The sequence below is a fragment of the Pelodiscus sinensis genome, chromosome 17, assembly GCF_049634645.1.
Source record: "Pelodiscus sinensis isolate JC-2024 chromosome 17, ASM4963464v1, whole genome shotgun sequence".
NCBI lineage: Eukaryota > Metazoa > Chordata > Testudines > Trionychidae > Pelodiscus > Pelodiscus sinensis.
This window is the reverse complement of record NC_134727.1, coordinates 29659111-29731199: the sequence shown is the minus strand read 5'-3', so window position 1 is coordinate 29731199 and position 72089 is coordinate 29659111. Positions and strand designations below refer to the sequence as shown.

Here is a 72089-nt window from a genome sequence, read left to right as displayed (position 1 = left end):
TGGCAAATGAAATTTAATGTGGATAAGTGTAAAGTAATGCACATCGGGAAAAATAACCCCAACTATACGTACAGTATGATGGGGGCTAATTTGGCTATGACAAATCAGGAAAGAGATCTTGGAGTTATCGTGGACAGTTCTCTGAAAACTTCCACGCAGTGTGCAGTGGCGGTCAAAAAGGCAAATAGGATGCTAGGAATTATTAAGAAAGGGATAGAAATAAGACCCAGAATATCTTACTGCCCCTGTATAAAACTATGGTATGCCCACATCTTGAGTACTGTGTACAGATGTGGTCTTCTCACCTCAAAAAAGATATTTTGGCCTTGGAAAGGGTTCAGAAAAGGGCAACTAAAATGATTAGGGGTTTGGAATGGGTCCCATATGAGGAGAGGTTAAAGCGACTGGGACTTTTCAGTTTAGAAAAGAGGAGACTGAGGGGGGATATGATAGAGGTATATAAAATCATGAGTGGTGTGGAGAGGGCCGATAAAGAAAAGTTATTTATTAGTTCCCTAAATAGAAGAACTAGAGGTCACCAAATGAAATTAACGGGGACCAGGTTTAAAACTAATAAAAGAAAGTTCTTCTTCACACAGCGTGTAGTCAACCTGTGGAACTCCTTGCCAGAGGAGGCTGTGAAGGCTAGGACTATAACAGAGTTTAAAGAGAAGCTAGATAATTTCATGGAGGTTAGGTCCATAAAAGGCTATTAGCCAGGGGATAAAATGGTGTCCTTGGCCTCTGTTTGTCAGAGGCTGGAGAGAGATGGCAGGAGACAAATTGCTTGATCATTGTCTTCAGTCTACCCTCTCTGGGGCACCTGGTGCTGGCCACTGTCGGTAGACAGGCTACTGGGCTAGAAGGACCTTTGGTCTGACTCAGTACGGCCATTCTTATGTTATGTTCTTATGTACATATAAGGAGCTTCCCAGCAGAGAAAGACAGATAGGCCCTGATTGGGGAAGGTGTAGGACCTAGTTCCTGGAGAAGCACCACAGAGCAGTGCAGGGCAGGCTCAGGAGGGCTGGAGAGAGAGGTTCCAGCCTGACACCTGCCAGGCTGCTGGCCTTGCTACAATGGCCAAGAGGATGCAAAGGGTCCTAGAAGAAGTGGGCCAGGTAACAAGAGGCAGTGAAAGGGAGCAGAGAAGGGCAGGACAAGGCTGCAACCAGAAGGTCCCTGGGTCAGGACCCAGAGTAGTAGACAGGCCTGCGTCCCCTGCTTGCCTTTTGCCCACACCTTGCTACCAAAGGATAGCCAGTACAGACTGTGGCTTGCCCCTGAAGTAAGGGGCTAGACTCTGTGGCTGCAGTTGACCAGAGAAGAGCAACAAGAATGAATAAAGGTCTAGAGAACAAGACCTATGAAGGAAGGCTGAAAGAATTGGGTTTGTTTAGTTTAGAAAAGAGAAGACTGAGGGGGGACATGATAGCCGTTTTCAGGTATCTAAAAGGGTGTCATAAGGAGGAGGGAGAAAACTTGTTCATCTTGGCCTCTGAGGATAGAACAAGAAGCAATGGGCTTAAACTACAGCAAGGGAGGTTTAGGTTGGACATTAGGAAAAAGTTCCTAACTGTCAGGGTGGTTAAACACTGGAATAATTTGCCCAGGGAGGTTGTGGAATCCCCATCTGTGGAGATATTTAAGAGTAGGTTAGATAAATGTCTATCAGGGACGGTCTAACCAGTATTTGGTCCTGCCATGGGGGCAGGGGACTGGACTCGATGACCTCTCGAGGTCCCTTCCAGTCCGAGGATTCTAAGATTCTATGATTGTATGATAAAGGCAGGTGAAACTGAGACCTGCTGATATCCTCCTGGGAGGAGGGTGTGGCCCACACACGCAGTGGCTAGCCCCTGAGACAGAGGGGCTGTTTGGAGGCCACAGTAGGCCACAGTGGCAGTAGAATCATAGAATCATAGGGCTGGAAGAGACCTCAGGAGGTCATCATGTCCAGCCCCCTACCCAAAGCAGGACCAATCCCAACTAAATCATCCCAGCCAGGGCTTTGTCAAACTGACACTTAAAAACCTCTAGGGATGGAGATTCCGCCACCTCATTAGCTAACCCATTCCAGTGCTTCACCACTCTCCTAGTGAAATAGCTTTCCCAGTATCCAACCTAGATCTCCCTCACTGTAACTTGAGCCCATTTCTCCTTGTTCTGCCATCTGTCATTACTGAGAACAGCCTTTCTCCACCCTCTCTGGAACCTCCCTTCAGGAAGTTGAAGGCTGCTATCAAATCCCCCCTCACTCTTCTCTTCTGCAGACTAAACAAATCCAAATCCCTCACCCTCTCCTCATAGGTCATGTGCCCCAGCCCCCTAATCATTTTGGTCACCCTCTGCTGGACCCTCTCCAATGCGTCCACATCCTTTTTGTAGTGGGGGGCCCAGAACTGGACACAATACTCCAGAGATGGCCTCACCAGAGCCGAATAAAAGGGAATAATCACTTCTCTGGATCTGCTGGAAATGCTCCTCCTAATGCAACCTAATATGCCATTAGCCTTCTTGGCTACAAGGGCACACTGTTGATTCATATCCAGCTTCTCATCCACTGTAATCCCTAGGTCCTTTTCTGCAGAACTGCTACTTAGCCATTCAGTCCCCAGCCTGTAACAATGCTTGGGATTCTTCTGTCCCAAGTGCAGGACTCTACACTTGTCCTTGTTGAACCTCATCAGATTTCTTTTGGCCCAATCCTCTAATCTGTTCAGGTCACTCTGGACCCTATCCCTGCCCTCCAGTGTATCTACCTCTCCCCCTAGCTTAGTGTCATCTGCAAACTTGCTGAGGGTGCAATCCATCCCCTCATTCAGGTCATTAATAAAGATGTTGAACAAAACCTGCCCTAGAACAGATCCTTGGGGCACTCCGCTAGAATCCGACATCAAGCCATTAATCACTACCCTTTGGGCCCAACAGTCCAGCCAGCTTTCTATCCACCTTACAGTCCATTTATCCAATCCATATTTCCTTAGCTTGCTGGCAAGAATATTGTGGGAGATCGTATCAAAAGCTTTGCTAAAGTCAAGGTATATCACATCCACTGACTTTCCCATATCCACAGAGCCAGTTACCTCATCATAGAAGCTAATCAGATTGGTCAGGCGTGACTTGCCCTTGGTGAATCCATGTTCACTATTCCTGGTCACTTTCCACTCTTCGAAGTGCTTCAAAAGACTCAGGACTGCCGATAAAACTCCCGGAAGGGGGCAAGAGACCATTGGACTGAGCACGGGCAGAGGCCAGTGTCCTGAAGAGCACACCATGGTTGGGGAGCAACACAGGTCCAGACTAGGAGTGTGGGGCTCAGACAGCAGAGACACCAATCCAAAGGAGGTGCCTTGCTGATGAAAGGACTAATTCCCCACAGCTACCAGCAGGAGGTGCCCCAGCAGTGAGTCCTGCCCCTTGACACTTTCAAATAACAGAACTAATAGAAACACAAGTAAAATATTTTACTTATCTATGTATTATGGCACTCATTGTCATAATATATGAGCACCTCCCAACCTTTTATTAATTAATCCTCTTGCCATCCACGTGTGGGGGGTGTTGTTATCCACATGTAAACCATGGAGAATGGAAATTAAGTGAGATTGAATGATTTGCCCAAGATCACACAGGAAGTCAGTGGCAGAACCAGGAACTGAACCAAAATCTCCTGGATCCAAAAGCAGAGCTTTACTCACATCTGAGTGAAAGTTTCCCTTGTGCTCTGTCATCGTCATTGTAAATCTGTGGTAGTCACCAGCCAGCATACAAATTAGACATGATGGCTTGTTTGTCCCAACAGTTCATCCCAGAGTTCTGATCCCAGCTCTAGACAAGGAACTTGGAGTGTGCTATGAAGAATACTCATATAAGGGTTACCCATTCATGGCAACAGATGTTGAACATCTGTGTTCTATTGATAATCTACTTTAGATGAAGTGGACTACACTTGTCACAGTTGAGATGTTGACAACTGAATATAGTTATTCATAGATTCTAAAGCCAGAAGGAGCTACTGTGATCACCTAACTTTAACCTTCTGTATAATACAGGCTTTGGAATGCCCCCAAAATAGTAATTCCTGTTTGAACTAGAACAGATCTTTTTAGGAGAAACATCCAATCTTGATTGAAAACTTGCCAGTGATGGAGAATCTACCCTAACCCTTTGTAAATAGCTCCTTTGTAAGGGGTTAATAACCCTTATAGTTCAAAATTGATACCTCACCTCCAGTCTATCGATCATTGGTTCTTACCATTTATATTTTAAAGGTCTTAGAGGGGTAGCTGTGTTCGTCTGTAACTTAAAAAAAATAAAAAACAACAATGGTCCTCTAGCACCTTAGGGTATGTCTACACTACCCCCCTAGTTCGAACTAGGGGGGGTAACGTAGTCATACAGAGTTGCAAATGAAGCCCGGGATTTGAATTTCCCGGGCTTCATTTGCATAAAGCCGGCCGGCACCATTTTTAAATGCCGGCTAGGTCGGACCCCGTGCCGCGCGGCTACACGCGGCACGGACTAGCTAGTTCGGATTAGGTTTCCTAATCTGAACTAGCTGTACAGCTCGTTCCACGAGGCGTACAGCTAGTTCGGATAGGAAGCCTAATCCGAACTAGCTAGTCCGTGCCGCGTGTAACCGCGAGGCACGGGGTCTGACCTAGCCGGCATTTAAAAATGGTGCCGGCCGGCTTTATGCAAATGAAGCCCGGGAAATTCAAATCCCGGGCTTCATTTGCAACTCCGTATGACTACGTTACCCCCCCTAGTTCGAACTAGGGGGGTAGTGTAGACATACCCTTAGAGACTAACAAAAATACAAAAATACTATCATGCGCTTTTATGGGCACAACCCACTTCTTGAGATGATAAATATGGAGTAAGGGGCTCAGATTTTGAAATATAAAGCAGAAAAATTGGGGAGGGGAGAGAAGAAAGAAAGAAAGAAAGAAAGAAAGAAAGAAAGAAAGAAAGAAAGAAAGAAAGAAAGAAAGAAAGAAAGAAAGAAAGAAAGAAAGAAAGAAAGAAAGAAAGATTGTGAATTAAAGTGTCTGTGCTAAATGAGACTAATAGAGTAGGCTGTAAATGCCTGATACTTAGCCTTTGATATCATTTGGGTGTTGAATATAGTTCATGTCTTTGTTCAAACCCTATGAGATAGTATCACATCTGGATATGAAGGCTAGGTCCACAGATTCTCTCTCTAGTTGATTCTTGAAATTGTTTTGTAACAGAAAAGCCACCTTTAAATCCATCAAGGAGTGAACTGGCAAGTTAAAATGTTCTCCATTTCTGTGTGTTACAATTTAAAATATCTGATTTGTGTCCATTAATTCTTTGTCGTAGAGACTGTCCAGTTTGACCAATATACATGGCAGAGGGGCATTGCTGGCACTTGATGGCATAGATCACATTAGTGGATGTGCAGCTGTACAAGCATCTGATGTGGTGTGTTATGTGGTTTGGTCCTGTGATGGTGTTACTTGTGTAGATGGGTGAACAGAGTTGGCACCAGACTGGATGATTTAGTTAGCGTTTGGCCTGCTTTGGGCAGATGGTTGGATTTGATGACCTCCTGAAGTCTCTTTCAGCCCTAGGATTCTATGAGGTTTGGCTTGTCCCCCAAGGCCTGTAAGAGTGAGGGATGGTTTTCCAAGATAGGTTGTAGATTGTTAATGATGCACTGGAGGAGTTTAAGTTGGGGGCTGTAGGTAATGACTAGTGGTGTTCTGTTATTTTGTTTGGTGGGCCTATTTCAAAGAAGCTGATGCCTGGGTTCTCGTCTGGCTGTGTCTGTCTGTTTTTTCACTTCCCCAGTTTTAACATTTCCTGATAAGAGATCCCATAGGTGTTTGTCTCTGCCTGTGGGATTGGCACGATAAACTTGTATCTTAGGGGCTGGCTGTAAACAATTGATTGTGTGACGTGTCCTGGGTGAAAGCTAGATGCATATAGGTAAGTATAATGGTCAGTAGGTTTCCAGTACAAGAAGGTGGAAATGTGGCCATCATTTAATTGTAGTGTCAAGGAAGTGGATCTCTTGTGTTTGATCCAGACTAGGATTGATGATGGGGTGGAAGTTGTTGAAATCCCTGTGGAATTACTACCTTTGCTATTTTGCATTGCTATTTTCAGACCCAAACCTGGACTATTAAATAATGGAGATTGCCTATTTCCTAGAACTGGAAGGGACCTTGAAAGTCATTGAGTTCAGTCCCCTGCCTTCACAGCAGGACCAAGTATCATCCCTGACAAACTTTTGCCCCAAATCCCTAAATGGCCACCACAAGGATTGAACTCACAACCTTGGGTTTAGCAGGCCAATGCTCAAACCACTGAGCTATCCCTCCCCCCACTAAAATACTGTATTTTGAATGACCCACTAACTGTCAGAGAAACCTGGATCCAGCTTTAGATCCAAGCTTGCATCTCCACAATTGATTGGACTTTGGGGTTTAATCAAACAGTCATGAAACTTTAGAGAAGCTTGCACCTGGAGCTGATCTTTGCAGCCCTTCTCGCGTTATGAGAGGTGGTTTCTAAAGTGAGTCGGTGATTGGTTTGGTTTAACAGGCAGCTTTGCTGGCCCTTCACCTAACCAATAGAAGAAAAGAGGTACCCTGCACCCCCCAAAAAACAATAAAAACTTTCGAAATGCTGCATGTGGTATATCGATCACCTATTAACTCCAATGTGGCACCAATTTATTGCTCGCCCCAGCTTTAGCATACCTGCTATTTCCCAGCCTATGGAAAAATACTCTATTAGCTCTCAGAAAACTTACATTGAACTATATCATTTACAGATTAGCAGCCAAATTCTGTGGTCAGTCACTGTGATGTGAATCCAAAGTAATGCTATTGACTTTTTAGGGCGTTGCACTAGTTGAATTCCTGTGTTTCTGTGAGAAGTTTCCCAGTTGCCTAGTCTATGAAATGCCTTTGAAAAAGAAAACTATATATAAACACAAACATGTATGGTCTCTAAGTGGGTAACAACCTTTTTAAAACTAATTAATTAATTAATTACATTCCTAGTTGAGCTGGTAAAGTTTAAATCATTAGCATGAGTTAAATTAGACATTGTTCTTATTAAGAAGGCAAACATCCTGAAGGTCACAGTGGAACTATTTAAAATTTTCCTAACAAACCTCTTTGGAATATATCATTCCTATTTCTTTCTTTCTTTCTTTCTTTCTTTCTTTCTTTCTTTCTTTCTTTCTTTCTTTCTTTCTTTCTTTCTTTCTTTCTTTCTTTCTTTCTTTCTTTCTTTCTTTCTTTCTTTCTTTCTTTCTTTCTTTCTTTCTTTTCTTTTTTTTTGCCAAAGGCACTAAACTAACACAGACTTACAATAAAGTGTTGGAGAAGTTCGGAAGGTGTGTAAAATGTCATTAAACTAATATTGCAAGCCCTGAGCTTTCGAAAATCATTAATCAGATTCTCCAAAATCATTAATTTGGCTTAAAAATTTTGAAAGGTTGTATTAATTAAATATAATAACTGGAGGCTGTATTTGATTTCTGGTATTTGAACCTGTAGTGGGTCATGTTTTCAAGCTTTTCTCCACAACGATGAAGGCTAGAAATGTACTTGCAAGAAAAAAAGAAAGATAAGCTTCTGATCTGATCAGCTGACTCCAGCAGCTGGGGCTTGAAGAGAACCTTCAAGTATCATGAGCCTGATGATAAAATTGCAAGAGCTGGAGAACTGTAAGACTGGAGAACTAATCTAGAAACATGGTAACGGAAGTCGCTATAAAGTGATGTAAGCCAATCGAACTCTTGCACCACTTTACACTGCATCACAGTTCTGGTTCAGTGGGTCTAATTCAGTCTGTGGTCTCTACTGATTTGTCACAAGAGCTCCACCCCTGAAAAGTCCAGACAAAGGAGTAGTGTCAGAACAAGATGCTCACCATCAGTGTTTTCTCTAGGCAGGGAGCCCTGAGCCTCTGATTGGGGGTGGGCGGGCTGGTTAATCACCTGTGTAGCTGTGCTGCTTAGAGGGACACTACCCACCAGAATAGCAGGGCTCATAGCCAATCAAAGTCACCAGAAAAACGGGTGGTGCCCATGGGTGAATGTAGGCAGTGGTGAAAGTAATTTAAAATGACTTACAGGTACTGTCCTACTGCAACCCAGGTCCCTGCCAACTCTCTAAATAGCTGCCTGCTAGCTTTTGCCACAGCTCTGCCAGCTCCTGCTGCGCACCAGCTTGCTTTCACCTCAGAATTAGGGCTGGGAGAGGGAAGCCCCCAGCTCTACCCTTTCTGCCTGAGGTCCCGACCCCCAAATGAGCCGAGCCCTCCTCCCCTCTACTTCAGTGGAAAACCTCCAACCCCACGATGAGAGCCTCTCCGGCCCCAGATCACAGCGAGGGAAGGCAGCGCACAGCTGTGTTTTCGGGGCGGAGTGTGGGCAAAGCCACATCTGGCAGTTTGGAAAGGTATTGCCTTCCCCTGCTTCTTATACCCACCAACCATAGTGGTGCCAACAAGAGGCAAAAGAGTGGAGGTGGCTACAGATACCCTTGAGCAGCTTCTGCTATTTGAACCTCTGGGGAAAGATGGGGGTGTAATTACTGCTGCCCTCCCTAGGGGCTGGGTTCACCAGCTCCCCCAATGCACTTGCACACACCTGTGCCACAGGGGTGAATAGAGCCATTGCACTGATTTGATCCTCAGTTTAGTTCTGCACCTTAAAACAAAAAATCAAATCTCTAGTAGCTGGCAAGTCTTTTCCCACCATGCATAAAGGCAAAACGTGGAATTATTGCGGAACCCCTACACTGTGTTATGTAATAGAGCAAAAAGCAAACCACGAATAACACAAATTAAGAAATACCAAGACAAGAAACAGCATAAACACATATATTTTGAAATGATTTATTTTAGCAGTTATGCAAATGTTGAATATGTGGTAACAATAGCTGGACTAACAATTTGGACTAAAGCTCTTTGGAAAACAAGAATTCGGGTTTACACATTTTTTTTCTGAGGTTTGGGAATTGTTTTTTATTCTATATCAAAATTAAGCCAAGGCCTTTTGAAATTTTTTGCAGGAAAAAAACACCAGAAAAAGTTCTATTCCAGAACAGTCCAATTGTTACAGCACTCACAGAATATTTTAGGACCTAGATTTAAGTCACTGAACCAAATCATCCAGAGCAGGGACTTAAAACTGTTTCTCCTACATCACAGGTTAGTGTCCTAATCCCTGGACTATTGGCTGCTTCAGCAAAACTCTCTCTATATCTGATTTTGACCATGAATTCCATCCTGAACCTGAGATACCAGGACAATATTGAGCAAAATTTCAGAATACATGAGCAAGAAATAAGGAAATAGGATCAAAATCCAAAGCCTTTCCACCCTATCATGGAAATCAAAGACAAGTCTGCCTCCATGAAGTCTGAGCTAGGGCAATGCTGCCAGACACAATTTTTTACGGTGAATTGGAAAATCAACTGAAAAACATCACTGAAGAAATATTACTTCTCCCTTTTCTTTGACACAAAATTCTCCACATAGCTCTAAGATTCTTGATTTCCCTATTTTTACAGCTCCCCTGCCCACCTGCAGAATTGCTATTGAATCAGTTTCAGAGGGTAGCCAAGTTAGTCTGTAACTGGAAAAACTTAAAAAACAACAAATAGTCAAGCAGCACCTTAAAGACTAACAAATCATGTAGATGGGTATCATGAGCTTTCATGGGTACAACCCACTTCTTCAGATGAATGGAGTATTAAAAGTCCAATTCCAAAATAAATAGAGGATTGGGGGGGCTAGAGAAAGAAGGGAAAAAATAGTGAATTAGTGTTCATGTTATATGAAGCTGATAGAGAAGTACCCATTAAGTACACACTGTTTGTTCTTAAGTACCCACTCTTTGGTTTTTTAAGTCACTAGGATGTGGAAGATAGTGTGCCAACCAGGTAATGTCTTTAGTCATACTTCTGTGATGGGTCCCAAACCTGTAAACGAAGTTAAGTTCCAATGCTTCCCTGTGTATTTGGCTTGTGGAATTGGCCTGGAACAATACGGTGACTTTGCGCTCCATTAACGAGTGCCCAGGCAGGTTAAAGTGTACTCCAACACGTTTCTGTGTGTTGCCTTTTAGGATATCTGATTTGTATTCATCAATTCTTTCCTGTCAGTGTTGACTTCTCTTTATACTAACATTTCTCTCGAGGTCTTGTCTTTGTGAAAGCGACTGTACATTTCACTATATCGCTCCTGTTGACTTTAGTGTAAGTTGCATCAGCCCTTTGAAGTTTTAGATCAGCATCCTTTTAACATTGGGTTGCCTCTTGAGAATTGGGTCGGAAAATTGATGCTGGACTCAAAGCTATTTGTGATAGGCCCCTGCTAAGAATGAAGCTTCGGTACTAAATGAGAACTTGGGCTGCGGCAGTGGAGCCAAACATGAGAAACCCCTACTTAATAAATATGAAGGCTAAAAATCATGCTAGCTGTGAAGGTAACAAGAATGAACCCACAACTGAGACGTCAGCCTTTTGCTCGAGCATTTCATGTGTTTTCTCAGGCACCATAACTAATTATGTTAATAAAAAAATATAAAATCTTGCCAGCAGATTTTAGTCTAGCAATAAACTACCAGGGGAAAATTCAGATGACCTACTAGGAAGAGGAGTAACCAGCTGTGTTTTAACATCTGTAAGACAGACCTTCATGCTGTGTGAAGGAGCAAATGACTAGGACTCGTCTCACCAAGCACAAATTACATTCAAAGGTGAGACAGGAAGGTCTTAGTTGAGTCATTGGATTAGGACTCTGGAGTTCAATAGCATCAGCACCATTCTCCCATTATCTTTTGGCAGATCATTTTGTTTCTCTGTACCTTTGTTCTCTATATGTAAAATGGGGCTCTTAATACTTCCCTACCTCACTGGAATACTGTGAGGATAAATTCTGGGGAGGTGTCAGACACTATGGCGATGAAGCAATAAATGGACGAGGAAAAGAAACAATGCTGAGTGCAAAATTGCAAGTAGCAATGCACAAATGTACTATAGCTGCATGCACAAATCCATCAACAGGGCATCAGCCACCACTCCCTTCAAAGCCTGTTAATACCACTGCTGAGCCAAACTAAGGTTGTTCAAGTAACACAAGATGTTCCTTTTCACTCACGGACTGAGAGCATTGCACAGCCTTTAGAACTTAAAACCTATTCATGGATCACACGCATGGAACGCAACGAGTTGGCTTCTTGACTACCATGCCAGCCTCCCGGGACATGGGAATTTTGGAGGTTTCTGTCTCTTCCAAAAAATAAAATTAAGTCTAATTTTTTTTTAAAAGAAAGCTGCCATTTACTACATCTGCAAGAGAAGTTATACTTCAGCAGCTGTGCAATAGCTTTGTACTTAGTGGAGTAAACAGAAAAAGGTCCCTCTGAAAGCTGGTCAAACCTCTAAAGGATTTGTATTTTTGAACTTGCAATCAAAGCTTGATATTTGGACTCTGAGCTGCTTTTGATACTAGAGCTGGCTGGGCCTGCAGCTGTACTCAGAACTATCCCAGCCTGTTAGGAGAAAAAACTTAAACAGAACAACGAAGGTTCTAAAGCAACCTGACTTCTCAGATGGATGTTTAGAACATTTTTATTCTTAAGTACAGAAACAAAATTTGTTCATGTTTACATCTGTTTGCCTTCCATATTTGCCCTGTGTTTATTTCTTCCTCTTCTTTCTTTTAGGCTGGCTCATCTTTCTCAATGTTATTTCCATTAAACTTTATTTTGGCATTTTTGTTGAATACTTCTTACTTTTAGGAGACTTGAATTAAAGGTTTGATCCTGACACCATGGAAATCAATGAGAGTTCTGCCACTGGCTTTAGGGTACTTTGGCAAAAGAAAAAAAAAAGTCACTGCCAACTTCAATAACAAGGAGAAACTAAAGAAATACAAAATACAGATATGAGGGAGAAAAGGGGAAGCTAATCGTTTTTTTCTGCATGTGTCCAAACCCAGTAGCTTTCTGAAGGATGAATACTCCAAAAATCTCCTTCTAAATATCTATTATTTATTAAACTTTCTCGTGTCAAATTACTACAGAGTGTGATAAAAAAAAATACTTTACTCCACAATGAAACATCCTTTTAACCTACAATGTCCTTTTCAGTATGATTATTTTGAATTGTCCTTGAAAAACACCCTAAGCCAGCAAATGTGAGTCTCTCAGACTCTGCAGAGAATGTTGATGTACCTAAATCCAACAGAATCTGTCCTTTGTGTGTATTTTTTTTAGGGGATTTATTAGTATTATATCAACGAATGTCATTTGGTTGAGCGTATTTTGGTACGACAGGTTGTCATTCAGCGAAATTAAGAGGAATTCATTGCAATGTTTTAAGTGAGAAATGGACCACACCCTCATCTGGAGACTCAAGTAAATTGGATTAGTTCCATTGACTTCAGTCTGGCAATATCATGTAACTACTGATGAAAAGAGAGGGGTGAGAGCCAGGTATTATTATCATCATCCTCATCTTAACATCTCATCTTGATGCTTTATTATGTGGAACACTAGAAGCAACATCATGTAATGTGTAATAGGCATGCACGGAGCAAGCACGGAAGCTTGGAAGGTGTTAACAAGGGACAGCTTTTGTGACCTATTTGACCGCTTCATGCTCTAGCTGTTTTTTGAATTTGCTTATTAAATGCAGCATCCCCACTCAGCTAGCTGAGTGATATTCATTCAATGTCACCAAGTGCCTCTCTCTTTATAGGAAGGCCACCTGGCCAAAGCAAGGACAGCAGCAATGGCACTGTGGGAATTTATTGTCTGAAGGAGAGTAACTTGCAATGTTGGTGTCTTCTTATTATGATGCAGATAAACTGGTCTGGGGTCTGCATGGAGATCTTAATTCATTTTTTAAAATGTCAAAAGGGTGGAGAGCATAATTAATCCCCGTATACCTTATATTTTAAATAATCAAATGTTTAGCTCCATTTGTCATTTGAGGCAGGCTTAGATTACAGTTTTCTGTATGGAATTAGATTACATCTCACACATAATATACTTTTAATTACAAAAAAATTAAAAGTCCATCCTAGCTGACAGTTGATACAGGAAATCAACCTGAAGCAATCTGAAATGATCTGTAAATCTTTCCCAATCTGATACTCGACTAGAAGACCCTGTTCAACCTTTACTAAAGTTTTTCTGCTAGACCCACTGTTATTATGAATGCAATAGAATCTTTTTAAAATGCATCTGCGAAGAAAGACCTTGCAACTTCAAAAACTGTATTTTCATTTAATCAGTTAGAAAAGATTATAAGGAACTAGTAACATTTAGAGTAGAGAGTCAACATTTTGGGTCATATCCTCAACCAGTAAAAATTGGACTAGAACCACTGAAGCCAATAGTCCTGCACTGACTTGCTTTTGGTCCAATTTTGCTTAATATAGGATAAGAACGGATAGGTGAAACCTCAATCTGTATGCAACTCTGTAATGCTGTTGAGTCACATATGCAATACTCAGCCTCAAGTGTCACATTGGACAACACCGTTTTTGTACCCAGCAACATCAAATTTTCAAATCATGCTTTCAACCGACAGTCCTGTACATTTCACTTCAGACTCATCTCTCCACACTGACTCATTATAGTTTATGGCATAATGCAGTTGGCCAATTCCCCAGAGTCCTTGTGAAATTGATCAAGAAAATCACCCTGAATATTTCTGTAGTGGAATGATGAATTTTGGTAACGAGTATTTTAAGCTTCTCTGACATTTGCAGTACTTGCTCCTAAAGTGGAGAGGAATTTAAAAGACAGGTCAAGGACACTGAAGATTTCTGATATAATTTGAGCTGTCATACTTAACAAAACCATTTGATTTAATCAATGTAAAAGTAGTGCAAATTGTTATTCTTTGTGGCTTGGTTCTATTAACTTTGGAGTTAATTCAAGTTACTAATTCAAATAATTTCTTTCTTCCTTTTCTGCTTGCAATGCTTCTCATATTTTATTTCCCCGTCTGCTAATTAATTATCACCCTAGGTGCTTGTTAGCTTCCCATTAGATTGAAGTCTTCTGCCACTATATTTGATTAACGGAGTTAGATTGTTCTTTCCAAAAGCAGCAAATGAGGCAACCAGTTCAATTAACAAAGATTTGGTGCTGTTGGTTTAAATGGCTCCTTTGGCTCCATTTGGATTTTTTCTACTATTCTTTTTGCTATTCCGAGAGAAATGAAAGCTGAATTTAAAATATATAGGAAAAATGGGGTTTGCTATACTTGATTATCTTGCCTTCAGCAGCAGCCAATAAGCTTACAGTGCACAAGAAGACAGGGGAGACCTACCTAACTGTATAATGCTGTTACATAAATGTGGAATATTCCTCCTTGGTCCCAGTCTTGTTGGCATTTCTTCAGCAGCTCTCAGAGGGAGCTGTGTCAGTCTGTATTTGCAAAAACAATGAGGAGTCCTGTGGCACCTTCAAGACTAACAAGTGTATTAGGACATAAGCTTTTGAGAGTAAAACCCACTTCATCAGATTAATTCATCTCATGAAACAATAAGTATTTCTGTAGAACCTTAGAGGCTAACAAAAAATCTATAGTATCATAAGCTTTCATGGGTAAAATACACCTCATCAGAAGAGTTGGAATGAAAATAACAGAAACCAAGATATATATAACAGTAAAAGAAATACCTGCCAATTGTAAGACCTGTGTTAATGAGGCTAATTAAGCAGGCTGAAAGTGTCCCATCCATAGCTTTTGATGTGGAAATGTGGATGTTAAAGGCAGGGGAAATTGACTTTGTAATGTGCCAACCAATTAATGTCTTTATTCAAGCCCATGGTAACAGTGTCATACTTGTAAATAAATTCCAGTTCTGCAGTCTCCTTCTGTAATTGGGTAGTAAAATTCCTTTGTAGAAAAATGGATGCTTTTAAATTGATGACTGAGTGATCAGGTGGGATAAAATGTTCCCATACATGTTCATGTGTTACAATTTATGATGTCTGATTTGTGTCCATATATCATTTTACCATGATATTTCACTTGTAAACATAAGTTAAGGTTAAGATTTTCCAACTTGGAGTTTTGAGGTTGAGTGCCTAACTCCATATTTAGGTATCTAACTTTTTGAGGCACCTAGCCCTGCTGCTCCCATTGTTTTTAGCTTTTGATATCCAAATTGGAAAAATTTGGCCTCAGGTTTCACTGCTATGCTGCATTTCATAGTTTTCCTGACTCTTCTTGCTTGAGACTGAATGCAGTGGAGAAAGAAAGCATCTATATATCTTTATAATAAAACAATCATCAGCACATGTAGCTTTCCCTTAATATATTCACAAAGATAATTTATATCCAGAAAGCTGTGCATTTTCAAATCAATGTGTTTGCCTTAGCTACTAAATATAATAATGTTAATCATATATCTAAATACCATGATCTACCCACATAACCTGGAGCTATTATCCTGTTTGTCATAACATATCACTTGAAAATACTGACAAACCCTGGGAGTAGGAAAGGTGTTTATGTTTTCTGAGCACTGAGCGAGACCTAAAAAGAAATACAGATAGATTTTTTAAATGCATGCCATGGGAAAAGATATTCATTTCACAATAGCCGTCATCTCAATGCAAAAAGCCTGGCCAATTCAAATCCTATTGGTTGGAGCTCATCTACTGTTTCTGCTCTGTAATCTAACACCATTAAATATTTATATTGTTGGGACCATATAAAGAAAATTAATACCTCTTACAGTCAATGGGATGGCACTGAGGGGATTTTTTAAAATAAAACAGAGCAAAATATTGTGCATGGTTTTCATACCATTTTTTATTTTCATTCTTTCATACTTCCTTTTGCAGAACACTGTGTTTTGCTCCTGATTCCATTTACATTTGCTGTGTCCCTTTTCCCACCCTCCATCAGTCTCCTGCTGCTTTGATCCTGAAGGCTTATCTCCTCCCTTGCTAATCAGCAAGTTTTCACTGGGCTATACAGACTTAGAAAGTTTCTAAAGGGTCTTCCTTTATTACCATATTATTTACAGGGTAACTGCTAGAGCTGGATGAAAAAATTACATCAAAATTGGTTTTGATGGACAATTGGGTGTTCGATACTGAACAAGTGTCTGCTTGCCACCAAAAAAATTTGAACTACGCACCCAAAAATCAAAATATTTTGGCAGAACTTGAAATATTTCCAAACAGGCTGCCACGGTACCTCGTTGAATTGTATTTCAGTTACCTAATGAGCTAAGATCCACAGCCAAACTTCATCTCCTTTGATGTCCTGCAGCCATGGAATTCCCATGATACATTGCCTCCCCTCCCCAAGAGAGGAGATGTAGATGAGAATGGACGCATAAGGCATCTGAACTACAACTCCTAGGAGGCACTGCAGCAGCATCTCTGAAGTTACGTATGTTGGATATTAATTTTCCGTCAATTTTCTACAGACTCTTGCTCCTCCTCACTGCATATTTACACACGTTCCAACCAGCTCTAGTAAGTGATCTGATGATCTTTCTCCTACTTATAGAACAAATGTGTAGTGTCACAGTCAAGACACTGCATGCTGCCAGAGACAGTGCCCTTTCAGGCACGTCTACACTATAAGGAAGATCAACCCTCTGGAGGTTGATCTTCTAGCAGTCGATTTAACGGGTCTAGTGTAGATCCCTAAATTGAATGCTGAGGGCAGTCCCCACCAGTGTCCTGTACTCCTCATTCTGTGATGAGTAAGGGAAGCCTATGAGAGCATGTGCTTCTGTCAGCCTCCTGCGGTACAGATAATGCAGCAACTCAGCTTAAGTTAGCCAAATCCAGCTACACATTTTGTACAGCTGGATGGTGTACCTTAAGCTGACCTTCCTGGTCTAGAGTAGATCAGGCCTTTACGCTTATTTTCTAGTATTTTGCTTAGTCTGGTTTTAAGCATCCCAAAAGCTGGGGCAGCAACTTTTCCCTCCCTTTAGGAGACTGTTATACAGCTGAAAAAATACAAAACAATTTACCATTGACGGCTGGTCCCTCTCATTCTAGCCATCTCCTGTCCACCACAACTTCTCAGCTGCCCAATCTCACTACATATTTTTCTCTTTTCTTTCCTTCTCTGTCTCCTATCTCCTTTATAGTCCCTTTCTCCTCAGATTCCCTTTACCCACCATCCTTCTTCCTTTCTGTTCTCATTCAAGCTTGAAATTCCATTTGCAAAAAGCAACCCTAAACTACCTTTTATAATATAAATAAACCCAACATGTGTGTGTGTGTGTATTAATTAAGAGGTTTTTTTGAAAATTTAAGAAGCTAAGAAGTCATGTGCTGCCCCAACCACTTTGCTTGGATGCTGTGTCCCTTTCCCCACCACTCAGTTTCTTACCTTAAACTAGATTGAAAGATCTTCTGGGAAGAGAATCTGTCTTGCGTTTATGCAGCACCCAGAACAAACCATATATCATGCATTACTCTTACTCTCAGTTGCTGTTAATTTCTGCTGTCACGAAACTCTCATTTCTGTAGCAGTTGCTTGCAAGACACTATAGGAATTTGGTCCTTGTGCTGATGTATTAAAGAAGCCCAGGGCAATCAGAACAAGTCCAAACACATTATGGAAAGCTGTGGAAATTTATTTCTATGCTCAGCATAATTTATTACCTGTTGCATTCTGCTTGTGACAGGACAGTGTCTGTGTGCTCTCAAGCTAAAAGAAGGAACAAGGACGTGCCAAACTGTGCAAAATAGCTCAAGTCTCACTATGCAGAGGAGAGTATTCTGAAGATAAAAACAACATGATTAGCACACAAGATAAAATTCTTGTAATTTTGGTCTAATATTGGACTTATTGGGTGGGAAGAAAAATCATAGGCCCAACTGTGTTCCTCTGGAACATAGTGCAGATTTTGCTTTTGACATTAATGGGTACAGCCTCCTGTTTTGCCTTATATTATAAGCAGCCATTTTTATGTCATCTTCTGATTGTGATATGAAATCATAATATTTGATCTACACTGTTAATATTTCTGTCACTCTAAAAGCATTTTTTTTTCAGAGATAAAATCTTAAAAAGCTAAAGACAGAGAGTTTCCTGAGAAGCTCCTGGATTCAAATCCCCAGTTTTAAAAAGCTAGTCACTGATTTTATTAATTGTGATTATTGTGCTTTCACATGCCAAAAGGAGAGCTAACAATGAAATTATCTACAGATGCATTTTTCTGCTTAGAACAAAATTGAATGTCATGTGTGCTGCCAGCACTTCTGCTCATTTCTGTCTCTTGGTCCAAGAGGGTTTCTAACTGGCATTAATAACATTTACCATAACAAGAAAACCTATGTAGTGAATGACTTGCAGTTTGAACCTTGTGCATCTGAATCCAATTGTCAATAAAGGGCCCGAATGTGGTTTGCTCTCCCCAATCCCTCCCAGGGGTTCTTGCCCAGAATGGGTATGTTTTCCTGTTTTCAAAGTTTGAAAATCTGCTACAGATTAAAATAATTGCAACAATTTAGTACTTTAAAACTCCAAAGAGCAACTTTATATCTTTGCTAATGAATATATTTCATAATCGTGGAATATCACATTAAAAGTGTCTTTCCCGAGAAAGATGGCATTTTCTGATACTTCTGCTCTTACAGCCTCTTTCGCACTGAAGATAAATTAGAAAGTACTATGATGGCTGCTTGGCTTTGCCATTACATAAAAACATTGATAAAATCCAGCTTCACTGAAACAAATGGCAAAACTCCCAAGGACTCTGATGAGGCCAAGATTTCAGCATAGAGGCCCACCCTGACATACTGTGAGTGCCGTTGACTGTGTCTGACTCCCATGCCTCTGAACTGATTCTCTTAATGACTGCTGGGACACAAACATCTGATAGTACATTTTCTCCCATTCTATGGGGTCATGCCCAGACTGCATTGGATCAAATCCATAGGAACAAGCTATTGTCCAGATGATGAGAGGTTTGTATGCATAGGTGGATTTTTTAGGGGGCGGAGAAGGGATGAAACACTCAGCCTCAAAATCCTTTCTGACTCACTTCATATAAATATAATCATTTATATGAAACTCTTTGGTCTAGATAACAGGCAGGAAACCACATGATATAAGATTGTCTTCTAAGTCTTTTACAAGGATAATTATTAGTTCTTTGTAGGACAGTGTTACAAACCAAACCAATGGACATGTTCTTTGATCAAAACAGTTTATAATTTAAATGGCCAAATCCTGCAAAGGTGTATATGAGTAACTACTCAAATGAGTAATCCCATAGGTTAAGGGAGAGATTTCCAAAGGAACAAATCAATATTAATCTATAAGGTGCTACAGGACTCCTTGTCGCTTTTGCAGATCCAGACTAACACGACTACCCCTCTGATACTTGAAATCAATGTTAAGCATCTAAATAATACACGCATTCACTGAGAATTGCCTAAGTGTGCCTTTCAAAACTTCTCCTTCAGACTTTGTAGAGTGAGACCCCTACTACCTGTGTATTTTCACTCTTGATTGTTTTTTGATCAATAAAATCCAATACATTTCTGCACCCTCCTTTTTGGTAACTTCTAAAAATGAAACTTTTAAAATCAATGGGAATAAATGTGCATATATATTTCTTTGTCTCCATCAGAAGGACTAACCACAAGATTATCTGAAATTATTCCCAGCATTATTTTTGTATGAACTATATCCACTCCCAGGAATCTTTGTCGAAATTACCTCTCATTATCATCCATTTTGGAACTAGCTACACATGAAACTTTTCAAAGCTTTCTTTTTTCTAGCAGCATTTCAGACAGCTGACCTTAGTCCAAAATCTTTCAGCAATAGAAAGCCATCATTTTATGAAAAACACATGCAGATCTCTGGTATAGAAATGTGGAGAATAACAAACTTTGACATTTAACCAGTAGCCACAAACCCTGCTATAAATATTTATGTATGAAAATAGACACAAAATCCTTGTTTATTGTAAACTATAACTCTTAGGATTAAAGATTTCTTTAATCTGATTCATGTTTATGAAATGTTCATTAGCTCAAGATCTATATTTGGAACATGAAGCTGCATTAGGTGATTAGTTACATAGCTATCAATCAGCTCAACTCACATGCAGTCACGGAAACCTAGAGGTGGAACTACAAATGGAAATTTTAATGAGCATCAACTTATGGTGAACAGGCTGTGTCCACTATCTGCTGGTCTACATTACAATGGGGCTGCGTCTACACTGGCATGATTTTGCGCAAATACTTTTAACGGAAAAGTTTTTCCGTTAAAAGTATTTGCGCAAGAGATCGCCTATACTGGCATGTGCTTTTGTGCAAAAGCATTCATGCCAATGTAGACGTTCTCTTGTGCAAGCAAGCTCTGGTGACCATTTTAGCCATTGGGCTTTCTTATGCAAGAAATTAACTTGGCTGTCTACACTGGCCCTCTTGCGCAAGAATACTTGTGCGAGAGGGCTTATTCCTGAGCGGGAGCGTCAGAGTATTTGTGCAAGAACCTCTGATTTTGTACATTACAAAGTCAGTGTTCTTGCGCAAATACTCATGGCCAGTGTAGACAGGCAGCAAGATTTTGCACAAAAGCAGGTGCTTTTGTGCAAAATCTTGCCAATGTAGACACGGCCTGGGAATTCAATCCAAGTTATACAACTTCAGCTACGTAAATAATGTAGCTGAAGTCAATGTGCTTAGATGACTCCCCTTGCACTTCTCATTGAGGCAGAGAACCAGAGTCAATAAGAAAGTGATAGGTGGTTGATTTAAATTGCCCCTCACTGAATCTATCGCTGCCCCATTGATCCAGCTTGTAGTGAAGACATGCCTCTCAGATCCCACCTTCACAGTGCAAGGTTCAAAAGCTTGTTAATAAATGTACTTAAGCTTGGCATTCACACAGGCTTAGATTCAATGGTTCTGTGTGCTGATAGGGTGGGGTCATGACCTACCCATGCTCACATCCCTGCTCTAGTCTGCCACACATTTCTTTGAGATACACAGAAATATTTGCAAAGAAAATGTAAGTGTCATAGAATTGTAGAAGATTAGGATTGGAAGAGATCTCTGTAGGTCATCTAGTCTAACCCCCTGCTCAAAGCAGGACCAACCCCAACTAAATCATTCCAGCAATATTCTACCATCTTCCTAGGCAACTCATTCTGATACTTCACCACCCTCTTAGTGAAATTGCCTTTCCGAATATCCAACCTAGACCTTCCCCACTGTTATGTGAGACCATTTCTCCTGGTTCTGTCATCAGCTACCACTGAGAACAGCCTGGCTCCATCCTTTCTTCATCCCTCCTTCAGGTAATTGAAGTCTCCTATTAATTCCCCCCTCATCCTCCTTTTCTGCAGACTAAATAAGCCCAGTTCCCTTAGTTTCTCCTCATAAGTCATGTGACCCAGCCCCCTATTCATTTTCATTGCCCTCCGCTGGACTCTTTCCAATTTGTCCACATCCTTTCTGTAGTGGGGGCTCCAAAATGGGACACAATATTCCAGATGTGGCCTCACCAGTGCAAAAGAGAGGAGAATAGTCACTTCCCTTGATCTGCTGTCAATGCTCCTGATGCAGCTCAAATTGTCATTAGCCTTCCTGTTGACTCCTATCTATCTTCTGAGCCATTGTAATCCCCAAGTCCTTTCTGTAGAACTGCTGCTTAGCCTGTCAGTCTCCAGCCTAGAGCAGTATATGGGATTCTTCCATCCTAAATCTAGGTCACTCTGGACTCTATCCCTACCCTCCAATGTACCTCTTCCCCCGGCTTAGTGTCATCACCAGCTTGCTGAGGAGTGCAATCCATCCCATCATCTAGATCGTTAATGAAGAGGTCAAACAAAACCGGCCCCAGGACAAATCTGAGGGGCACTCTGTCTGATACCGACTGCCAATACCGACTGCCAACTAGACATCGAACTGTCTCGACATCGAGCTGTTGATCACTTCCCACTGACCAGATGACCTAGTCAGCTTTCTATTCACCTTATAGTCCATGCATTCAAGCCATCCTTCTTTAACTTGCTGGCAAGAATACTGTGGAAGACTAAAGTCAAGTCAAGGTACATCACATCCACCGTTTTCCCCATATCCACAGAGCCAATTATCTTATCATAGAAGGCAGTTAGGTTGGTCAGGCTTGACTTGCCCTGGGTGGATCCGTGTTGACTGTTCCTGATCACCTTCCTCTTCTCCAAGTGCTTCAAAAAGGATTCCTTGAGGACCTGCCCCATGACTTTACCAGGGATTGAGGTGAGGCCACTGGCCTGTAGTTCTCTCGATTCTCCTTTCCCTTTTTTAAAGATAGGAGTATGTCATCAAACTGATGAACGTGCCATTACTGGGTCATGACACGATCTTCTTACTGTAACCTTTACCCATCTCCATCTTTTGCATTTACTGTTTGTCACATTCTTATTGCACTATGTCTAAAATGAGACTAGGATCTTCATGACGTGAACATTCTCCTTTTAACACACCTTTGTGGGGCACCTAGCATAACTTGGAGGGCTGTAAAAATATTCCATACAATAAATAATACTTGTTACTAGAAGACTTACCCTGCATTGGTCTGATTCTTTAAGGCAGGGAGCTGCAGGAGTCAGCGTTGGGAGTAAGGAAGGGCTCAAGACAGAGATGGGGGGGTGCAGGAGTCAGAATGAAAGGGTGCAGGAATCAGGGCAGAGTTGGAAGGAGAGGGTACAAGGGAAGGAGTTGGAGGGCTCAGGGGAGAAGGTAAGAGTGGGCTCCAGCTTTTTCCCCAGGGCCAGCCCAGGACTGCAGGGGCTACACACTACGCCTGCCTTCTTTGCCCTTGGGCAACGAGGGTGTCCCCCACCAGACTCTCACTGGGGCTAGCCTGGCGCCAGCCTGGGATGGGGTATACACCCTGGGATTGGGGGGGGAATCATGTACTCCACCCACTGGCTTCTCCCCTGAGTACTCCACCAGTTTCTCCCTGGGGCCAACCTGGAGGTGGCAGGGGCCACGGAGGCTGCCCGCCGGTGTTCCTGAGAGCCAGCCCAGGACTGGAGGTCAGCTGCAGGCCAGTAGCTGCTCCCCAGGGCAGGCCAGAGTGGTGGGAGCTGTGCTGCTGGCCAGTGGCAGTTCATTGGGGTGCATGCTGCCCCCTGTGGTCATGCGTGAGTATAACAGTCTTTGCTATCACACCCCTCCCTTTCCATTTGCTAGGAAACAATCCCATTCTGGGCACCTCACATTATCCTGGCACACCCAAACCCTGACCTTCCTTTACGTTATGATAAGAGGAAGCTGCACACCCAATTTGGTGGCCTAACTCTTATCATTTAAGAGGAGTTCTTGAATTAATGGACTCACAGATGGGAAGGACAGACAGACAGATGCCCATTTCTAAAATATATAGTAAGATTAAATACTGATAGAAAATATCTGCTGAGGATATCAAAGATATCAAAGGTACCCTGGCTGCTTTCCTTTGCTGGCCTGCACTGTCCTCTTTTGTGGTTCCACTGGCTGCCTGTGCACCACCCAACAGAAGTCAGATTGACCTAGGGCTAAAGGGAGGTTGGTTTCAATTGGATTTGGATCAGACCCTAAGGATGTCTCAGCCCTGTTGGTCGTACTCCCATCGGTTGACATGAGAGACAAGAGGCCTTCTTTCCCTATGCTGCTCATGCAAAGAGCTCCAGACATGCAGGAGGCACTCTAGGTGCACAGTGCTGCTCAGGCTCTTGACGTGCTCCATGGGGAGGGGTGATATCTCATACAGATGGTCCCCTCCATTGTATGCTAACCAAAGGGTATCTGTCTCTGGGTGCAGATTCCATGATTCCAGTTCAGCAAATGATGTTAACAGCAATTATTTGTAACAGGGCAAATGGGTATGTGGTCAGATTTGTAGTTCCTAGAATAAATGTATATTAAGATGCTGGGCTTTGTTAATTGCTCTTCCTTCTTATCCAGAAGTTGACAGGCTATACAAAAATGTCACTAAGTTTCCTGTATGATGTAAGCAAGGAACTATAAATCTGGGAGGCAGACATGAGCAGCTTTTTATCAGTCAGACAGTATGAGGTTTAGAGATCAACTCTGCTGCTGTTTAATAGCTTCCAATATCACACATATTTTCCCTTTTATCTCCAGGATCTGTTCCACAGATAGATTGCATTGCACTTTCCCACGTTTCCTTTCTCATCTCATATATATGGGTATATGGCAAAATGAGTGGATTTCTATAATAGTATGTACTGATGGTTGTCTTCCTGATAACTCGATAGGAGACATTCCTAATGTGAAGAGAACAGTGATGGCAGAGTCCTAATAAAACTATTCATAGTATCAGCCATTTTTCTCAAGTTTGCAGAAGGTACAAGACTTGGGATTTTACATGTAACAGTTTGCTGTCCTGTCCAACAAAACATGTTTTTTTTAAATTTAAAACAGCAAAAAACATTTTCGTGTAAAGTGCAAAACAATGGAATTTCCCAGGGAAAAAATAGCAAGGCATCATTTCCAGTCCCTTCCCCATTTCCCCCAGATCTTCTCTATTGATTCGGTCAGTCCTCCTTGCCTCAGAAATCAAAGAACATGGACAACAGCAAAGACAGCTTCACTCACTCTGCCACCACGCGTAGGCTTTGGCTCTGATCTCAGGTGCCCATTTGTACAGGTGAAGCGGGAGTTCAGACACTGTGGACATTCACTCCACGGTCTCTTTTGATGGGACTCCCAATGGTAGGGGTAGGAGGAATGACCCTTCATGGCCATCTGTGGCAATTGGTTTTGCGTTGTAGACACCTCTCCAATGTGACACACAAATTGAGACCACCAATTTAATTCACAGGAGCCACAGAGCCACCATCCTATAATGACAGTTTTTGCCCACTGGACAGAAGGTAGACCAGCAAACTTTCCCAGGGAAGGATGGCTCCTGATGCAGTACTGGGGTCTGGGGATCTGCTCACCACCACCACCATTTTGCCCTAGCCGAATGTACATTGGAATGGAGGAAAATGAGGGATGGAGAGTAATGGAGGGGTGCAATGGGGGTGGTAAGTGCGACATCACACAGCAGTAGGCCAACAGTTATTAGTGCTGCCATCAGCATCATCCCAAACACACCAAGACTGGAAATTACCCTGCCAACTTAAGATCAGAGCCTGATTCCTCAAGCTCATATTCACCCTTATTTACAGTAGTAGGACCGATGCCTGCTGATAGTGGGGGAGAGGCCAGAGGGAAGGAAATCAGCTTCAGAAGATTACTAAGCATGCCAACCAGCAAATGGGGGAGGGGGAGTGACCTCACATATGTCCTCACGCACCCCCAACTGAGTGTTGTCTCTGTGTAGGCTCACAAGTGTCAGTGGGATACCACATGCTGTATTACAGTTCTCAGAAGCACCTCTTCCTGAGTACCACTTGTCTCTGGTTTTGTAACCTAACATGAAAAGGCACAACAATTTCATTTCCTACAGGGGGAGGCCAGAGGAACCATATGTCACTAAGCAAGGGACTAGATTTATGGTGAGTGTTGTAAATGCTGGTGTTTCAAATTAAGAAGCAGAAGATGAACTCTGAAATGTTCCAAGTACAGTATTAGTAGACTTACACTGATAAAGGATTTAACCTTTTCCCAGCACCTTCCTCCTATGACCTCATTTTTACATATGTCATTAGGATTTCATAATCTTCACACTCTTCCATTTCGGATAAGAAGTTATGGCCATGCAGATAACACATGAAAAGGATTGTTCATGCACTACCTAACTACCTTAGGAATCTGAATTACTAGTTAATTCTTTTCTATTTTTATTGTTTCAGTGGCACATGGAATTCTGTACAGAGAAATCACTGCTAATCTTTTTTTTTTTTAATTCACATTAACTTAAAAAGAGTTGCTATTATTCATTGCTGTCTTAAAATCTCTCCGGACTCTAACTCAGTGGTTTGGAACAATAATACCAGGGTCAGTTTCCATGACTCTTTTTTGGTGGTGATTAAAATTTTAACTCTTGTTCCTACTAACAGAGACCTCTTTTCAACCATAATTTCACTATTGCTATTCTATCTGTAAACATGGGTATGTGCAGACACTTCTATGAGGTGGTGAAGCAAAGAGTTAAAAAGCAAAATATTCCTGAATTGCGTTCTTCCTCATTGACTTTCACTCTAATGGCTTGAGAATGTATGGTATAGCAATATAACCACACCAAAAATTCTTTGGGTTAGGGCTTGTTTTAAAACTTCCTACCTAATAATCTCCCTAATTCAACTGCTCCAGGCATGCAGATGTTTTTCAGAAGGAGACTAAAGACTGAATTTTTCCTTTATGCCTAAATACAAGCCCTTGAGAGGGAAGTTAATTATACTGGAAGAGTCAAGGAGTCTCACTTGTGTTTCAGGGTTGACCTTAGTTTTATTGTTTCCCCCATGTGCTATTCATTACTATATTGGTACACAACTGTTGTCATAAATCTGTGATCTCTTATTAAATAATTCTATTAGTTAAAGTATTGCATGCATTGCCCACGGGATGGAGGCCCTGTCTACACTTGGCTTTTAGCAGTTTTAGCCGGAACTATCTTTCAGCTGTATTCAAGCTAACGTGGTTTTGGATGCACATTGGACTAGCCAGGGGGCTGGAGCCAAGCTATGATGGAACTATAACACTGTTGAGAAATGCCGTTTTAACTCTTGCATTGCTGAGTCACACTGATGTCTATGCTGGCACATCCCAGAGTAAGATAGGGGCCTGTATTTGCCTCCCTCCAGGCTCAGTGGCAAAACTATGCTATTAAGAATTTCATAACGAAGGACCACATTTAAATACACTTCCAGAGTAAGGTTCTACTTTTGAACATTAGCAAGCCAGAGTATAGAACCAACACTGGCTTTAAAAATTATTCTGGTTTAATATCCTCTTGGAAAAACTGTGATCGGGCTCAAATGTTTTGAATAGTTTGCTCCTATGCAGGATATCAGCAGGCCATCAACTCTAAAGGGCAGTGAAGGGGGAAAGAACAAAGTGAGGAATAAATTTTTTTTAAAAGGGGAGGGAGGTTAATATGCTATTCTATAAGAAACATGTACATCTTAAGTTACAAAATCCTACCTCCATAAGAAATAGACACCCTTTAAAAAATTCCTCTTTTAAGGTGTACAGATTTCTCTAAGAGACAGTTTCAGGACTGGAGTGTGTGTCTACAGCTAGAGTGAGCTCCTGGCTCTGTTTGTATAGTGCCTAGCCTAATGAGGCTCCCATTCTTGGTTTTCCCTCGGGCATGACTATCATAAATATGATTAATAACACTAACAACATTCCCAGCCTGCAGCTCAGCTTCAAAGATAAATCAACATTTTAAGGCAGAGTGCGCATGTAAACCATGCCACGCTCCCCAGCTGAAATGAACCCATTACATTTAACAGCCACACAAAATGCACTCCTCTAATCTGAAAGTGGTTTGTTACTAAACCAAGCTCTCCTACTAGAACAAATACCACCCCCATGCCCTCTCGCCCAGCTACAGACCAGCTTTATAGCCCTTAGCCCAACCTCAGCTAGGATCTGGCCAATCATCCCTCTCCAGATGATCTCAAAGTGGATATTCACAGCCAACAGCAAACACCTGTGGCCCCTCTCAAACCTCCATTGTCCCTCCCTAAGGGTGAAATCTCCCTAAGGTAAAACACCTGAAGCTCTGTTCTGTCAAAGATCCTCATCCTGTGCATCACCTGTCCTGTTTGCTCTGGCCAGGCATTAAGTCCCAAAATGCACAGGTGTGCTGAGTCTTCACTCAACACTAAGCAGTTTGGGAATGAAGCAAGTACTGAAACTTGGAAACTCATTGGACACTGGAAAAGCACCTTTTCACATTGTGATTTGAATGGCCAAGCCACAATGCAAACCCAAATCCAGGACAGTCCAACATTATGTTAGGTTATACCTTCATTTTCAGTGGTGCTAAGCCCCTGTATCTCCCATTAACATCAATCAGGATGCTCAGCTAAGCTGCAATTCAGGGTCTTTAGTGATTAATCTCAGTTTGTGAAAGCTTTTTTCCTTCTCTTCAACCTCCTCTTTTTCTTTACTACATGGTGGCTTAGAAACCTAGTGGTTCTTGGGGGAGAGAGAAGTAATCATCTGAATTTGCATTGATTCTATTCTATTTATTGGCAATAACAGAATGTGATTGCTGACTTCTTCAAAACACAGTTACAATTCCTGAGTAATTCAGTAACTCCTGGCCTAATCCATGAAAAGTGAGGTCTGAAAAGTAGAACAGGAGCCATGTTCTACAGTGGCATCAAGATGTTAATGAAAGAATTATATCAACAATTCCAGAGCTGTCTGTTTCATTTACACTAAACTCCAGTGATAGACACAATTAGGGTAGATTAACCTTGGAGTCACTCCAGTATGAAAACAATATACCAGGCCAAATGTGTTCTAAATATAACATATTTATTTCAGTTCCTGGGTTTATATTTATTATGCTTGGAGTGACAAACTGTAATTAATTCACAGAGCATAATTAGTGTAAAGCATGCCAACTAGGTTTCTCAAGATTATAATATCATGTGGGGGGGAGAGTAACTTGAAATATGAAGACAACAAGTAGTCCTGTGGCACCTTAGAAACTAACAAAAATACATAGGGTCGTGAGCTTTGGTGGGTAAAACCCACTTCATCTGATGAAGTAGGTTTTATCCATAAAAGCTCATGATTCTATATAATTTGGTTAGTCTCGTAAGGTGCCACAGGACTACTAGTTGCTTGTTTTTAAAGTTACACACTAACCCTGCTATCCCTCTGAGATTTTAAAATATGAATGTTCACTTTTTTATCTTTTGGTTTGATTTTGATTCTTTGTATTTGGGGCAGTTAATGCAGCTGTGAAACTAGAATTCCACTTACATGTTTAGCATAGTTCATTCTTCATTTTCAGCAGCTTTTGTGCACTTCTCTAATTCCCTCTCACTCAAGTGTGTGTTAATTATCAAAAGTGGAATCTTCCTAGACCATGCAATATTGCTGACCTGCAAATTTTCAGCTGAATTACAAACTGCTGAAAATGTCTTTCTTGGAGTCAAAATACTCTACAGCCCCAAAAGACACAGGCAGAAAGTCTAGTCCCACTAAACTTTTTCTCATTGAGTTCAAAGGGTCCTTAATTTTTCACCTCTAATATTGGAAACTCCCTGAGAGCATCACAAAGGTGTGGCACAACCAACGAAAGATGGGCTTAAAAGAAGCACCTTGCAAGTCTCACTTAGGTCTACACAGAGATTTTGTACCCATATAACTACAGTAGACTTCCAATAATCCGGAACCTATGGGACCTAGGTGGTGCCGGATTATCAAATATGCCAGACTATCAGGAGGTACTATAAGCTGGTTATGTATATACTGTATATAGTATATACTGTATATAAAGTGTTCTTAACCTTTTTTATTGTACATACTGTATACAGTGTACTGTAATGTTTTTGGTTTTTTAACCCTTTTTTACCCTTTTCACTCAGTTCAGCTGCTGCCGCTGTTACCTTGTGACTCATTTTTTGCCGAAGCTCACTCACTAGGCTCTTGCCATTTTGATGCCGGACTATCAGGAGCGCCGGACTATTGGAGTTTTACTGTATTTGGGTTAAGGGTGTGATCCTTTTACCAAATTAGTTGGACCAGTATAACCCCTCGTGTGGCTGGCATTCCATTAACCTAAAAGCCCACTTGGTATAGCTTAAACACCCCCCAAACCAGCGAAACTCCTCCTAAGCTTAGAAATTCACCCAGCTCACTTCCATCACACAACCACTATGTGGCCTCTCCACTCCTGGTGGCAGACAAATCATAGAAACATAGTATCCTAGGGCTGGAAGAGACCTCAGGAGGTCATCAAGTGCCACTGTAAACTGGCATCAAAATAGCTCATTCCTCATCCCGTGCAGAAATACATTAAACCAGCATAAGCATCAGTAGGCACCAAACTGCAGCCACACCTAGTGGAAAAGCAATGAGGTGTCCTGTGGCACCTTAAAGCCTAACACATTTATTTGGGCAGCAGTTATCTTAGGCTGGAGCCCATTTCATCAGGTGCATGAAGTGGAAACTTCAGTTTGGCCCGGATATACACACATGCAGAGTCAGGAGTGTTACGTTACTATGGGAGGACCAGTGCTAATGAGGCCAATTCAATCAGGGTGGATGTGCCCACTCCCAGCAGTTGATGAGGGGGCTCTGAAGAGAGACTGGGAGTGGCTGGCTCACTACAAGACGTATTTGTCCTCATTTTGGTATTCTCACCCTCTCATCAACTATTGGGAGTAGGGCTGTAGACAAGTAGTTGACTAACCAATAAGCCTACGTTTATCGGTTAGTTGAGTTGACTACTCAGCTACTCACATTCCCCCCTGCATTGCCTCTGTATCAGAGGCAGCAAGTGGGGGAAGCAGGAGCCAGTTTCACCTTAAGAGGCAGTTCCCCCTGTACCGTCTCCACAATACCGCCTGCCCGTCGCCCTCCCGCCCCCCAGCGCGGAGGGGTGGGTGAGTGAAGGGAGGCTGCCGTGAAGCAGCCTCTGACCATGGTGGGCCCAGGATTGCCGTGGACAGGAGCTGCTGGACCCAGCGCAAGCCAGGACTGAGCAATCCCAGCTCAGTCCCATCTCACACCGGGCAAGGACCTATCCCCGCTGCGGCTCTGCAGTTTAAATGCAGTAGGAGCCGGGCTGCCTGCCTGCCCAGCTCTTACTACATTTAAACTGCAGAGCCACAGCGGGGGTAGCTTCTGGACCCGGCATGAGCCACGGCTGAGCCCCTTCCCTTATCCACTAATCGTGTAGTCAATATAAAATTCTATCAACTACACAATTAGTGAAATACCCGCTTCTTCACATCCTGAGTTGGGAGAAGGCCAGATCCATACTGATCGAACTGGCCTCATTAGTACCGGTCCCCAGATGGTAACGTAACACTCCCATCCTTGCATATGTATGTACCCCTGCCAAACTGAAGTTTCCACTTCATGTGTCTAACAAAGTGGACTCCAGCCCACGAAAGTTTACATCCAAGTAAATGTCTTTGAGGTGCCACAGGACTTCTCATTTTTGCTGAAGAGGATTAATATGGCTACCCCTCTGAAACTTGTCACACAAGAGGGGATAACAGCGTAGGTACGGTGGGCACAAGCCATGTGTACAGAGGCCTGGTCCATGCTAGTTTTGCCAGCATATCTATGTTAACTAAGGGTCTGAAAAAACTCCCTCCCCAAGGCATGTCAGTAGACCTCTGCTGAAACACCCCTCTACTGACAGACAAGTGCTTCTGACAGCACAGCTAATGTTTGGGGAGATGATGGTGTTACACTGACAGAAGAACTTCTGTCAGTTTATGTTGCAGCTATGCAAGGGAGCTCTGTCGCATAAGGTAAGTCTACACTGCCACCCTAGTTTGAACTAGGGTGGCTAATGAAGGCATTTGAACTTGCAAATGAAGCCCAGGATTTAGATATCATGGGCTTCATTTGCATGTTCCCGGGCGGGCGCCTTTTTTAAATGCCCGGTAGTTCGAACTGACTGCCCGCAGCTACACACAACATGGACTAGATAGTTCAAATTAAAGCTCCTAATTTGAACTACTGTTAAACCTTCTTGTGGGAGTAATAATGGTAGTTCGAATTAGGAGCTTTAATTCGAACTACTTAGCCCGTACCGCGTGTAGCCACAGGCAGGTAGTATGAACTACGGGGCATTTAAAAATGGGACCCGCCCTGGAACATGCAAATAAAGCCCGGGATATTTAAATCCCGGGCTTCATTTGCAAGTTCGAATGACTACATTAGCCACCCTGGTTCGAACAAGGGTGGCAGTGTAGACATACCCATAGTGACTCCAATATGACTGTGCGGGCTAAGGCTCTGTAACATAGACAAGGCTTCATGTCTCTCAAAACAGGGCTTAAGTGAGACTTAATAGATGCATCAGTCTCAAGCTGGCTCCTCTGCACTGGGCAGTTTCATTCCCACTTAACACAACTCACGGGGTGTGTCTAGACTACAGGGTTTTGTCGACAAAAGTGGACTTCTGTAGACAATACTATACCTGTGTCCACACTGCCTTTGAGTTATGTCAACATAACGTCGACAAAACTCAGCAGTTTTGTTGATGTATGTAAACTTCATTCTACGAGGAATAACGCCTTTTAGCGACAGAGTTCTGTCGATAGAAGGCATTATTGCATCTACACTGTGCTTTGCGTCCACACTGTTATGTCAACAAAGCGGCTTGCTTTGTCAACAGAACTGGATGTAGTCTAGATGCTCTTTGTCGACAGAAGCTTTGTCGACAGTATCTGTCAACAAAACTTCTGTCGACAAAACCCTGTAGTCTAGATATACCCAGTGTCATCATCCTATACGCTGGTTTTTAGGCCCTTCTCAGACACTGAAACAGAGAGGCCTGTTCTTTCTGGAAGAGGAATAGAAAGGAAAATACAGCCATCCAGAATGACTGGAGAGTGACAGCCCAGTGATCTGAACACTTACAGAGCTCAGGAAATCTATCACCCTGTTGTACAGGACTCTGAATAAAGCTGAAGTGAAAACCTCTGCTTGGAAGCCAAAAACACAATGCAGCAGAGCAACAAAAATGCGTGTCAGGAGTTAAGCATCCGTTTACGGTGTTGCCGCGTATTTGTAACGAGGTTATAAATCATCACAAATGATTACCTAGCCAGCAGAGCATATGTAGCGAGGGGAAAACTAGCCTGGTAAACTCACTTAGTAGCTATTCTAGAAACCCTTCAAAACTCTGTATACACAAATGGCTCTTTCACACGTCTTAACAGATGTTAGTCATTTTCTCTTCATCTGTGTTTAATATTCCACTACATATTTCTTCTCTGTTCACAAAGTGCATCAGTCATTCCAAAACCCTGGCTTTGCTTATTCTTATTAATAGGATACCTTTGGTTCTTTTGTAAATAGGCAGATGAACATCCTCACTCATTCAAAGTATCTGGTTTCCCACCGCCTTTTAAAGGACTTATTTTCACTGAGATGCACTCCGTACATTGGTGCAATTCTACAGCTCTATCGGAGATTATTTTTATTCATAGCTCTCCTCAAATAAAAGGCACCTAATCCTTTCTGCACTCTTGTGAATGCTTTTAAATATTTCAGAATATGAGGAAAGACTTGGCGCAGAGGGTTGGTTATAGCAAATAGGGCACAGATGTTCAGGGGAAAGATGAAGCATGCCTGACTGCTGCACAATATTGGAGGTTCAAACCTGAACTGTGAGGATACTAAAAAGCACCTACTGGAGGCAATGTAGTTCAATCCTAGATTAAAAGGGAATGCACCATGGCTTTCAGTTAAATCCATCATTTTCACAGCCATTACCTACCCCTGAGTTTCATTGGCTTTGGCTTCGTATGTGTCTTTCTCACTAAGGCAACTTTGGCACCGCAGCTGGGAGCTGGATGCATTCTGGGAAGCAAACCCACACTAGCTCTGTTTGACCAGAGAGTGGTCAGGATCAATGTTCCTGCTAATGTTTTCTCCACCCATGTGCGGAATAAATTTTGTTCTGTGCACTCAGGCATGTGGAGATGTGCACCACTAGTAGAAACATGCTGCCAGCTGTGGGCGTGGTGGGCACTCTGCTAATCAGGTGGGTAGCACCTGAATATCTCCTGGATGGACACCCAAGTGCTCAGCTTATAGGCAACACTGGTCAGGATGGCAGCTCAGGTACATTCCCTCCCAGTCCCCTGGTTACACACTGAGATTGCTGGCTCAAACTGCTACCTGTGTCACTGAGGCTACACTGCTACTGGTAAGGGCTAGCTTGAGCAGGACTCAGGCATTTCCAGCGGCTGTGTAGATATGTTCCAAGACAGCCTGATCCAAATCCCAAAAAATCAAAGCAAAGATTCCCAGTCACTCCAGTGGGTTTTGGATCAGGCCCCTAACCAAAGCTATTGACCTTCAACGGAATTACGGTTTAAATTGTTTTGGCTCCTAAGCATTCACTTTCGTAGCTCGGAAAGTGAATTTTTAATTCAGAGAAGTTGGGTTTCCTGAAATAATGGCTTGCTTTGCTTTTCAAAGAAGAGCCAGAAAACCTCCTTCTTCCTATGATACTTCTTCAGTTTGCTTCCTGGAATGGACAGAAGTACAGTGTCAACCATATTCCTGCTGATCACGTTACTGTCATCCTGGAGAAGCTCTGTAAGCCCTGGTCTACATTAGGACTTTATTTCAAAATAATGCCCCCACCCCCGATTGAATTTCTAAGTGGAGCGTCCATACTATCAAACTCACTATTTCAAAATAATAGGCCGCGAAATTCGAAATCTGTACCGCTTTCCATCAGGAGTAACGCTAATTCCGAAATAGTTATCTCCCCCAGTGTGTAGGGCCGGCAGCAGAGCCCTGGACATGCAAGGCAGCACCTGGGACTCTGGGGTAACATTGGCAGCAGAGCCCCATATACACGGGAAGGGGAAGCCAGGCTAGGGTTGCCAGGTGTCTGGTATTGAACCGGACAGCCCAGTACTTTTGCCTTCTGTCTGGTAATATGCCCCATGCTGCCTCCCCAGCGGCACCTGGTGCGGGTGGGTGGAGTGGTTGGGGAGCGTGCTGGCAATTAAAGGGGCCGCGACTGCATTTCGGCCATGGTCAATTCCGACACTTTCCTTTTTTTTCTTCCTTCAACAACTTTTTCTGGGCCCCCCTTTTTTCCTTCCTTTCTTCCTTTCTTTTGCTCAACAATTTTTTTCCTGGTTTGGTTTTTCTTCTTTTGGTTCGGTATTTTTTGGGAAACTATCTGGCAACCCTAGCCAGGACCCTAGGCACTAGGCTGCAAGCCCCGGGGTGCTGCAGCACCTCTACCCCTTTAGCTCCTGCACCTGTATGCCTAATGCTTAAGAGAGTTAGGCACCTAACTACCTTTGAGATCTGGGCTTCTGATAGAAGTCCTGCTTCATCCCCCTGCACCTCTTTTGTTCTTTTGTTAAAAAGTTACAAAACCAAAAAAAAATGAAAGACGTAGGCTGGGAAAACTTTCTGAACTGCCAATGATCACACGAAGCAACCTGACCTCTAACTTCTCAGGTGTTCCAGTAGCTCAGTGTTTAGGGGATCCTCTCAGTCACTTCACATTTTTAAATCTGTAAACACCAGGGGTATTGTTCTATTACAGCCTTAAAAAATGTTCTGTGTTTGTACAGTGCCTGGCACATTGGAATCCTTATCCAGGACTGGGGCTCCCACCAGCTAACACAACCCAAATACAAACAATAAATAATCACAGCACTCAACAGGAACAAAGTACAACTTTGTAGCTTTGTTAGTCAAAACTCAAGGGGAATTATTCTTAGACAGTTAGAATCCACTCCATTAGATTCAATAGGAGCTGAGAAGGCCAAACAGGAAGTCCTCATCACCTTCCATATTCCTGCAAAGAAAAAAATAAGGGCTGTAAAATAACTCAGATTGCAATAAAAGATGTACAGAGGTCAACAGGTTTCTCCCAAGAGTGTGAGAACAGCTTACAATCGTTTAGGTGGGTGTGCCTGTGTATAAACCCACTAACATTTTTAGGTGCAAAGCATATATCAGCATGTTTTTCAGGAGGATGGCTGCTTGATTAGAAGGTCTCCCCAGGCTTCTGGGAGTATTGAAAAAACTATTTTTAAAGGGTGATATAGTAATAGACAGAACCTGCTTCTGTTCACCGTTCTTTCAATTGTTTCTTAGCCTGGTGCTGTATGAAAATAAAGCATTCTTCTGTAGATTTCTAGCTAGGTCTGAGTTGTACTATTTTTACTGAATGTTCATGTGGTGCCCATGATTATTTCATATACAATATCTCATGTTCTAATTTATTCCAGCCAATACCCACACATTTTAGCAATCCCCCTACTATTCTGGCTATAGGAGAAAATGGGGAAGAATCTCATGAAATACCCGTTTTGCTGTACCAATATTTAGAGCAAAAATAAGACCAGATTCTAAGAAGCAAACTACAAACAGAATCCATTTAAGTCACACTCGAATCTATGTCCCAGTATATCACAGAGCATAAAAGCAAATAGCAGCAGATGAATACAAATGAAATAACATGCCCTTTCAGATCCTGTTTATTACATTAAGCTTTACGAGTCACTGAAAATCAATTGCCATGTACTTAAAGGAATAAAAGTAAAGTGATTAATCAACAGCTGCTAGAAACAATCAAGAGTCGTGATTCATGAATTCAGCTCAAATAAAAAGGCACAACCCTGCCGACTGTAAGAGAAAGTACACCTGTTAGAGAAGGTTTGACTTTGAGCCCATGGCTCAACCACACAATCACAGAGAGCGTGATTAAAAAGAATTTGCATGCCCACGGAAGTCAGATCCCAGACTCACCCCCAGTGACGCACCTGGTTTATAATTTCCACAGAAGTCATTAAATCAGGCACTTGAACTCCAGTGAGATGGCGAGATCTCCAATTCGCTTCTGAAACTGCAAGGATTTGATTATCACTGGTCTTCTCCAACCTTATCATGTACTACATAAGCAGGAGAGACTGTGTAGTGAACAGGCAGAGCTGTCCTTAGAATTGATGGAGCCTTACACAGTCCTATGAAACTGGTGCCCCTATGCACAACGGCAACCCGGAAAGGAAGCAGAGGATTTTGTAGAGATGTGGTTTTATAATCTGCAGCAACAGGGGCAGCCCCTGACTATAGGCCAACTCGGCCGTCACCTAGAGCGCCACCTTTAATGGCGCCCGATGATGACGTCACCCCGTTGACGGCCCATTGACGGCCATGCAGGTGGGGGCACCGATTGCGCATTCCACCTGGGGCGCCAGCTGCCACAGCCCACCTCGGGCCGCTCCTGTACAGCAGCGCACCAATGAAATATTATTAAAACAAATTTAAATGAAGGCCCTTTAGACTCACACGTCCGTCAGACACAGAGGTGGCAGCTCACGAAAGCTTATGCGGCAATAAAATTGTTTGTCTTTATGGTGCCACCGGACTCCTTGATGAAACAGGCAAGCATAGCTACCCTCTGAAACAAGCATATACCTGGGGTTAGCAACTGCCTGTTAAATGCCTTCATTACCACTTGCCTGGCTCTTTCACTGGTTCAGTGTTATGCTAATGGCTCTGCCAGATGTTGTTACTTTTACGTTAACTAGACCCACTCTGGAGGAAGTAGAGCCACAGAACAGGGATAGGAAGAGGTGGGTGGGTGGACATTAAGACCCAGTGGTGCCCCAAATTTTCAGGTGCCCTACGCAACTGAGTATTCTGTGTATGGGTAAGGAAGCCTCTATGAAAGGGGATGGAACTGAGGCTCCGGAAGCCATAGGCATGGGAAGTAGAAGTGCAGGGGGTGCTGTAGCACCTCCAGGTTTTGCACCCAGGCCGGCTCTCCAGTTGACCACCTGCCAACGCTGGGTTCTGGCCTCCAGGTGGCCCCTGCAGAGTCCTGCTGGGCCTCCAGGGTCCTGCCAGTTCTACTGGCTTCATTGCCCCTCTTATATCCTGCTGCCCATCAGCCTTGGGGCTTCTGCCAGCCCTTGAGGTTCTGTTACCTGGGGGCTCTGCAGCCCAGTGACCCTGCTGGCCCTGAGGTCCAAGCTGCCAGCTCTGAAGGTTTTGTTGCCTCCTGGGGTCCTGCTGCCAGCCCAGGACTCTGGTGCTGGCCTCAGCCTGGGACTCAACAGTTGCTCCCAGCTATGGCCCCAATCAAGGGGCAGCAAAGGTGTAGGGTTCCCAGTTCTCCCAGACCTGATGGACTTGCTGCGGATGGCACCCCATTAGTCTGATCTGGGAGAGTTAACCATCGGAGGGGTACAAACAAGTGTGTGGGGGGGGGGGGGGGCAAAACTCAGCACCCCTACCCTAAAAATTGTTCCAGCACCTGGATTTGATTTAATATGATTCCCAGCTCTGCCCCTGACTGTGGCTATGTGAATTTGGGCCTCAGGTTCCCTGGTCATTTTCTCCCTCTGTGCTTCTTTTTCTGCTCCCATTCTGTGGCTACGTCTACATTGGCATGATCTTGTGCAAATACTCTTTAATGCAAGAGTTCTTGAATTAAAGTATTTGCGCAAGAGAGCGTTTACACTGGCACGTGCCTTTGCGCAAGAGATGTGCTTTTGTGCAAGAGCACCCATGCCAGTGTAGACGCTCTCTTGCTCAAGAAAGCTTCGATGGCCATTTTGGCCATTGGGCTTTCTTGTGCAAGAAATTCATGTTGCCTGTCTACACTGGCCTCTTGCACAAGAACAGTTGCGCAAGAGGGCTTATTCCTGAGCGGGAGCATCATAGTTCTTGCGCAAGAAGCACTGATTTCATACATTAGAACGTCAGTGTTCTTGCACAAGAACTCCCAGCCAGTGTAGACAGGCAGCAAGATTTTGCGCAAAAGCAATTGCTTTTGCACAAAATCATGTCAATGTAGACACAGCCTGTGTGTTTTATCTTTTCACGCCGTAAACACCTCAAGGCAGGGACTGTCCCTCACTAGTAGAACGGACGAGAAAGGATCTGACAGAACATGCTGATTTGTAAAAACCAAAACTTTTTCATGGGAAAGAGTTGGTTTCAGTGATATTTTGGTTGAGAAGGTTTCTCAGGTTCAGGATGAACTGCAGAAAGGGATCTAGGGATCATAGTGGACCACAAGCTAAATATGAGTCAACAGTACGACACTATTGTGAAAAAAAGCAAACATGATTCTGAGATGCATTAATAGGAGTGTTATGAGCAAGACATGAGAAGTCATTCTTCCGCTCTGCACTGATTAGGCCTCAGTTGGAGTATTGTATCCAGTTCTGGGCACCACATTTCAAGAAAGATGTGGAGAAATTGAAGAAGGTCCAGAGAAGAGCAAAAAGAGTGATTAAAGGTCTAGAGAACATGACCTGAAGGCTGAAGGAATTGGACTTGTTCAGTTTGGAAAAGAGAAGACTGAGAGGGGACATGATAGCTATTTTCAGCTATCTAAAAGGGTGTCACAGGGTGGTGGGGGGAGGGGAATTGTTCTCCTTGGCCTCTGAGGATAGAACAAGAAGCAATGGGCTTAAACTGCAGCAAGAGAGGTTTAGGTTGGACATTAGGAAAAACTTCCTACCTGTCAGGGTGGTTAAACACTGGACTAAATTGCCTAGGGAGGTTCTGGAATCTCCATCACTGGAGATAATTAAGAGCTGGTTAGACAGACATCTATCAGGGATGATTTAGATGGTGCTTGGTTCTGCCATGAGGACAAGGGACTGGACTTGATGATCTCTCAAGGTCCCTTCCAGTTCTAATATTCTATGAGTATATGAGTTTATTGTCAAACCCAAAGAGGGAGCAGAATAGTGGCCCTGGAATAACCAAGTGCTTGGGCACTGACTTTGAGTTCCTTTGCTAAATCAGGCAAATCAGAGACTTGAACCCAGCTTTCCTATGTGCTATATCCCAGGTGAGTGCCCAAAGCCCTTGGCTAGTGTAGGGGGTTCTTGCTCCCAGAGCGGTTCTCAGAGGGGTGTGAGGCCTGAGTTGAAAGTGATGAATATGTCATTTCTGGAATCGATCCATCACTTTCAGGGCAGACTGCACCGGCCAATCATGCTGGCTTGTGGGGCCTGGACTGATTGCCCCAATTCACAATCCCTTAGGGATGGTTCTGCTTGCTCCTTCCCTCATTTTTGAAAAAAAAATCTCTATTTCATTCTGATGCAGAACGGCAAAATCTTTTGAAATCCTGAAAAAAGTTGTAGGACAGGAATGCTGTTCCCTTCCTCCCGCTGCATATCTAGTCGCTGTGTAGTTGTGGGGAGACTACAACAGGGACCCAAGTTTGATTTGGGCTTCAAAGTACTGTTACCATACAAATACAATTATGAACCAGCCTCGGCCACTCCTTATGTTGAGCAGCCGCTGCCTCAGCGATAGACTCCCTCCCTGTGGGACCTTGAGCAACGGCCGAAACAATTTTCAAACTTTGCTGCCTCAAGTGAGACACTGACATAAATGGTCTCATTTACGGAGGCTCGGCTCACGTGTGTTTTGCATCTACAGAGGACCCACGCAGGGTAAACAGAAACCCATCGGCACAGATTTCTATGAATAAACCCTGAGATGAGACTGCACCCCCAACTCTGAATCAATTTAATTATAATGGGAAAGTAACTGGATTTCTACATTACATTACTATTTACTGTGCGTGTAGTAAGGAAGGCACAGAATCGGATTCCCCCATTTACATTAATTGGAGCATGTGGCCTAAGGATTAGGCTAAAATACTCAACTTGGGCAGGGTGGCATAAAGTGGCCCCACATCTTTCTGAGATAGGTCAGACTGTGAAATTCTCACCCACTCTTGCCAGGACTCAGAGGAGACAAATTCTACTTGCAATTCATTTTTCTCTTTTAAGAGGCTTTGCAGTGATCTGTGGCATCCATAAACAAAAGCAGCGGTGAATCAGGCTCTTACGTTTGAGCCTTATCATATTTCATCCTTGAAAACATTAAGTAATATATTGCAGTAATCCTTTACAGAAAACCATTAACTATTGTGCAACAGATGTCGCAATTTTTTAAGCAGCCACCATAGTGGCTGGGAAGGGCTCAACTATTTTGGCATAAGAACCTTTCTAGAATAGAGGGGATATTGAAAAGTGCCTGCTCATAAAAGTACCTTATATTAGTAAGGTAGCACTAAGAGACCCAGTCATGAACCCAGTATGCTATGTGTGGTAAAAACAATAACAGACAGTCCTGATCTCAGTGAGTTTACAGTCTAAGGGCTTGTCTGATGGTGCTTTAGTCCACACCAGAGAGGTGTAAATGTTCATCCACACTAGCATGTCATGCACTAACAAACCTGTGTGGATCCTGTAGAACAGGAGTGGGCAATAATTTTTGACAGGGGGAGAGCCACTCCAAGATTTTGTAAAGTGGTCAAGGGTACTCTTCCATGATATTAATGGAGGAGATGGGGGGTCTGGGATGGAGGTTGGGTGCAGAAGGGAGCTTGGGGTAAAGGATTGGGGTGCAGGAGGAGAATGGAGTATGGGAGGGAGTTTGGGTGAAGGAGGTGGTTGTGACCTAGGGCAGGGGACTGGAGTACAGGGGCTTGGGATGTGACCTAGGGTAGGATGGGATTGTGATCTGGGGCAGGAGATTGGAGTGCCAAATCTGGGAGGGTTATGGGTGCAAGAGGGGGGCAGAGGGTTCAGATATGTTGACTGAAAAGGGCAGAGAGTTGGGGAAGGGAGAGGCTGGGATGCCAAAGGCAGGCTCTGGCAAGGAGACTTACCAGGCAGCAGCCAAACCAGCCAGACTGCCTGCAGATCTAAGGCTTCCAGAGCTTAAAATGTTTCCCAGTCAGCCAGCCTGCCTGCCCATCCATGTGCTTGTTTGAATAACTGAGGGGAGGAGAGGGGGTGTGATTCTTTGTGTCTGTTATTCAAACAGGCAGCTCCCATTGGCCAGTTTCTGTCCAGAAACTGGCCAATGGGATTGTACTGGGGCAGAGCAGCTCCTGAAGTTTTCTCCCTTCTCCTCCAGTTTTGAAACAGAAACAGGGCCCAGCAGCTGCATTTCTGAGTGGTGTGTGGGGCTGCAGGGTAAGCAAGGGAGCCTGTCTGGGGCTCTCCACTGCCTCCACAGTCCGGATCCGATGGCCTGGTGGTCCAGATCTGACCCACTGGCCATATTTTGCCCAGGCCTGGTGTAGAACATAAAAATACACCAGTGCATATTAACATGGTTTGGTTTGACACAGTGCTACACTTATGTGTACTAGGAAACTTTCACGAAATCACACTAGGTGTGTGGGTTACACCTGCAGGGACCTCCTGGACCAATTAATATTGCAACATGATCAAGGAGATTAAAATTTACACCTCTGCAGTGTGGACTATTGCACCTTGTAGTCAAGCCTTAAATCTTACCTGGCTTCGTTGGATTATGTATTAGGATTTTTTTCAGCTATGACTTTAAATGAGAAATGACTAGGTAATATCAGGTCTATAGAGTCCAAATGATCTGTATGCAATTCAATTTGCCAATTTTTACACACATACACACACACACACACACACAGTCTGCAAGAAATTCTGGTCACCGAACACCAGATGTTGCCAAGACATCTGCAGCCAGAAAGCTAAAGGAAACACTGTTGGCAGAATGGGACTCCAAAAGAAATGAATGGAAACTGAATGATTTCCCCAAATGGAGACTGGATAGACCCATCAGAAACAAATTAAAATCACAACAACATTCTGCAAGAAACAATGGAACAGATGTAATAATATTTATTATTGGAACCAGTGAAACATGCCAATTAATTTTAAAGAGACTTACAGGGATCAAACCATTTTAAGCTGCAAAGTGTAAATGAGTCATGAATCGTAACAATACCTTCAGTAATGTATATGCCTTTCCTGGAAGGTCAATGTATAAATATTTTTTGAACTCGTAAATGTCAAGAGGTGGGCAACAGCCAGTTTGAATGCCCAAATTGTTATCCCTAAAATGCTGCATTAATATAGCACAGAGAAGTCTGACATCAGTTTTTGTTGCTCTTCTCTGCACCTTCTCCAATTTGCCTATATTTTTCCTGAAATAGAATGCCCAGAACTGGACACAATACTCCAGTTGAGGCCTAATTTAGAGTAGCATTATATCTCAAAGCGCAACATCAGCTGACATCTTCACAACACACCCAGATGACTGATAATTAGCCCTGAAGCAGACAGAGTAGAACTACCACTGGCACTGGCAGCCTCTTGTTAAATTTGTTTGACTAACCTAGCAGAAGTATGATGGCAGACTAAGGACTTATTTAGCATCATAGAATACTAGAACTGGAAGGGACCTGGAGAGGTTATCAAGTCCAATCCCCTGCCCTCACAGAAGGACCGTGCCTGCCAGGTGTCTGTCTAACCTGCTCTTAAAAATCTCCATTGATGGAGATTCCACAACCTCCCTAGGCAATTTAGTCCAGTGCTTAACCACCCTGACAGTTAGGAAGTTTTTCCTAATGTACAACCTAAACCTCCCTTGCTGCAGTTTAAGCCCATTGCTTTTTGTCCTATCATTGAAGTTTAAGGAGAATAATTTTTCTCCCTCTTACTTGTAAAAACCTTTTAGGCACTTCATAGCTGTTATCATGTCCCCTCTCAGCTTTCTCTTTTCCAGACTAAACAAACCCAATTCTTTCAATCTTCCCTCACAGGTCATGTTTCTTAGACCTCTAATTATTTTTGTTGCTCTTCTGGGCACCTTCTCCAATCTGTCCATGTTTTTCTCGAAATAGGATGCCCTGCACTGGACACAATACTCCAGTTGGGACCTAATGTAGAGTAGCACTATCGTTTGTAACAAGTATTTCTCCATTAAAAGCCATGAGGACATGTTAGAAAAATAACATTTATTTTCCATCCGTCTTTTTGTCTGGGCCTAAGTTCAAGTGCCTTCTCTAAATTAAGCAGAGCACCAGTTTGAATTTGAGTCTCCTATATCTTATGTGAGATGGGCAAGAGAGCCTCCATGGGCTGGATCTGACCCACCAAGCCAGTTGATCCGGCCCACGGCAGCTCTGACACTCCCCCGCCCCCAGGCTAATCGAAACCTGGGGACAGGGGAGCACATGAAGTCTCCTCCCCTGCCAGAGGTGTGTGGCACCTAGAGGGAACTGTCAGCTGTTTTGGACAGGTGGTGATTCAGTCTAGGTGCCGAGCAGCCTTGCAGGATGGGGGCAGGGACGAGAGACTTTGCATGCTCCCATGCCCCTAGGCCCTAATTGGCCTGGAAGTGGGGGGACCGTGCAAAATCTCCCACCACCAGGGATGTAGCACCTAGAGGAAACTGCCAGCTGCTCAAAATAGCTGGCAGTTCTCTCTAGACACCGGAGGGCAGGGGCAAAGACTTCACGCACTCCCCCATCCCCAGGCCAATCAGGGTCTGTGGGTGGGAGAGCACAGGAAGTGTTTTGGCTCCACCCCTTATGCCCAAGGCCCTGCCCCTTCGGGGATGTCCCAGAGCCACTTAAAAAACTTGTGAAGTGCCCCCCGCTTCTAAAATTAATGTCCACTGCTCTAGACTATGGTTCTCTCTCTCTCTCTCTCTCATCAGAAAATCCATCCTGCACCTAATCTGATGAATTATCATTTTGCAACAAAAAACATTTTTTGAAAAATTACCGACCAGCTCTACTTATTATTGTTCCTTTCGTCCTCTCTGCCCTTTTCCTCCTCTTGGTTGCCACAGTTAGTGTTACATCTTTTCTGAAATTAGATTGCAATTTCCCTTCCAAAACAGGACCCTGGCTTATTATGTTTTTATACAGTGCCTAGCACACTGAGGTCCTGAACCTGACTGGCATCCTTGGGTGTTATCGCAATTGAATGAAAGAATATTAATAAACTTCTATTTTCCCAAAAAGCTTGGAAGCAGGAGAGGAGAGGAATAAAAGATGGAAGAGTGTGGCATCTACAGGATTCTGGTCATTTAAATATGCAAGATAAATCCTGAACATATATCCAGCTAAATGGTAAGCAGTGTAAGAGATACTGATAAAGACAAAGCTAAATATAAACTCCAAAGCAGGGATGGGCAGCCACTAACAGTGGATAGGCGGCATGTGTGGCCCTCCTTCACCTCAGTGGGCCACAGCAGCCCATGGCCCATTGGGGTTCCACTTGCAGCCCGTGGCACCCCTGTCTGGCCTCTCCCGCACATGCCTCTAGCGCACCGAGGCACCAGAGTCCCACACTTACCTGCTCCTCCCTCTCTCTCCCAGCACTTCCAGAGTGCGCAAATCACCTGATTCAGACTCCGTCCCTGCTCCTCCCCCTGCGCCTCACAGCTGGAATGCCAAGAGCAACTGATTCACAGTGTTCCAGCTCTGGGAGGGAGGGAGAGAAGCGAAGATGGAGCAGGAATCATGTGATTCGCGCACTCTGAAAGTGCTGGGAGGGAGTGGGGAGTCACAGGAAGTGCAGTGCTCTGGTGCTCCTATGCACAAGAGGCACATGGTGTAAGCAAGTAGCCAGGGGGTCCACAGGCTGCAGATGGAGCCCCAGTGGGCCGCATGCAGCCCGCGTACCACAGGTTGCTCACCACTGCTCCAAAGGCATATTTTGAATCACAAACATAGGCAGCAGAAGAAAATGTAAATAAAACCAACGCAAATGGAATGTGCCATTTAGCAGAGACTTGTTGATTTTGGAGTTAGTCGGTGCAAAAGACATTTCTACATGATTGTGTGCCTTTGCTTTGTGTGTTTTATGACACTGTTGTGATCTCAGCAAGATTCTTTTTGTTTCCCGCCTAATGGCTTACGGTCAGTAACATGTATTTAGTTTGGCAGTGATTGTGATAGTGATTGTGAAAATGTTTTTGTCTGCAAATCTGGTATGTTTTCCTGACCATAAAATTATTAATAAGCCCAATCATTACTCATGCTGATAAACACATTTATCTCCATGTAACTTGTTAGAGAGTTTTAGATTTGCAAGAAATGCAAGATCAGACCCTTGGTACAGAGATATATGCATTTCAACATATGGATGAATACTAAGAAGGTTAAATAAAATGGTAGGCTAGAAGCAAAAAGAGTTTTAACTTTGATTCTCCATCACCTTGTGCTGTGGGTAGTCATTCACATTACAACAATCTGCAGTGGTAAAGCCTTCTCTTTGCATTATGACCACGGAATTTGTTTTATCCTGTTGCTTCAGATCCCACTAATACAGGAAACACAATTAACCAATCCTATTGCCTGCACAGACTTCACAGGTAACACTAGTTTGCCAATAAGGAGGTAAAACAAGGAGAAGCCAAACTGGACTGTGTTTTATAAAGAACAAATCAGTGTTTCCCAGGTAGAAAAACTAGTAAGTAAATAGGGGAGTGAGGTATATTTAAGCTTCCAAACAATAGAGCATGCAGTTTTTTGTTCATACAGTTCACAATATTCCATTTACCTCCTTTCAGCTATATGCCACAGCAGATACATAGCATAAAATGCTCACAGCATGTTGCCTCTGCTACTTGGTTCAGTTCAATGAACATCTCAAGGGTTGTCATAAGGCAAAGGTTGTAACAACAGTCATCATGGAAAGGGTTAAAAATTATGGGAAGCCAATTGTCCAAGGGTATTTTAGCTGCTGAAGTGCAGGTGTCAGCTACAGACCCCTCAGAAAATACAATATTTTCCCTACCACCAGCACAAAGCCCAGGAGGAATTAATTTCACACTTACAACCAGATGCTGCAATCAGTCACTGCTGGGAGAAAAAGGACCCAACACAATTCATATACCAGTTTTCCTAAGGTGTAAGACATATCCAGCCAAACTGCACTCTCAGTTACTAGTGTGAAACTAGAGTCACTCCATTACAGGCAATGAAGCAATTCTGGATATATATTCACAAAGCGGAGAATAGAATTTGGCCCATTGTCCATAGAAAGCAGGAGGGTTTCTAGCTGCTTAGCTCTTATTTATTGGTTTCTCAGGAGAAGACAATTCTCTAGCAGCCAGGCCCTTTGATTGTATTCTTTCCTTGCTTATTTAATACTTGATTATTAACTCCAAATTCCACAACTGTGAGAACATCTTTTTTAAAGAGTATAGAGCTCAGATACAGAAAATGTGTGTCATTGTCCAATGTAACAATCACCCATGTGGGTTACTTGATATTCCTGTGCTCTGAGGGAGTCCTTTCCTTCCTCCACTCTGCTGCATGTGACGTATGGAACCTCTCATATGCAACAAAAGTGGTTTCTATAACAAACCACTTTAAAAATAATCAGAGGTCCAATCTGCCATTGCATTATTCTAGTCCAACACTGGTGCAGCTTGGTTGATTTCAACAGGACTTAGGGGTTACAGCGCTGTCTCAAACCCTATCCCCCATAATTATGCTCTCTGTGTCATTTCCCACAAACCAAGAGCTAACCATAGTTCTCAGAGTGGAGGGTTTTGAATGGATGGATGTCACCTCTCAATGAGAAACAAAGTGGAGTGTGTCTCTGACTCTACAAGATCTTCCATCTTGAATCTCCTAATGGCTCTTTCCTGAGCAGGTAGGAACACAGCTTCTTGGGCCCTGATTCTCCATTCACTTCTGCCAAGGTGTGCAGTTTTCAAGTATCTAAAAGGGTGTTATAAGGAGGAGGGAGAAAAAATATTCTGCTTGGCCTCTGAGGATAGAAGAAGCAGCAATGGGCTTAGACTGCAGCAAAGAAGGTTTAGGCTGGACATTAGGAAAAACTTCCTGCCTGTCAGGGTGGTTAAACACTGAAATAAATTGCCCGGGGGTGGGGGAGGGGGATGTGGAATCTCCATCACTGGAGATATTTAAGAGCAGGTTAGACAGATACCTATCAGAGATGACCTCAACAGTGCTTGGTCCTTCCATGAGGGCAGAGGACTGGACTCAAGGACCTCTTGAGGACCCTTCGAGTGTTCTATGATTTTATGGTAAATCTGGAGTCACTCCAGGAACATAAATGTTTTGATTTTCCACTATGTCCCAGCTTCTTATGCTAAATCCATATCTCTGAGTACACATGGAACAAATGGGAAACAACGTGAAATGCATTGGATTGCTTGAGATGTTATGCTTAAACAAACTAATAATCTGCTGTCCTTCAACTGCTCGAAAACTAATCCAAAGAAGCCCAGAAATAGCTAAAAGCTATGTGATTTAGAGCCTGAAAAAAGATTAGGGAATATTTATTTAGCTCCCAGTGTTTTCTGAGTGCACTCAAATCTCTGTCCATAAGAATCTAAGTGCCAAAGGATGAGCAGAGAGAATATATAGCACAGCAGGCAACAAATTCATTTTCATCTGTGAGAACTCTTTCTTTGTCTCTGCAATTTAGCACTTGACATCTCTGGACAGCTTCCCCATTAAACCTGCTGGGTCATGTTATTTTGCTCTACAGCCTGGAATTATATCTCACAGCCATATTAGCAGGTTCTACCATGAACAAGGCATAAGGCAGCAGCTTGTAGAAGACAGGCAGGAAAAAGCAGATGGGAAGCAGCAGTGGTGCCCAAAAGATGCTGGTAAGTGGCATTCCCACATAGGAGAAGAAGGATCAAATCGTGGACCTTTAGAAGTTGATGGGAGTTTTGTCATTTATTTTCACCTTTAGGGGTGTTTGGGTAGTGTGCTAAGCCACCCTAGGGATGGAGCTGGCTCCAGCATTTGGAAAGCAGGATAAGGGGCCTGCTGAAGGTAGGGCAGTGGAGTGGGATCCCCAGTGAATTCAGGGATAGCTCTTGTGATACCTGTAAAGAGGTGAGGTGTTGCTCTCCTGGATAGCAAAGGCTTCTTGCATTTCCAATTCATTACACTGCACAAGAAGGCAGCAATAACTTGGCCTCAGAAATAAAACATTTCCCTCATTAATCTCTCACTGCAGTATATATTTTCCAATGGAAAAAAGAGCATTAATAAGCTATTAAAGACCAGAAATCAAGACTTGAAAAATTCAGGAAATACAACAAATTCAAAAATGTAACAAATGCAGTCCTACCTTTCCCTCCATGTACCTTACAGGTACAGCCTGTCAGTCAGCGATGGGCAAGCGAGGCTAGTGAGTGGACTGCAAGGGTGGCCCTCCTTCATGTCAGTGGGCTACAAGATGGTCAAAACCAAGTCGGTCTCCTGGGATAGAGCAGTTTTGCTGACAGTGCTTGTGTACCCAGGAGTGGCCCGAGGCCGGCTGCGGCAGCTGGCGTCCTAGGCGGAAGGCGCAATCGGTGCCCCCACCTACATGGCTGTCAATGGCCGTGACATAATCACGGGGCACCCCAGCGCCCCGTGACGTCATCATCGGGTGCCTAGTTTGTCTAGGTCCATGGGCCGCCCCGTGCCTACCTAGAATTTGCAGGGTGTGCCAATGGAACTGTAGCAGTGCTTCAACCAGATACAGAGTGAGCACACGGCTCCTACAGTCAATGTCGTGTGCAATTAGCCCGCCTCGCACGTCATGTGCTCTCGCTTTGTGTGTGTGGCATTTTAGTAACACGAGTAGGTAAAAAACGAAGTGGATGAAACCCAGCAGAATCTGGTAACACTGTGGGAGGGCAATGGTAAAGAAAAAATCTCCTGGGCCACACATTGGACCCTAATGAGCTGCATGCAGCCCATGGACCGCAGGTTGCCCACCACTGCTTTAAATGCTTCTCTCTCTGGGATGAATCTTTGGGTATGTCTACACTGCACAGCTATTTTGGGATACTAGAAATAGCTACCACGTGTCTACATAAGCCGCCCGTTATTTTGAAATGTTTTGAGAAACAACAGTCATGCTATTTAGATATCCCTGCAAATCTCATTGCATAAGAGTTAAGGGAAGGCTTGAAATAGCATGTTATTTCAAAATCTGACACTGTGTAGACACGCCAAATTTCAAAATTAGCTATTTTGAAATAGATTCGAGTTAAGATATGCAATTCATGTACCGCAAATTGCTTAACTTACTTCGAGTTTAGGGTGCTGTATAGACACACCCTTCAAGTTTTTTCTTAAGCAGAACACCCACTGAAATCAACTGTACTTTTACCGATTTTAGGCCTTCAAAATTTATGTTACTTGTAAAATAATATTTCAAGCAGCACAAGCGGGAATGTCTAATGCAAAGTTAGCTTATTTTGTAGATGTGATTACAAAAGTCATAGGCCAAAAATTTGGTCCATTGTTGTACAGGGAAGTACTGAAAGAGAAAAGACCAAATAGTAATCCTGGGTTAGGAAGCTTATAACCACGGAGACTGCAAGGGTTGATAATGAGACAATTTGTTTAATTGTCTTTCAGAAAAGTGTAATAGGGAACTGCACCTCATTTGAATATGTTGAGATTTATTGGCTGGTAACCTAGTAACTTCTTTAGCCTATAAAGAAGTACCAGGCAGACCAGGAAAAACTTTCATGATTAACGGGGAAAATGCAGTAAAACAATTTGCATAGTCTTTGGCTGGAGGACAAAATGCAAACACAGGTTGAACGTGTGTGATATAAACATGAAGTTAGAGGCCCAGGGTAACTCACCCTGATGCAAATTATTCCCTTCTGTGCTAGCTAAGCACCTGGATCAGTGTATTTCCTGATTACCTTGGTCATTCACCTTTCCTGCTTAACACCACCCATTTTTCCAGCCCGTGCTTGGAACTCTGGCAGATGAGAGCTTGCAATATCTCTGCCTCACTAGAGACTCCCCCCTAACACACTTTCCACCCCCAGCAGCTTTTACCACCATAGATGTTGGAATTAATTTTATTCTAGCACTATCTAAAGAATTGTGAGCCTTGCTTAGGGGCATAGACTCATCTCTGCAGAGGTAGAAGGGATGTGCATCACTGAGCGTCTCCACACATGGAATGGGGGGCAGGACTCCCAGCTGGAGGAGACATATCCAGGATAGCTCTTATTGAGCTAATACATTAAACAAAGAATGTAGCCAGGGCAGCAAGAACGCCTAGAGAGGCTAGGCATGGATTTGAGGCAACTAGCTCTCATGCTGTTTGTACTGCCCTGGATACTTTATATTTTTAGCGCACTAACTCAATCACAGCAAGTGCGAGTATGTCTCCTTGAGCTGAGAATCATGCTAATACCCTAAGTCTGAGTAGGGATAGGGTATTACCTACACAGATTTCACCATACTCAGAAGAGATTTTACCCTTACTGGTGTAAAGTGGGGTTTTCAAAAGCAACTAAGCAATATAAAAGTATAAGTCCCATGGAGAGTCACGGCAACTTGTGCTGCTAAATTCCTAAATTAGAGTTTGTGAAAATCATGCCCACAGTGACCCACTCTAATGGAAACTCTCTTATTCATGGAAGGAGATGGATGCGCTTGAAAAGGCCAATTATAATCTTGTTATCAAGCCCACTGTGGACTGAAAGGGCTTCTTCACTCTCCTTGCTTCTTCACGACAAAACCTCAAGAAACATACCAAAATGTATTTCACTTTTAGTGATACACACTGAAAATATGCACTTCTGCCAGTCAGCTCTTGTCATTGAGCAAAGCATTAGAACACTGAGTCAGAAAAAATCGATGCAAGATACACAACTCCAGAATTGCATAGCTGGAGTTGATGTACCTTGCATCAATTTTCTGGGCCAGCCCTAGAACAGGAAGGTGATGGAAGAAACACTCCCGTTGACTTCTGTTACTCCTTGTGATAGCGAGAAGTACCGGCACCGATGGTCTTTATGAGACCCTCTGTATCGAACCTCAGAGGATTGATTGCCAGAGCACTGATCCTCCAGTAAGTGAAGATGTGGCCAGAAGTGCAAGAAAAAAAGCACCATAATGGAATACTAATGTATGTAAAACAAATGGGTAGAGGGAAGCTAAATTACTGGAATTGTACAAGACCACATGCCGCTGGTTTAAAGAAGTGAGGTGTGTAATGGGGAAAGCAAAATTTCTGCATGCAAAAGACTGAAAAGAAACAACTAATTTCAGTAGGATGAGGTTCTTATTCATTTAGAGCTTTGTCTGAAGTCAACTTAAATCCAAGGAAAGACTCCTCTTAATTTTGACTGCTTTGGATCGGGTCTATGATTGCCATAAAAGTATTGCCTACTAGCCAGATCCTCCATTGGTGCAAACTGGCATAATTCCATTGAAATCAATGGCGTACCATTTTTTATGGTGCCGTGTTGCTTTATATCAGCGGGCACTCTTATAGATTTAAAATTAGTTTGTGGTGAATCATTTTCCTTCACAGAACACGTTTACTTACATTAGGGTTAGAAATGTAACTTCAGACAGATGATAATAAGCACACATAGCAGTTATATAGCTTAACACTTTATATAATCATTAATTGATTAACTTTCACCAACTGCTTTTGGTGCAGGTAAATATTCCTACTCATTTAACAGATGGGGAAAGTGAGTCAAAGGAAGATTAAGTGGCTTCCCCTCTGAGTCACAGTAAGAGTCAGGATTAAGACTGAGGAGCTGAAAGGCATTCTGTCTTAACTATGCTTGTTCTAATTCCTATGATGTACTACCACCTGACGTTCAAGCCACTCAGTGTCTTTTTTACTGTTCCTCCAACTGATGGAGCATACGTTAGCAGCTTCAAAGCCTCACCTCCTCTTCACAAAAATCTCAGAGGCTTTTATGATCTATGATTGAACAGGAAGCAAAGGGCAGAGATGATTATGGATTCCCTGTAGGTTGTGACAGAGCACAAGAGCAGCACAATGCTGGTTTCTGTGGAGGAGCAGGGAGTCATGCATGAAAAGAGGGGAAAGGGGTCTGAAAACAGAGCCCTCATCCTTTGCACAAACAGCTGCTGCCAAGGGAATGATCCAGAATATTCTCTTGCCAATTTACTTCGCGAGAGCTCCTGTTGTGGACACAAAAACAGGGCAGAAAAACTGCTTTGTGGTCAGAAATTGAACCACGTAACTTGCATCCAGTTAAATTGCCCATACTCCCAACTGACTACAAGTCACACAATTCCAGTAGTAGCTACCCATCACATTCTGCATTTCTAATACCAGCTCAGAAAAATCCAAGCCCAGGCCCAGGGCACTACAGCTGGTGGAGGGAGGGCTGCAAAAGACTCAGACTCTGATCCTCCCCTTTGGCTCCTTTTTCCTGTTCACCTGCAGGCTTTTCTCCTCCCTCTCTCCTTTGGCCTCTTCTTTGTCCCAGCTGGCAGGCTTCTCTCTGCCCTTCCCCTCTGGCCAGCTGTGGGCTCCAGTTCCACCCAGCCCCTCCCTCCTGGGGACCCCAGAGCTGTCCCTCTCTGCCCAGAGCAAAATTTTGCTGCATGTGAATGAGCAGGTGGGGCCAGGCAAGGCAGGGGAGAGGGGGAGCTGAGCTCAGAGAGTAGAGCCAGGCACAGGGACTTCAGAGAACAGTGTGTGTGTAGGGGGGGAACCAGACTGGGGATGGCTGCAACAGGAGGGGGACTGGGAAGAGAAAGGGAGGCGCATTGTATGGCCATGTAAATGGAATCATGAGCTTTCATGGGCACAACCCACTTCTTCAGATGAATGGAAAGGGGAACATTTTAACTTACCCAGCACTCATTAATGGATCTCAAAGTCATCGTATTGTTTCAGGCCAATTCCACAAGCCAACTCCACAGGGAAGCCTTAGAACTTAATTTACAAGATTTGATCCTATCACAGAGGTATGAATAAAGACATTGGCTAGATGGCCTGCTACATTCCACATCCTAATGACATAAAACAGTGGTCCCCAATGCGGTGCCCATGGCGGGGCATTTATGTGTGCCCGCCGAGTGACCAGGGCTGGCCCAAGCCATTCTTGCGCCCCGGGTGTGAGGCCCCGGGGCACATGGTGCATGAGTGGCCCCACCCCTGGCCGCATGTCGCATTAGCAGCCCCACCTCCGGGTGCCTGGCAGCCCCAAAAGGTTGGGGACCACTGACATAAAACAACCAAACCATGGGTACTGAAGAACAGTTAGTACCTTCTCTATCAGCTTCATGTAGCATTGACACTCTGACTGACTATTTCTTCCCCCTTTTTTCTTTCTTTTCCTTCTTCTTCCTTCTCTCCTCCCAGCCCATCCCCTATTTATTTAGAAACTGGACCTTTAATAATGCCAGTCATCTGACGAAGTGGGTTGTGCCCATGGAAGCTCATGATACCAGCTACATGTTTTGTTAGTCTCTAAGGTGCTGCTAGATTATTCATTGTTTTTTAAGTTTTTCCTTCTGCTCTGAAATTTCAGCCCCGATGCCAAGGATCCCCTCTCCTCTCTTCCCCCACAGGAAAGATGGGTAGAGGAGCGAGGCACACACCTAGCCTGGCTACGGAGGAGGGGAAGTTAAAGGAAAATACAAGATGACTGCTCCTGCCCATGAGGAACAATATGCCTGTGTCAACCAGAAAATGACACTAAAACAAAAGGGGGTGTTTACCTGAAGCAGTAAAGCAGCAATCAGGGCTGCAGGATGCAAGGGAGGGAGCGACTTGTTTATGGATCTAGGCAGGAAGATGGACTTGCTTTTGAAAACTTTTATTTAAGGAAAAAAGACATTTCTTTTACTTGTGGCTGGTGTCTGATGCTTTCTTTTCTTACTAAACAGCACAGTCCCAGCACCTCACTTCAGGCTGAACGGGAACTAAAAAGGCCATTTGGGAGGTGATGGCCCAGAGCCGTGGCAGGCAAGGGCCTGGATGAGAGCTGGACTCAATCATTAGCATTACATCTGCTATGTACATCTGCTATGTACATTGGACAAACGTCTCAGACACTTCGTCAAAGGATCAATGCCCACAAAACAGATATTAGACAGGATCACAAAGATCATGCCATTTCAACCAGAAAGGACATTGTCTCAATGACTTAATTACCTGCATCCTGCTTCAAAAGCCTTTTAAAACTGCACTTGAAAGGGAATCCTCTGAACTGTTATTCATGCTAAAATTCGACACTTTGCATGGGGGTCTTAACAAAGATTCTAGTTATCTTACCCATTACAAAGATAGCTTCCCCAATTATCACCTCTAATATCATTAGCTCACAGACATTTACCTCCCCCCCCCCCGCATTCCCTTTCTGTTCTGAAATTTGATTTGTCCTTTTCATATGCAGCGAGGAGTCCTGTGGCACCTTATAGACTAACTGAAGTGTAGGAGCATAAGCTTTCGTGGGCAAAGACCCACTTCGTCAGATGCATGTCATCTCAGGAAGTGGGTCTTTGCCCACGAAAGCTTATGCTCCTACACTTCAGTTAGTCTATAAGGTGCCACAGGACTCCTCGCCTCTTTTGCAGATTCAGACTAACACAGCTACCCCTCTGATCCTTTTCATATGTGTTCCTTTTTTTTTAATTGTATCCTTTGGTATATATGGTTGTGACTATTTTCTTCCACTATTTGATCTGAGGAAGTGGGTCTGGCCCACGAAAGCTCATCATCTAATAAACCATTGTGTTAGTCTTTAAAGTGCTGCATAGTCCTGTCTTTTGCTTCATTAGCATTAGCGATTGCTTTTTTGTCATTCAAATGGACTTGGGGTTATTCCTGGCTGATATCTCAGCCATCACATAAAATGCTTCCCTGTGGCCTTTTGCCATGATCCTAGAGGTATCTCACTGCCAAGTCCCTATCCTAGGAGAGGAGTGGGGTGGGGAGAGGCTTCAGGGTGATTTCCCACCTTCATGCAGCCGGTGACCTATGCTTGCCACTCCCGTGCTGGCGCCTCCACTTCTTGACAATAACATTTGCAGAATTTTAAAATATTGTGCACAGAATGTTTATTTTTTTGGTGCCAAATGCCCTCAGGAATATGGGGAGCTGGGCAGTTTTGGGGGTGCTGGACTGCATGGAGGGTCTGTGAGAGGGAGGGCACTGGGCATAGGGATCTGTGGTGATCCCTGGGTGAGAGGCCACTGAGAATGGGGGTTCCTGGATATATGGGGTTGGGTGATAAGGGGCAGGGAGCAATGTGGTAAACTCATTGGCAATTCAGGGTTGGGGTTGGTGGTGCAGGTGGAAGGAAAGTGCCGAGGTTGGAGTGAAGATGGCAAAATGTTGGGGTTAGCAGTGCAAGGGGTACAGTGTAGGAGTAAGAGTGCAGGAGGGGCAGGAATAATTGGCAAAGGGGGCAAAGGATGGGAGTCCAGGGATAGGGGAGCCCATGAGAGCAAGGAGAAAGGGGGGCACCATGTCTGGGGAGGTGGACAGGGGCACCAAATACAAGTTCGCCCGGGGAACCATTTTCTCTAAGGCCAGCCCTGTGTACAAAGCACACAAAGAATAGGGAATCAGCCACCGAGTGAGTTATGAATAATAGATACATACTTCCAGTCTGATTTACAGCACCAAGCTACACTGTTTGATTCTAGGACTCTCTTCAGAAGTCTGGTAGGTGTAACATTTATCCTGGAATTTAGGCAGAAAAGAAGGGGCACCATTACAAAATTACTCAGAAGCTGGCTACTCCATTGACTGCATAATGGTCAAGGATTTTTCTCAACATCTAGGCATTTGATATGTTCTCTGAATGAACAGAGCAACACAAGTGAGGAAACTAAGGAGATAGACGGGACTGGTAGATTTTCTATAGAGAAGTCCCACTACTATGAAATGCACAACATACTAACATAATTAAACCATTGGCATTATCAGGTTACTATAACCTTTTCTTGATACTTGATGCCTTCAAAATACCTCAAATAATTTGCACGTTTGATCGGCTGAAGAGATACATAATTTATGGAGGCATCTGTCTAAATATTTTATAACACACTATAATAAATCAAATAACTCCACCCTAAGACACAAGCTGTAACGTGAAAAACGAAATAATCCAGAACAGGTATCTCCAAGGACTCAAACTAAACATATATTCAGCCCTAGAGGTCTTTGCGAGATGATAGCCATAACTATTAGCAATTCATCCATTTCCAAAAGTAATGTTTCATAAGAGTCACTAGCAAAAGCAACATAATTATTTTATCAAGTTAGTTTGCATTCTGCACCACCTTACAGTCTGTGCAGCCCTACTGAAGTGAATGGAATTGCATATGGTGGAAATCAGTATTGAATTTGGCCTCCAGAGCTCAATAAAGTAACATACTTAAAAGTCCCAGGTAAATCATTGATCAATCATGACCTCAGCTCATGAAGCTAAGCTGATTTATACCATCTCCAGGTATGGCGCTCTGTCTCACGGTATCTCAGGAATCCAGAATATATGCACAATTGTCTCAACAATGTACATGTTACATCATCTCAAGTAAATCTGGGTATGTCTACACTACCCCGCTAGTTCGAACTAGCGGGGTAATATAGGTATACCGCACTTGCAAATGAAACCCGGGATTTGAATTTCCCGGGCTTCATTTGCATAAGCCGGGCGCCGCCATTTTTAAATCCCGGCTGGTTCGAACCCCGTGCCGCGCGGCTACACGCGGCACGAACTAGGTAGTTCGGACTAGGCTTCCTAGTTCGAATTACCGTTACTCCTCGTGGAATGAGGAGTAACGGTAGTTCGAACTAGGAAGCCTAGTCCGAATTACCTAGTTCGTGCCGCGTGTAGCCGCGCGGCACCGGGTTCGAACCAGCCGGGATTTAAAAATGGCGGCGCCCAGCTTATGCAAATGAAGCCCGGGAAATTCAAATCCCGGGCTTCATTTGCAAGTGCGGTATACCTACATTACCCCGCTAGTTCGAACTAGCGGGGTAGTGTAGACATACCCTCTGATAGTATAAACAATCAAATGGGTTGAATTAAAAATTGAGTTTGCTTTGTCTGTGTGCCTACCTCATTTCCATCAAGATTCTAGCAAACATTTTCACTAACTGGAATGTTCATGGTATAGTGGGCAAGAGCCAGAAAGTAAAGTTTGAATTAATGAACACTCACATGCACACTGTCAAACTGATTCTAAGAGTTATTCTTATCCAGTCCAGGAGAAGAAACAATACCATGTGATCTGGATACCCAATTACAACTATCCTGAGCAGCTGGAATTTGGGATATTTCATTTTGGACAGTGATGTTGTCGAAATATTTACCAAATATTTTGAATTGGTAAATTCAACGTATTTTGCAAATAATTCTGAACAAAAAACACATTTGAAAATATCTCAAACTTTTCACAAAAGAGAAGGAGAGGTTAGAGTCATCACATAAAAGGTAGAGTATGAATTTTCCACCCAGACCACCATGCAATTAAAAGAGAATCGTTACCCATCTAGAAGTGGATATATATTGTTTCCATCTGGGTTCCACTTGTCATTTTGACCATCCTTCCATTGAAGTGGGACCTCTCTCAACATATGTCTGTATTGAAGAATGGCTACAAATTATTTACCGTTGAGTGATGTTTCAAATAATGTAGACTATTTAATGGATACGGATTTAAATTGTTGTAACAAACACAAAAATAATCTTAAAACATCTGCTATTCCCCCTCTTATGAGACTGAAGGGACACAGCATAAGCACCACTAAGAGCAGGCAAGCAGAAGGCTGGTACAAACCCTTTACAAATCTTTTGTTCTGTTTTCTCACTAAAACAGCCCAGCCACAGAGAATCTCACAAATGCAGCCTTTAGAATTGTACCCCAGAAACCTACCTCGATTGCATTAGGGAAGGGAGAACTACGTGCAAATAACTACTGCCTCGCCCTCAAAATTGTCTCTGAGCAGCAGAAAATAGAACATAAAGAATGTTAAAGAGCTACTTGTCTTATCTTGCTTCAGTTCCTGATGGGTTTGTGCAGACAGGACATAAATTAAACCTGAAAGTAAAGGCATTTGAGAAAACAGATTCAGGTGTCTTTTTTCCCATCTGGTCTTGTTGGGGGGCAGATTCCCACCTCTATGACACCTCTGTTAATCCTTAAGTGACATGTAAGCACCACTGGGAGAATGCTTGACCTATATCTAAGAGTATTCACAGTGAGCTCCTTTTCATGAGCAAAGGACAGGAAGACAAAAGGAAGATTTCTCAATTATGCCCCGTATTACTGTGCTGACTGATGGCAGCCTTCATTGTGGAACACTGGAGGCAGTTTCCATTGATATCCCTCAGTGCTGTTTCTTCAGATAGCTTAGCAAGAGACATAAATGCATGAGAAGATGTGGTCCGCTACCCACTGGAGCTGAAGACACAATCTCTATGGTAGGCCCAGCTCACACCTGTGAAATTCAGGTTGAAAGAAGGACCTAAAGCTGGATTTTTCATGGAGTAACAGTTTTTGGTGCCTCTAGAGGCCTCCACCAGTCCATAGTATTTTTCCAGTTGGTATGGTGGTTATTCAAACTTCATTTACTAAAGTGCACAGCACACCAAGTATGCTCATACCATGAGCCCAGTCCTCAGATACATCAGTCCCTATAGCCGTTGAAGTCAATGGATCTTGAGCCTAGTAAGATGATTGGCTACGAAACCCAGGCTCAGGTCAAGCTATTAGGGGCAGGAATTAGGTGCCACTCCATTTGGTCTGCTGAAACAATTCAAGACAGAAATCTGGAGTGAAACTCTGCTCCTTTTGAAGTCAATGACAACATTTCCTTTGTCTTCCATGAGACCAGTATTTCACGCTAGGGATCTAACTGTATAGTAATAATAAAAGTCTGATGGCATCCTGAACAATCCAGTGTCTGTCATAGATAGCTCTTGATGATTTGTGTGATCAGCGCTAGAAGATATTAAGCTTGTATTCCTGAGAAGCTGTCATGAGGCTTGTTGATATTGCAATGTTTGTGACCAAGGGAAATGATTTATATTTCCTTTCTTCCTCTTTTGGGCCTGATTCAAAGCCCATTCAAGTCAATGGAAAAGCTTCCCCTAACTTTAGTAGGCTTCGCATCACACCCTTCAGCCCAAATCCACACAGGGATTCTTAGTCATTGCAATGCTGAGTGTTGCTGCACCTCATTTTTCAATGTCTTGAAAATCACTAAACTCTACAAACCCTGAGTTAAGCACACAAACTGCTTATAGGGAGAAAGAGGTACCTACAAATGCAATCAACAGAAGCCAGCATGGTGGAGGCAGGGTGTCATCTAGGCTAACCAATAGCAAATGCTCAGCAGAGTGAAGGCGTTGGCATAAGGAACTTACCTTATTTGTTTGGGCATGATTGTGACGGTAAATGGGTCAGTAGGCTAGAGACAAGTTCCTGTACCAGCTAAGATAAGGGGGAAGACCTCAGTAGCATTCAGAATGGACAAGAGAAGCCTGAACTGTATGATGAGATAAAGAATAAGTTATTCACGCACAGTGCATGGACAGAGTATGCTGTACCGGGATTGGTTCCAAGCCAATCTGGAGGTGTATAATGCAACATGTAGTGAAGAACACATGCGTTCTTAGTTTCAAAGGGGTAGTCATGTTCGTCTCTAACTTTAAAAACAACAAGTAGTCCCATGGCACCTTAGAGGCTAACCAAAATATATTTAGTATCATGAGCTTTCGTGGGCACAACCCACTTCTTCAGACTCAAGCGCATCTGAGGAAGTGGGTTTTGCCCATGAAAGCTCATGATACTATATACTTGTGAGTTATTGACTTGTTGGTCAAAATGTATATAAGGAAATGTTTTGCTGTGTAACTCTGGATGCAATGTATATCCTGTGCTGACTCCTACACTTGAATCTGATCAACTCAATGTAGCTTTGCTATATCCCAGATAAAGGAAACTGAATGATGAAACTGGAATTAACCTCAGTTCTTAGGGAACCAAGTGGAAGCAGTCTTGTGCTGGGAACTGGTGGAGTAAGGTGCATCCAGATTTCCCTACCCTGCTGATGGAAACACCATCCCTGGGGTGGCAGCCAACCTATTTTAGTCCAAACAGCCTGTGTTTGTTTTCTGCCTGCCCCAGCCAGCCATCAGGGCCACAGAATGTGGATGTAAAGCTAGAACATCATCCTGATAAAGGGAGATATAGTATGTTATTTTTCCTACAACACCCCAGTGTTCCAGATAGTTTTCATTTTCCACCACTTACGTAAAAGGAAAATTGTTTTGTGGGTAAGTGCGTGTGTAAGGGCTGTGTGGGATGTGTTATGTAACTCAGTTTGGAACTGTGTCTTGAAATGAAATATTTCAGAAGTCAATTTTGACATCTGTTCTGTATGTCTTAGCTGATTTTCTTTTTGTTGCCCTCTACGTAGAGTAACTGCATGCCAGGACTAGCTCTAGACCTTTAAAGAAGTAGCCAGTGATTCCTATGTCTCTTTGACCAAACCAGATGATCCTAGTGGATTACAACAGGAAGCTGTTTAGGACTGGAATTGCCAATTTACCTGCCAGGTTGTCCTTACCTTCGAGCAGGTGAAGCCGAATTGACAATCTATAGAGATCAAAGCCTGCCAAATCTATAACAGAAAAATGTAATTGTGTGAGAATAGTCATTTATTTAAGCCATAAGAACAAATTCAGAAACAAAGAGTTATTTGGAGTCAGAGCAGCCTATTTCCAACTACTGGTGTTAGAAAAAGAGTAGGCAAAACTAATAATATCATGAACATACTGACAGTATACGTGTGGAGAATTTTAGAAGGGCGGAGTTCTTTTGAACACTTTCAGGCGTCATTTTCAGCCCTTCTGGCATGTGTTTCGTCTTAGCTTGTTTTGATACAAATATTCCTACTGGTCATAAAATTATTCAGCTTTTAACGAGGCAAAAACTAATGTCAGACTAACTATATCCGTGTGCTGCAGAAAGAAGTATTTCCTTTTTATTTGTGATTAACTTTTTCATGTTAATTCCACCACGTGTTCAAGTGTTTTCCCTCTGCCCTTTTTAATTCACAGCACCTCCCTCTTCAGAATCCTCACTGATTCCTTTGCTCCCTAAGAACACCAATCTTGAGTGTCCCACCATCCATATCTACTTTTGTAAAACTAAACTTTATTGAAATTGGCTCTCTCCCAACCCCAATAAGCCTCTAGGCTACTGAGAACGGAAGGTTTCCTGGATATGGTGATAGACACCTAGAGAAGAATATTATCCCGATATTCAGAGCTGTGCTATCTTCTGAGTTTTCCTCCATCACTTTGTACATTCTGTCCTGTCAATTTTGTGTCAAAACCTATATGTCGTTTAATGGGATGATAGTTACAATGGGAATAGAGGGGAGCAGGTGTGAGAACAAGACACTGCTGCTAATTCTGTGTTCCGACTAGTGCATTCTCCAAAAACACAATGAGAGAGGTCTAACTATTATGGGGTTTAGCATATGTTCATGAGATATGACAGAGCCAGAGGAATAGTAAAAACACTTTCTCATTTGTGCAAGTGATACCACAACCAACACTTCTCCCAAAGCCTTTGGGTGGTAGAGCCCTGCTTTTGTTTCTAATTGGGTACACCAATGACTGCCCTCCACTTCAGAAAGCAACCATTTGCTAGGACAGATCGCAAAAGATCTTTGCAATGGATCAGAAGATGGCTTGATCCAAAAGAAGATGGGGCATCGAAGGAATAGGATAGCACTGAAGTTTGGGAGATCCAACTAGGGAGTTTGCAGAGCAAGGAAGATTCAGCCAGAACTCTCATTACCATCTTTGCAAATGCCAACCCCCGCTACTGACATAAAAGACCCAGCATGCTATAATATTTGTGCTTTTTATGGTATTACTGTCTTTGCATTATATTTTTTTGTGATGCCTTTTTCAGAAGCTATTTTCTGTTTCCCTGCCTCCTGGTTAGCACCTACAAATCATGCAATAGCATCTGCCCATCTCCTGTTCAGTCTAATGTTGTGGGTTTATAACCACTCCATTTCTCCTCTGCAACCTAACTGCACTCTGATTATGCCCTCCATCACACTTGTTTAAACTCATTGGAAGGAAAAGGAGTTCTCAGGTTTAATCCGGGGCATGTAAAGGTCTGCAGAATTGTTATCACTTGGGCCGTGTCCAGACTCAGGGGTTTTTTCGGGAAAAGTAGCCTTTTCCCGAAAAAACTTCCCCTGCGTCCAGACTCAAGCCGCGTTCTTTCGAAATTATTTCGAAAGAACGCGGCTTTTCTTTCGATGGCGGTAAACCTCATTTCACGAGGAAGAACGCCTTCTTTTGAAAGTTCCTCTTTCGAAAGAAGGCGTTCTACAATGTAAAGAGGCCGTCTTCGAAAGAGAGCATCCAGACTCGCTGGGTGCTCTCTTTCGAAAAAGCGGATTTCCTCTATCGAAAGATCTGCCTGCAGTCTAGACGCGATCTTTCGAAAGAGGCTCTTTCGAAAGATGCTTTCGAAAGAGCCTCTTTCGAAAGAAGCCTGCAGTCTAGACATAGCCTTGGTGTTGTTATTATGATCTAAGAATGTCCTAATGCCAAGTGTCAAGAGACTGCAGAGGAGTTATGGGAATCTCCTGGTTCTGGGATGTACATTATGGTTCACCAAAGAAAAACAGGTGAGATCTCAAATGGTATCACAGTAGTCATCAATATCACTGTGAAATGTAGGTAAAGATACTACATAATGAATTAGGTCTGTACGGAAAATATATTCTTAAATCCGAGTAAGGCCAGCAAAGGTGACAAACAAATTTTCTGAAAGACAAGAAAAGTGTCTTCATCTGTTTGCATCTAAACTGTGTATTGTCTCATTCACAATGGGTCATCGGTCACCAGTCCAAACTGAATGCAAATGAAGAATTATGAGGATTTTGGAGAGAAAAAAATCTAACAGAATAAGAAAAAAACAGCCAGGGAAGAGAAGGAGTAAGAGGGAAGAATCCTATCTAGAGATATACATCAAAGGTTTGCTCTATTGGTTTTGGGTCACAAAGGGAATGCTCAAGCACACTTCATAGAGGGAATAAAAGGCTTCATGAAAAGGATTTCCACTATGCTGGGCTGAAAGCAGTGAAGAGAACTTTGGGTGAGAGAAATTTCTTTAGGTGAGAGAGTAACTTCTTAATGTCTAGAAAGTGTGTTAGGATTTTGCTTTAGATGTAACCGTTTATTTCCAATATACTTACTCACTATCACTTGAGTCATAGGGCTGCCAGGATTCTGGTTTTCAACCAGAACACCCAGCTATAAAGGGATCCTGGCAGTGGTGCTGGAACTATTTTCAGAGTGGGGGCCCTTATGCCTGTTTTGTGCCCTCTGATGGTTGCCTTGGTGACAATAGAGTCCGGTCCGTACAGTCTGGGAGAGTTGGTTGGCAAACCCTGATCCCTTGCTACCCACAGAGACCCACAGCTGGGAACACTTGCTGAGCCCCAGGCCAAGACCAGGAGCAAAATCTATAGCCAGGAGCAGAGCCCCGGGCCGGCAGTAGGACCTGGGTAGCAGCAGAGCCTCCATAGCCGGCGGCCTGGACCCTGAGGCTGGCAGGCCCGGCAGGCTATGGATCCAGTGCGGCCAGTGAGCAACTAGACCCTGAGACTGTCTCTAGACTACATCCCTCTTTCGACAGAGGGACGTAAATTAGACACTTCGAAATTGCAAAGGAAGCGGGGATTTAAATATCCCACGCTTTGTTTGCATAATTGCGTTATGGCGCTCTTTCAAAAAAGCTCCATTTCAACAGTAAAACCGCGGTTTAGACTGCCATTTTCGAAAGAACCGCATTTAGACTGCGGTTTTACTTTCGAAATGGCGCTTTTTTGAAAGAGTGCCATGATGCGATTATGCAAAAGAAGCGCGGGATATTTAAATCCCCACTTCATTTGCAATTTCGAAGTGTCTAATTTACATCCCTCTGTCGAAAGAGGGATGTAATCTAGACACAGCCTGAGAGCCGACAGAGGCCACAAGGCCAGCGGGCAGTGCTGAAGCCAATGGGGCTGGTGGGACTTCAGAGGCCCAGCAGGACCCCACAGAGGCTGCCTGAGGCTGGCAAAGTCAGCTGTGGGGCCAGCCCACAGGCATGGGGAAGCTGGGTGCAAAACCTGGGAGTGCTGCAGCGTCCCCTGCACCCTACTTCTTGTGCCTAGGGATCCTGGAGACTCCAGACAGCACCACTAACTGACCCATTAAAATTCCAGTCATGGTGCTGCGGCATGGAGGCAGGCTAGTCTCTACCTGCCCTGCCTCTGCACTGCAGCCCAGAAGTGGCCAGCAGGACCAGCTCCTTGGCAGGGGGAACAGGGGGCTTTGCACACTGCCACCCACCCTGAGCACTGGCTCCACACCCCCATTGGCTAGGAACAGCCAGGGGGAGCTTCCTGGGAGATGCCTGAGAGTAAGAGCAGCCTCCTTGCCTCTTGCCTAGGAGACAGACCTGCTACAGACTTCTGGGGCGCAGTGTGGACCCAGGATAAGAGGGAGTCTGCCTTAGCCCTGCTGCACTGCAGACCAGAAGCTGCTCAAAGTAAGCCCATGCCCCAACACCCAGCCCCAGCCCTGAGCCACCCCAAACCAGAGCCTCCTGCTGCACTCCAAACCCCTCATCCCCAGCCCCATCCCAGAGCCCGTACCTCCAGCCAGGGCCCTCCCCTCCTTCCCCACCACAACTCACTGCCTCGACCTGCAGTCCCCTTACACATCATGAACCCCTCCTTTCTGGCCCCACCACAGAGCCCACACCCCCAGTTAAAGCCCTCACCCCCTCCAGCACCCCAAGTCCCTGCCCCTGTCCAGTGAAAGGGAGGGTGGGGAAGAGCAAACCACCGAGGGAGGGGGAAGATAGTGAGCTGGGGCAGGGAGCATGGTTTCAGGGAAGGGGTGAGGGCAGGACATTCAGTTTTGGGTAATTAGGGAGTAAGCGACCCTTGTCTCTAGCCTTTGATAATGAACCTTATTCTAGTTTGCACTGTAACTATATCTAAGTGCTGTGCTGTAAAGCGAAGGGCTGGGCCTGAGTTGAATCCTAGCTGCGGGTGCGCACTGTTCCTTTGGGAAAATCAGAGCTGGTGATTCCGAGAGAGTGCAGCATAGAAGGGGCGGGACGCTGCAGGGGGCGCTTGGGCATTGGTGTGGGCTTCTCGTTACCTGTACAGAGAGGGGGAAAGCGAGGCCTGTGGAGGCCTGGAAGATCCTGCTTGGTGTGTGGGTCTCTATTGGTCTCTGGGAGCTGACCCACAGCAGGCACAAATAAGCCTGTTTCATACGAAGGGCAGGTGGTGGTGAAATGACTCTCAACCCTGAGTATTTCTGGTAACATGGGCAGCGAGCCAAGGCCCAGCTGGGGAAGGAAATTCCCAGCCCCACCACTCCTGCCTCAGGCCCCACCCCTTCCATCTAAGACTCCTCCCCTTCAGCAACCTCCCCACCCCCCATGGAGCCAAGCCCTGCTGAACCCCAGCCCTGAAGCCCAATCCTTCCTGGCCAGGCTGACGCATCACAGCCCTACCACTCCTGGGCAGCCAGGGAACCAGGCAGCTGTGCGTTGGCCCCAGCCCTCCCAGGCTCCGACGAGCACAGTCAGTTTTGGGAAGTCACTGCCTTCCCTTGCCTACATTATCCTGGGGGGGTGTAAGGTGGAAAGGACCCATTCAGAGTATTGAAGCCCAGAGTGAACTTGCGGGGCTGGCTGTTGTGTTTTACTTGCATACTGAGCCAAATTAACTCGGGAATGAGGGAGGGACAATGAATATGGAACCTCCACAATTGCCATTTTTGTAACAAAGTCATTATTCAGGATATAACCACATCTTACAACTGCTGGCCTCAAATTACAACCTCCTTCTCTTTCATCCCTGTTCACTGCCTGTATCATTGGTCTAGGGTGTAGGGTGGTTTAAAAAAAGGCTTAAATATGATTTTCTTCCCACGGAGAAAATAATGAGTGCATGAAACTTAGCATAATATGAAACTCAGCAATAATAGAACAGTAAGTTAAGTATAAGTAAAGGGGTAAGAGAATTTCGTGAACAAACTTCCAAAGAGGGGCAGAGAAATAACATTTATAAATAATGGAAAATCCCATCTGTATCCATTTAAAGCTCTGCCAATGTTTCTGCCAATGTTGTTCACAGACTGTGGAATTCATGCCTATGCACAGGGCTAGTGTAAGCTTGGCTTAAATGAGACTTAATTTGCCCTTGTACTGGTTGTTCTGCATACATAATAGTGAATTTCACCTACTGTGCATGTGTGTATGTGTGCATGCATACACATACACACATATGTTGAACACACGTAAACATTTATCGTGAATGCTTTTGCTCTTTTCAGCTGCATAACATCACAGGAGATGAAGTGAAGTGATTTATCTCTGCACTTAACCACCCTAAATTATAGTAATTGTATCTAATTGTTTTAATACTTTCTTCTGTGGGTGTTTCATTGCCATGGTTACTAGTCATGTGTAAACACTTATCAATTATCTCTCAAACAGAATATGGTTTTTTTAGAAAAAAACCCTCAAAGGCTATAAAAGAGGGACCCAGATGTACATTGAGTTTGAACAAAAAAAATGTCTCATTTTTGTAATGTGAGACTGCAGGTCTAAAAGAACCAGCAGAGCCAACTGGTGAGAGTGAGTATATAAAATATATTAACTGGGACCAATTCTGCCACTATGTCTCACTTTGAATAGTGCCTTTCTTTTCTTGGAATCAACAGGACTACTCCTGTAGTAAGATATTCTGCCAAGCAGGTCAGGGTAGTAGAACTGGACCTGGAAATAGTATATAAAGTTCATGTAAGGATTCTGATTTTCAGGTAAATTAACATGAAAGTATTATGACTAAATGCAGAGTTGTGAAAATTGCATGTGCAAACAGCCAGCTAGTCATCCAATTGAGAATATGCATCCACAAATGTTTTCTAAGCCCTAATTCATCTAGCAAATATGCGCTCATGGTTTGAATAATTTTAGCTGGCTCCTGGGGGTGTGTCTAGACTACAGGATTTTGTCGACAAAAGTGGACTTTTGTCGACAAAACTATACTTGCATCTACACTACCGCTGAGTTCTGTCGACATAACATCGACAGAACTCGGCAGTTTTGTTGACGGTGGTAAACCTCATTCTACGAGGAATAACACCTTTTGTCGACAGAGTTCTGTTGACAGAAGGCATTATTGCCTCTACACTGTCCTTTGCGTCTACACTGTCATGTCGACAAAGCGGCTTGCTTTGCTGACAGAACTGGATGTAGTCTAGACGTTCTTTGTCGACAGAAGCTTTGTCAACAGTATCTGTCGACAAACCCTCTGTCAACAAAAACGTATAGACATACCCCTGGAGCTTACAGCTAGCAGGAAATGGCAAATATGGATCATAAGGAAACCTACAAGAGCCTCCTAAGAGTTTTGTTTCAAGTTTTGATTTGCTATTTGAGAATAAATTTGTGGAGTAAATAATGGAAATATATTTTAAAGGGAATGTGAAGTACAGAGATAAGGTTTAGCATCCTAAATTAACCTTTTAATACCAATCCAACTTGCTTCAGGACCCTATGGCATTTCCAAAACTAAATATTTATTCTTAGGACCATCTTGTGAGCTGCAGACTACAGATCCAGGTGCAAATGCAAAAGAAAATTAGAGAATGCAAATTAGTCAGTCAACAGAAAGTTAGACACAAATGAAAATATATTTTTTCCTAATCATCAGCTGTTGGCAGAATTTAGTCCTAATCCGGATATGGATATCTTGAGATGTTTCTGAGATCAATTGCAGAGTGTCAACACACTGCTCTGCCATGTTATTACTAGTCTTATTTAATCATTCATGAAGAACAGCTTCAAAGACAGGACATAGATACCTTGCAAGGCTCTGATTTGGGAGCTACTCATTCAGAGGGTAACAGAAAATCCTGACTGCTGAATAATTTAGGATTATAAGGAGAGTTGTCTTAAACTGACCCAAGGGAAGAGAACAGTGGCTAAAATGTAAACTTATCATGGAAAAAATAAAAATCAGAAGAAATCAGTGACTGCAAAACCAATAAAACTATATCTTGTAAAACCCATCCATTGTGGAACATTTACTGAGCGAGACATAGACATTTTCTTTTGAATATATTCCTTGTTTCCAGAGTCAGAGAGTTGAGCTCCACAGCTCAGCCCTACAACCTATAATAGTCATCAACCATTCAGACGGTTAAAACAAAGCCATTTAAAGGTAAAGATGAAAAGGTTGTCTTCACATAGTCTTGGCACACCCAAGCAACACTAGCTATCACAACACGCCCATCACTATTTGCAATATCCTCCACTAATCTACTGCAATTCCCTAAACACGCAGCATGCAAGATGACGTTTCATGCCGTTTGTGTTCTGAGATGCATACAGCCTGTACTTTCAGTCCGATGGCTTTTATACGGGAAAACAACAAAACACAAAAGAATAAAAGTAAAGCCTTCAGGAGAAAGTCCATTATTTGTCTTCCTTGCCTCAGGCTGCATCTGCAGCCACGTACAAAATGGCTACTGCCCCCAGCAGTACAGCACACTTGGAGGAATTTAAAGTGCCACATTCAGAAAAAAATTCAAAACCGTTCTGAAGCTTAGTGTTTAAGTCTGACTCCTTTCCGAAATTTCTGACACTATACGCAAGAATTCAATCACATGACTTCCAATGACTAATTTACTTCTCTGTTCTCTGACCAGGACATAGTATTAAACAAGGATCAGCTGTTCTCAATATTTTGCTCCCATGGCAGCAAATAAACTCCTGTTTCAGGCCATTTTAATAAACATTACTCCCATGCTGGCTAGCACCTGACACACATTCCACCATGCACTGTGTTTTTCTCTCAGCTAACTGCATATTAAATCGAAAAAAGGCGGTTAGTCTGAATCTAAATAATATCTCAGGGTATGTCTACACTACCCCGCTAGTTCGAACTAGCGGGGTAATGTAGGCATACCGCACTTGCAAATGAAGCCCGGGATTTGAATTTCCCGGGCTTCATTTGCATAAGCGGGGAGCCGCCATTTTTAAAACCCCGCTGGTTTGAACCCCGTGCAGCGCGGCTACACGGGGCACGAACTAGCTGCACGGGGTTCAAACCAGCGGGATTTTAAAAATGGCGGCTCCCCGCTTATGCAAATGAAGCCCGGGAAATTCAAATCCCGGGCTTCATTTGCAAGTGCGGTATGCCTACATTACCCTCCTAGTTTGAACTAGGAGGGTAGTGTAGACATACCCTTAGTCTATAAACAAAATAAACCAAATGTATGAAGCCTGTGTTACTTCCATACTATATTTTCTGACCATTGGGATACAAGAAAATGTTCACGCACTAAGCGCTGAATGTATCTGTAACCCAGAGGCACTGAAACCACTAAGAAAGGGAGGGTGAAGTCTGCTTTACAGCCTTCGCTAAGAGCCAGTTAGCATTTAGCTCATGCTGCAGAGGTACATGGTGTTAGCCCGGGTTGGGCAATAAAATGGTGGCAGTTTGCCAGTATTAGCCCCTGGTGGGCCGCCGCTGCAACTATATCTACCTGCACCTCTAAAGGTATGGGCAATTGCAGCTCCGGTTGGCCACGGATTGCTGTTTCCAGCCAATGGAAGCTGCGGGAAGCAGTGTTCCGGTCCATGCCACTTCCCACTGCTCCCATTGGCTGGGAACAACAATCCATGGCCAACAGGAGCTGCAAGTGCCTGTATCTGCAGAGGTGCAGATAAATATTTCGGTGGTGGCCCACCAGAGGCTAATACCGATATTTGCTCTTCCCCCATTTTAGTCCCTAAGGCCGCAGGTTCAATCCCACCTACTGACAACCCAGGTCCATTAGCTTCACATATGCAACCACCAAATGCCCAAATGAATTAATGTTTTTCACTAGTTTCTAGTGAATAGTGTTCTGACTCAGTGTCAGGAGACCTTCATTCCATTCCTAGCGCTGACCTGCTTTGTGACTTTAGTTATGTCATTTCCTCTCCCTGCCTCAGTTTTCCCTTCCACTTCTGCCTGTTTCTGCTGTAAATTCTCAGAGCTAAGGACCATCTCTGAGGCCTGGACTACACTTCTACAAGCCAACACAGGATACATCTACACCGCAGAGCAAAAGTCAAATTAAGCTATGCAACTTGAGATATGTCAATTGCGTAGCTTAAGTTGAAATAGCTTAATTCGGCTTTTGGCACTGTCTACACACTTCCTTCAACTTCCCTTATTCCTCGTGAAATGAGGGTTACAGGAGTCAGAGTAAGAAGTTCTCCAGCTTGACATTATTTTGAAATAAAGACTTGTAGTATAGACACACTCTTTGTTATTTTGGAATAGCATCAGTTATTCCGAAATGACGCTGCTGTGTAGATGTGCCCTAAATTACACAACTTGAGCTATATGACGTTGACATACTTAGATCTACTTATCACAGTGTCTTCACTGTGGTGACACAATGGCAGACGCTCTCCCGTCGACTCCGCCTACACTTCTCATTCTGATGAAATACCAGAGTCAACGGGAGAGCGCTCAGTGGCCAATTTATTATTTCTATACAAAACATGATAAATCAACCACTGCTGGATCAATTGGACTGCCCCCATTGATCCACTGGGTAGTATAGACATGCCCAGTGTGTGTGGAGAGCTTCGCACATGGTGCCCTGATTTCATTTGGGGCCTCTAGGCACTACTATAAAATAAATATTTAATAATAATAAATAATACTCTAGTTTACATGATGCCACCAATATCACTTAGAAGTTCTGCTCCTAAGGGAAGCACATTTCTCCTCTGGCTCTCCAGCAGCTTCTAAAGGGCCATGATAAAAGCAAAAGAAACTCTGGGCTGATCTTCTTGAATATTTGTTAAAAGTGTGTAAAGTCCCAGGCTCTTACAAAGTCTTAGTGCCTCCAGGAGTGACTCTCCTCTGCTCCTCCCAGGAGGGATTTGTCTCTGCAGAGAAAGAACTGAACCCTAAGCCTGCAGGGAATGATCTGAAAACAACTCACCTGAGTAGACTATGTCCATAACTCCCACTGCAGACTAAAGGGCTCCTCTTATCAGCAAGGGTCACTCACATACATAATCTTTCAGAACAGGCCTTTTAATTAAAAACAGGCTACGTTTTCACAGGGCTCTGGGGGCCAAATCCTGTTCTGAGCTTTGTCGAATCTGTGCCGCTTAGCAAAGTGATTAAATCCCCTCCCAAACACTTACGTGATCTAGTCACAAGCAATTCTGCTGGTGCTACCCAGACAATTCCAGAACATGTATCCAGACCTGCTGTCACCTATCCCCTCTCCGAGTTTCTACCAAGTGGATTATTAGGGAGAGGGGCAGAGGGTAGGTGGAGATGGATCAGAGTGGAGTTTATCCAGTTAGATCCTTCTTGCTAAGTTATGGTGCAAGCAATCAGGAGGGGAAAAAACATTCCCGTGCCCCAGCTGTAAAGCAAATGGACTATGTCAGAGGTAGACTGCTCCGAAATGCATTTTTCTCTTCTATGTGTGTGGCTGCAAAGCCCGACTAGCAGGTGCAGTGTGTCCTATGCTGTGTCAGTGCCATTAAACCAATGTCACTAAACAGGTGATTTGCATAATTCCACAAAAAGGAAATAGTCTCAGCCCTTGGGATAGATTCTACCTCACTTACCCTGGTGTACGCCCTAGATAAACTAAAGGGTTCATTGCTCACGTAAGACAAACTGTACACACAATCAGATGCCTCATCTTCACTCCAGCCTTCCTGTCTAAGGGACTGGGCCACCAATGTTCGCTCTGATTTTTTTCCACCCATGTGCAGAATAAATGTTATCTG

General features: G+C 43.5%; 1 long non-coding RNA gene across 1 annotated transcript; it reads right to left on the bottom strand.

Annotated features, from left to right (window-relative positions):
• Positions 1-31877: 31877 nt before the first annotated feature.
• LOC142818673 (uncharacterized) lies at positions 31878-58168 on the bottom strand. The gene is made up of 3 exons (XR_012896256.1): positions 58098-58168; positions 57710-57802; positions 31878-35447 (listed from the first exon to the last, which is right to left on the bottom strand). It is a non-coding gene; the product is annotated as an uncharacterized LOC142818673 (long non-coding RNA).
• Positions 58169-72089: the final 13921 nt, after the last annotated feature.